This window comes from Neltuma alba, unplaced genomic scaffold, assembly GCF_004799145.2.
Source record: "Neltuma alba isolate B1F8T4 unplaced genomic scaffold, ASM479914v2 tig00012206_pilon, whole genome shotgun sequence".
NCBI classification, from domain to species: Eukaryota; Viridiplantae; Streptophyta; class Magnoliopsida; order Fabales; family Fabaceae; genus Neltuma; species Neltuma alba.
Window position 1 is genome coordinate 348,646 of NW_021636742.1, and position 53,626 is coordinate 402,271.

Consider the following 53,626-nt stretch of genomic DNA (forward strand, 5'->3'; position numbering starts at 1 on the left):
GATTGAGAATAGGTGGTGTAATTGTGTGCTAAATCCAAATATCGATAAGTTCTTATTTTTTTGCATGTTTGTAACGTAAGGCAGAGCTTGAATTAATTCACTTTTTGTGATTTGATTTACATATATTGTGGGTCTATACTGTTTGATTATACTACTTGATTCTTGACTAATTGTGGCTTTGATATATATGTAATTTCAACAAGAACTACGAGTAACAATAAAGGCAAAGCACATTGGGATGTGAGCACCATAGGTGTGTTTCTCAAAATATGTGTTGATCAGATTTATAACAAGCTTTGTCAAGGATCTTCATTTACAAAACCAGGTTGGGACAATATTCATAGAGAATTCAATGAAAAGACAGGGAGAGGATATGAAAAAAAATAGTTGAAAAATAGATTAGATAACTTGAGGAAAGAGTGGAAGACATTTGATAAACTAATTGCTAAGGAGACCGGCATAGGGTGGGACCCTGAAAGGAACACGGTGGTGGCATCTGATGAGTGGTGGGAGAGGAAATTACGGGTATGAAGTAGCATATGTTAATTTATAAGTAGTATTATACTTTTGGAATCAATTTAACTATAGTTTACTTTTGACTTTGTAGGAAAATCCAGCATATGAAATGTTTAGGCACTATGGGCTAAGGTTTCGTACTGAATTGGAAACTATATTCAAGGACACTATGGCATCAGGAGATGATATGTGGGCACCATTTTGGACCGAGCCTGCACCACAGAGGGGTGATCAGCCAAATGACTACCAACCAATAATGGATTGGCAAGAAGGTTCAGGGGATAGGCAAGAAGGTTCAGGGGATAGTGAAGATAACACTGGACGCCGTGCAGGAGTTTCGAACTTTTTGGACAGCATCAATTTAACTACAAACACATTGAACACTGCACCCACTATACCTAGTGCTTCAGGGAGTCAAGGGAAGAGGAAGAGAGGTGAAGGGTTGGACAAGTACAAGAAGCAAAAGATGCCAGTGACAAGAAGAATAGCAGATTCAGTGAGTTCGATTGAGAAGGCTTCAATTAGTACAACAGAGGCAATAAACAAAATCTCCAATAGTGATAACACTACTAAGCTTACCACTGATCTGTTAAGTATGCCTGAAATTGTCAGTGACACTCATCTATGTGTCATCTGCTGTAATCTGCTGGCAAACAAGACATTCAGGGACATATATGCTGGTTTGATAGAAAATCGGGAGGTATTAGTGGCTTGGTTGAAGCACAATGCTGCAAATCCGCCACCATATGCTGCACCCAAGAATCCTTGAGTTGTGCCTAGTGACTTATTGTGATTTTTGTTTATCTATCTTAATGTATTTGGTTATTGTGTGTCATGACAATGTGTTTAATGATTATGTGTGTTTCATGACTTTGTTTAATGTTGTGTGTTTCATGACTACGTTTAATGTTGTGTTTCATGACTACGTATAATTGTTATGTTACAATTTAATGGCTATTTATCACTTACCTTTTCTCTTCTTTTTTTGTGAAAATAGTACTCACATTTAGTATTTAACTATTCATAGGTAACATAATCCATGTCTGATTCAACAGATAATTGGGGCGAGGGTTGGGACGACGAAGGGTCTCAATTACTTCCCGCCTTATATGAACACACAACATAATTATCACAATTAAGTGGGCTAATAGGTCTGTATGTGACACCTTTTCTATACAAACAGCCATGCAGAACTAGCGAACAAACAGGTTATTTATGGGTTCAAGAACTTTTGTACGGGCATAAAGGACGGTCTAAGGAAATGTTTCGAATGGAAACAGAGATATTCCATCGGTTATGTTCTAAATTGGTTGAACATGGGTTGCAAAATTCTAAGTACATAGGTGTCCATGAATCTGTTACCATGTTCTTGAATACAATTGCGCATGGTCAGTGTAATAGGATGATTCAAGAAAGGTTTCAGCGTTCAAGAGAAACTGTCAGTCAGCATTTTCAGAGTGTTGGATGCTTGCCTCAATTTATCTCGAGAAAATATCAGGCCTATTGATCCTGCATTCTCCTATTGCCACCCAAAAATAGCAAATGATCCACGATACTTTCTATTTTTTAAGGATGCAATTGGCGCAATTGATGGCACCCATATAAAATGTCAAGTTAGTCAAGCTAGGCAAGACAAATATATTGGGAGGAAGGGATTTCCAAGTCAAAATGTCATGGCCGTATGTGATTGGGATATGTGCTTCACGTTCGTGTTGGCAGGCTGGGAAGGTAGTGCACATGATGCTCGTGTCTTTCAATCTGCTATTTCAACTCCATCCATGAATTTTCCTCATCCATCTGAAGGTATATTTTTGTAAATTTCAAATCAATTATTTTAAAATTAAGCTTCAATTGCATTATTTGGTTGATGATTTTCTAGGCAAATTTTATTTGGTTGATGCTAGCTATTCATCACAAGTGGGATACCTTACCCCGTACAGACGTGAGCGCTATCACCTTCCAGACTTTAATCGTTGCCAGGATTTAGAAATGAGAATGAGGCCTTCAATTATTATCATTCAAGTTTGAGATGCACTATTGAAACAACTTTTGGGGTTTGGAAGAATAGGTTTGCAATCTTAAGAGACATGCCCAGATTCAAGTTTCAAGCATAAGTCCGCAAAGTTTGTGCAACAATGGCTGTCCATAATTTTATCAGGAAAAAATCTCCAACTGATGACCGCTTTATACAAGCTGAGCATTGAAGTACAATAGATGAAGACAATAATCATCCAGCTGGTGAGGCATCCTCGTCAAGTTTAACATCTACTGCACAAATGAATCGTGTTTGTGACTCAATTAGAGACTAAATTGTGCAAAGCTTATGATCTAATTAGTTATGTCATTTTATTTACTTTAATTTGAGACCAAATAAATTTTCATTTAAGTTATGTTCATGTTTGTCTATTAAGTACGATCTAATTACTTATGTAATTTCATTACTCTAATTAGAGACGAGATGAATTTTAATTTATGTTCATGTTTGTCCATTATATATATTTAATTAATTATCTATAATGTGTTTTTAAATTTTTCTTGGTGACATATATTTTTATTTTATAGTCTTACAAATAAATTATTTTTATTTTATCATAATAATTTTATATTTTTTTTAACAATTATCATATTAAAAATATCAAACACTATTATTCAATATAGTATATGCCATTTTCAGTTATTTTACAACTGAACTAACTTTTATATTCATCCAAACAACTTTTACTTTTTCAACTGACTTTTTAAAAGCACCTATCCAAACATACCATAATTGACTTTTACTCTAACTTCAGTTAGAAAAGTTAGTTGGAGTAGAAGTCAGTTTTGCTCAAAGCCAATCCAAACATACCCTACATTTTCTGAAAAAGCACCGTTTGCCATTTGAATCGCAAGTTTTGGTGTCCAAACGTGAATGCAAACACACCCCACATTGGAGACTTAGCTATGACTGTTCATGATCGTCTTGTAGGAAGGCCCCAAACGGACGGAAGGGGGAGAGTTGGACACTGTTCTGGTAGATGGTTCTGGTTCGAAAGGAGGAGTCGGCATTTTGCGGACTGTCCATCATCTCCGTCGATCTTCTTCGTCCGCGGGTTTGGGGGCTCAGGTCTACAGGTTCAGCAGAGGAGATCAACGACGAGAAGGGGTAGCCGACGCTGGTTCTGGACTAGAGGGACGGCCATTCACTCTTCTTTCTCTTCTTCTCGGGACATTGGACGAGTTCAACAGACTGAGCTAGTGAATCGAGACCGACGGTGAGCAAGCTGATGTTCTCCCTTTCCTTCTCAGAGAAAGCTCGATGGAATAGCTGAAGAGGAGCAGAACAGAGGCGGTTTTCTGGCGAGAGAAGGGAGAGACTGCATTGTTGGGGCTTTGGGTTCTTCTCATTCCGTTCACATTCAATTCGTTTTCCATTATTCCATCATCTAGTTCATTCATTCCACTGTTTATATTCTTCTTCCATTCCAGTATGTCATCTTGTTTTGAATTTGTTGCTGTTGAATTGAGATTGCTCGAAGTCATGTGTGGCTAGTGTGTTTTACTGCTTAGAGAAACTATGAACTTGTTAGTGGATTGAGCTCTATTTCACTTCACTGAATTGAGGATGCTTAATATTAAATTTTAATTACTTACTCTTGCTTTAATTTTCTATTTGATGACTGGCTACCATTAATTATTAATTTGAGAATTAAAATTTTTCTTGACAAAAGAGATTTTGATTAAGCTTTTAGATTAAATAATATGGGATTAGCTGATAATCTAATTTGGATTAGAATAGAAATATACCTAATTACCCCATATAATTGTTGATGAGTGATATTGAATTGTTTAGCTTCTTAGATAATTGTATGAGATATTACATAATTAATTTAAGAGAGGGTTGTAAGTGGACCGATAGGCATTTGTAGCTAATTGAACTCTATATTAACAAAATTGACATTAAAATTAATTAATTCAGTGAAATGAGGTTTAAGAAACTAGCAAAGGATTAGTAACTCTAAGTTGGCTTTTTTAATATTTGTTTTAGTTAAATTGAGAAAGCTTTTTTAACTTCTTTTCACTCAAACTTAGTTCCTCATTTATTCACACAACAAAAAGTGAGGTGATTTTTGTTTAAAGAGAATTTCCCACGAAATATGAAGTAATCAGGGCTTCCCACGAAAAACCAAACAGCTGAACTAAATTTCGGTGTTGAAGCTTAGCCATTAATAGCACTTCATTCTTGAATTCAGTATCTCCCTGCCCAGAAACCCCAGACAACCTTTTGACAGCAATATTTTGTCCATTGGATAGCTTGCCCTGAAGTTGACTAAGAACCAACGTTTATTGTAATTAGACTCGGAACTGATATTTATTTAACATGACATTGTTATATCCTTACCTTATAAACAGGTCCAAATCCACCTTGCCCAAGCTTATTTGCATCAGAGAAGGAATTTGTAGCGACTTTGATGGTTCTAAAGTTGAACTGTATTGATTCAGCAGGCTTAATTTCATTATCGTTAGCTTCAAGTTCACCTGGTACAGAGGAATTCAAGCTCGTCGTTTTAATTATGTCACTGGATTTTTCATGGCTTCCATATTGATTGGATACATGTGCACTTACTTTGAATAGCTGTCCTCAGCTTCCTTCCTTTTGCAGCATAAACCCCAACGAGGCTAAGCAGTACCACAAAGCCAACTATAGGCGCAATTATCTCAATGACAACTCGTGACTTACTGTGTTTTCCTAAGAAAGAAGATCATGTTCATTAACCAAACAACAATAATTAATAGAAAAAGATTTATAATGAAACTTGTTGGATGTTTTTATTTTTATTTTTTTTGGACCGGGGAAATGCATTCCAGTAGAACGAAAAAAGGGCAGAACCAAAAAAGCTAACGGGGGAAAAGAAAATGACAACAAAAAAACAAAAACACAAGCCCAAATCATAAAGCCCATAGAAAAAATCATGTTGGATGTGTAAAGCCCAACTACTCTGTAGGACAAAAACGCTACTACTACAATTTTTCTAAGGAGTAAGAGCAGAACCCAAAAAGCTTACAGGGGAAAAGAAAATGACATCACAAAACAAAAATACAAGACCAAATCATAAAGCCCATAGAAACAATCATGTTGGATGTGTAAAGCCCAACTACTCTGTAGGACAAAAACGCTACTACTACAATTTTTCTAAGGAGTAATATTAATGTTAGTACTTATAGTTTGATTAAATTTTGGTATTAATCAATTTTTTAAACTCAGGACCCTTCACGTGGCACTTCTTTTTTCTTTCTTTGTTTTTTGGTCCTGATGAGAGTGTAAGACCAATACTTCAGATTAATTTTAGTTTGAGATTAAAAAGATTTAAGATTTCAGTACAAAAACCTCTGCCTCTTATTCTTATAAAATCACGTAATTACATTCTCCCCTAAAATGCACCATGCTGAATTTTTAGAAAATTAGTTGCAAATTATTTTATAGTCTATAGTGAATTGTGGATATGCACCATGCTGAGTTTTATGGAAAATTAGTTAATAGTAAATTGGGAATGATAAGTGTCAAATTGTTGCAACAATCAACTGCCAACTTGAAAATTTATAATACTGAATTCGTTTAAAAATGGGTTTGATATGATATCAACTATCAACTTGAAAACTTATAATAGCCAATTCGTTTAAAAATGGATAGGCATGACATTATTGAATCTAAGTATATTCAGTTAATGATATTTGAATAATATATTGATTGAAATTGGAATATCTTGAATTAAATGGGAAACATTATAAATAAATAAAATTTCAATTGGAGGCTCAAATGAAGAAATTAATAATTAATTTTGAATTTGAATAATATTTTAATTAGGATTTGAATATATTGCATTAAATGTGGAGCATCATAATTAAATAGCATATCAATTAGAGGCTTAAATAGAGAAATAAATAAATAAATTTAAATTTTCATCTATTCTTTCTAAACTAGAAATTTCTCCTCCATACGATGCACCGACTAGAATATTTGATTAAATTTTAAATTTCAATAAATTGTATTATCTAAGGTAACTCAAGATTCACTGCTTACAAAAGTGTGATTTTTTTATTCATTCAAATGAAATTTGAAATAGAGTTTCTAAAATCAGGAGGAACATATAAAAATATAAATTTATTTATTTATTTTTCCATCTAAGAGTTTTTGAAATTAGGAGGAACATATAAAAATATATATTTATTTATTTATTTTTCCATCTAACCCTTAATTGACATACTATTTAATTATGATTTTTTTATTTAATTCAATATATTTAAATCCCAATTAAGATATTATTCAAATTCCAAATTAATTATTAATTTCTTCATTTAGGCCTCTAATTGAGATCCCATTTAATAACAATGCTCGTCATTTAATTCAATATGCACAAATCTCAACCAAAATATTATTCAAATCTTATTAATTGAATATATTCAAATGTCATAATGTCATACCCGACCTGTTTTAAACGAATTAGGTATTACAAATTTTTAAGAATATAATTGATGATTTTTCACATAATAGTGTCAAGTTTTTAAAAGTTAACAAAACATTTTGAAAATATTTACTGAAAAGATTTACATACAGTCTTCTGCAAATTGATATTTATATAATAATTTCTAATTAATTTTTTTAGAAAAATTATACATGTAATATTTTGTGAAGAGTAGTTATGGAGTTTGGCATCATTATTGAGGATATTAGAAGTCCTTAACTGAAATTTTGACATTTTCTAATCACAAACTGAAGTTATTACTATATAGGTGTCAAGCGTCATTCCTTCATTCCCCTATGGATGAGGATTGGATGGTATTTATGTCTTTGCATATTTTTATGGAAATAACAATTTTTAATCAAGATAAATTAAGAGTGAAAAGTATTAAAAAAAAAAAAAACAACGAGAAACTCTTAATTTAAGAAAAGCTGAAAAGTACCCTGTGACGACGTCATATCGACGGAACGAGGAGAAACTAGCAGTGCCGGTGCCGTTGCCGGTGCTGATACTGAAGTCGGCACGTCAGCCGTAGCTTCATAGAATCTGTAACTCTCAAATCTGATATTGCAGCTCCGTTTAAAAACTCTGCCTTCTTCGCTACCGTTACAACATTCTGGAATTTTCGAGATAGCCCCGTCCAAGCAATTACGACACTCTGACTCATTCAAATCAGGCATGCACTGAACAACGCTGTATATCTTCCTACCCCCCGATCCTGCTTCAGTATTCCCGAAGGCGAATTTCCTGCGAGAGTCACCGGACGCTGCTTTCCGACTCAGACTCCCAAGTAAGCCATTCACAACTAGCTTATAATGATCCCAATTTGTTATATTATCCCTTACGCTCCTATTGTAGATAGTGAAATCCAGAGTCGGGACGATACCGAATATTACATATCCTGAGTAGAACAATAGGCACTCGTCGTGTATTGAAATTGCGGTGCTGTAATTATAACAGGAATGCGTGACGGTGGTGGAGTTTCTGAGGCAGTCACGGCAGGAGGTCGGAGTAACGTCTGCTCCGTAGAGTCCGATTGCGTTGACTGTGTCTGGGGATTGACCGTAAGAGAGATTGTCGAAGCCGTAATGGACGTTAGGGTTTGAAGTGATTTTTGATAGGAGGATGTGGAGGTTGAACTGGTAGGTGCTGTTTGGCGCATAGGTTCCAAAGGAAGTGAAGCAATAATCATAGAAATGAGAATGGAGAATAAGAAGAGTATGAAAGGAAGTGGGTCTCACAGAATCAATAGCCATTGGGTAGTCCGTAAGTTGGCTGAGGAGACTGTTAGTCAGGGTATGAAATGGAAGAGTCTCAACGTAAGGAGATATATAAAGCTTGTTTAGATATATAAAGCTTGTTTGGCTTTCAGTTTTCAAAACTGGTTTTTGCTTTAAAAAACTAAACCAAACAAAATAAAAAATAAAAACATGTTTGAAAATGTATTTTTGGTTGTGTTGAAAATAAAGAAGTTAAAATTTATTTTGAAAAACGGCAAAAAAAGTCAGAACATCTTTTTTATGTTTTGTTTTACGAAATTAGATAATTAAGAGGGGAGAAGGATATTATATTTTCAACCATAATCATGTTAATAAAAAGATATTATTTCACCCTTCATTTTAACATTTTATAAAAGTATTATTATAATTACACTTGAAAAATGCATTAGTAACTAGTAAGTTTATAGTGTCCAAATTTGATCTAAACAAAACTGTAGTTAAAAAAAAGTTAAAAGAATCTATTTTACAATAATTGTCCGTTCAAATCAAATTTTAACAGCCGAAATTTATTTATATATTAATGCATGTAAAATTATAATAATATTTTTATAAGATGTTACATCTGTGCCATCAAAATTTTAATTCAATAGTGTGAAACAAAAAGGAGAGAGGATCCATTCCTTTCCCTTGCGTGTTATTTTGATTCAGAAAAAAATTGGAGAAGAATGCGAGGACGTTGAGAAGAAGAATATGAAAGTCTATCTTCATATGACTAATTCATCATTTTTTTTAATGTTATTTCTATTTCTAAACATCAGTACAAGGAAAAAAAAATTCTCTTCCTTTTTCTGGCCATCTATCTCTATCAAGTAGCTTCACTGAGTTCGGTTTTGTACAGTATATGCTTTAATTTCATCATCCATGATGAAGCTTGATCTCATTAGGCAAGCTCGTGAATTACTTCATTCCAAAGTCTCCAGTCAAAGAAAGAAAATAATTCAACAGATTATATTCTGGTGGGCTTTTTTCTCAAAAGCGGGGCATGCACATTACATTAAGCTATCATGGATTTTTAGGTCTCGTTTAGTACGAAGTATTAAAAATAAGAAATAGAATTTGAGATTAAAAATATAAAACTATATTAAAAAGATATTTATTATGAATAATTGTATAATACTTGGGATTAGACAAAACCTATATATGTGGGATTGGGGAATACCCTGAGGGGAGGTGGTATTCTCCAATCCTATCTATATGGGATTGTTTAATCCCATGTGATAAGAAATCATTCATGCTAAATATCCTTGTAACATATGTTTTCAACCCCAATTTTAATTCTTATTTCTCATTTTCAAAACTCCGTACCAAAAAGTAATTTTAGTGTCTATTATTGAGCTTTACTTTTGAAAAGCTAAATAATAGATTCTGCTCTCGCCAAGTGGCAACACAACAATAACAAATGATGGATTTGTTGATGGAATTGGATCCCAAGCTTGACTCTGGCATTGACGTTTGTATACGTGCACATGTCGGTAATTAACCTTATAAAATTCATTTTATTTCAGCATGTTTTTTTGGTTATTATTTTTTTGTGAATAGTAATTATGATAGGAAAATGTGTATAGTTGATATTTGGGTAAAAGCTGTCAATTTTTAACTAATTATGAATATTTTGCCTCTAGTTTATCGATTTTGGTTTTCATAAATTGTTTTGTTTTGATAGGTGGTTTGAAGCTTGTAATTACAATTATTTGGGGATAATTACAATCAGGTTCTAAGAAAAAAATAATTACTAAAAAGTCTTAATAACAACCTAAACAGTCTGTAATGATAAATTTTATAGTCGAAAATAATAACTTTTAAGACTTGTTTTGTAATTATTTTCTTTCTTTGAGACTTCATTATAATTCTCCCAATTATTTATGAAGCCATTTGAAGTAGATATTATTGCTCAGGAAGTTGGAAAGATACTTAGGCTATGTTTGGATTACCGTTTAGCCTACAAAACATATCATGGAAAGTGTGAAACATGGGTTGGAGAGTTATTTGGGGGAAAAAAAGATTGTGTGGGACTTTTATTCAAGGAAAAATTTCAATCTAAAACCGTTGTAGCAAATTTATTTCAATCAACCCCCTAAAAAATATGAAATTTCACTACAGGACCTGGGGGGAAGTGAAATTAATTGGACAAAGAAAAAGATGCAAATATCCCTGTTAACTTTTGCTCTCGAGATTGAACAGAAAAGGACTGAAATTTAGGATAAAATTTCATCCTACTCTTCCCTCTCTCACACTGAAATCTTTCTCACATGCTCTTTCCTTTCACATATCAAAACTCATCATCTGTCTACTAGTTGTGGCACTCTGAAAAGTCACAGAAATCATCCAAAGGAGATTCATTGTCGTTTGTTGTACTGGTTCTCTCACTATCAAAAATCATATATGGATCTGTTATTAGACTTGAATGGATATGTTATTTTTTGAATATAAAAAATCTCTATTCTATAAGATACTTGATTGTTGCTTGTTATAGTAATAGTGGGTATTTTGTCTAGTATATTTGTAAGTCTGAGGATCTTGTTGCTTGAATAGGTGCTGTGAAAGCTAAATCTGCAGAAAAATAGTAATTTGATGTTGCTAAAATATGTATTTATATTATAAATTTACAAATTCGAGTTGTTTAGGAAAATGGCAATTCCGTGCTAAGAAAACTTGTATCTCTATTGCTAATTCGCAAATTTCTATTGCAAATATATATTGTGTTTAATTATTAAAAGTTAATTGAAATTGATTTTTGAATGATATGCAGCTACAGATAACAAAAGGCTAACAGTAGTGGAAAACAATTAATTGCATCTCCTATGTGGGAGGTGCATTTGTGAAGAACTTGCAACCACCATTGACTACTCGCCATCCTGGAAGGCTTAAAACTAGGAGGATTGAATCACAATTCTAGCAGAAAAAAGTATATCATTGCTTAAGATGTGGTGAAGCTAGTCATACTAGAAAGACTTGCCCCTTATGTGATTTTATTGTTGAAAATAGTCTTTTCTGGTTTAATATAGAGCCGCTTTTGCACATGAACGAATCTCGATATGTATTTTTGGATTGGTTGGAAAAGTAACTATGACAACCCATTTAATATTTTTGGTGATGGATTGGAATCTATAATGTATAATGATGTGATAGTTGAAAAATATCATAATGGTACTAGACTGCATTGAAATTCGCTGACAACAATGTAAGTGTATGAAAAACTTTGTCCACTTATAAATAGATGTATTTTTGTTGTTAATACATGTATCCCTATTACAAATTGCCTAATTCCAGTTATGAATGAAACATTCAGACTTGTGCATAAACTTTTTATTTGAAATACTCCACTTATGAATGGAAGAGATGTAACTATTGGTAACACATGTATTTTTATTGCAAATTTTCTTATTCTGGTTGTCAATGAACACTTGCTCGTGGACTTATGTTTGATTTGTTAATTCAACTAGCTCACTTACAAATAGACGTGTTATTATTGTCAATATACGTATTTCTATTGTAAATTCTCTATTTCTAGTTAAGAATGAACACTCGCTCGTAAACTTGTGATCAATTTGTCAATTTAGTTAGTTCACCTGCAAATGGCCGTATTCTTGTCATTAATATATGTATTCTTGTTGCAAATTCCCTAATTTCAGTTGCAAATAAATCCTCCCAAACTTGTGAATTGTTCAACCTTTTTAATTCAACCAGCTCGCTTGCAAATAGACACGTTGTTGTTAATATACATATACATGTTGCGAATTTCATAATTCTAGTTGCAAATAGGCCTTCCCAGACTTGTGAATCATGTTCAACTTCTTCAATTCAACTATCACTTGTGAATGGACATATTATTATTGTTAATATACGTATGCATGTTGCAAATTTTATAATTTCAGTTTAAATAAGTCCTCCCAGACTTGTGAATCAACATGTCTGATTTTTTTAATCATATTACTTTATTTACAAATAGACGAGTTCTTATTGTCAATGTGCATATTCGTGTTGCAAATTTTCTAATTTTACTTGTGAACAATCTCTCCAGACTTGTTATATTATTATGTTCAACTTTTTAGTTATATTAGCTTATTTGTAAATGGACGGGTTTTTATAATAAATCAACTTATCCTCGTTGCATATTTTCTAATTCCAGTTGTGAATAATACATCACATACTTGCAAATTGGTAGAAAAAGACTAAAGATTACAATTAATTAACTTGCAACATGCTCATAATATATATTCCCCAAAAAGAAAATTATTTAAATTCTCTATTCATAACTTTTAACATAGTTCCAAATAGCTTAAATTACATGTCAAATGGAAAATTTAACAATTTGCCATGTTATCACCTTCTTTTCTGCTGTGTCTTTATTTGTTGAAGTAATTTTGCAACAGGAACTGACTTCATATTCCAGAACTTGGTTCAGGTGTTTCTCCACTTGCCATGCTCTATGCTCTTGCACCATCCTTGCTTATGACAGGCAAAATTCTAGAACATCATGCTGTAAAGTTACTACTTGTTGTTATTAATATCCTAACTGTATATGTTTACATCAGAAATTTGTGAATTAGCAACAGATATACAAGTTTTCACAACATGAATTGCCATTTTCCTAGGCAACTCGAATTTACAAATTTATAATACACATACATATTTTAGCAACATCAAATTATCATTTTTCTATAGATTTAGCTTTCACAGCACCCATTTAAGTAACAGGATTCTTAGACTTACAAATATGCCAGACAAAATATCCACTATTAATATAACAAGCAACAATTAAGTACCTCACAAAATAGAGACTTTTCATGTTTGAAAAATAACATATCCATTCACACCTAATAACAGATCCATATACAAGTCTTGAGAGTGACAAAACCAGTACAACAAACGACAATGAATCTCCTTTGGACGATTTCTGCGACCTTTCAGAGTGTCACAACTAGTAGACAAATGGTGAGTTTTGAGATGCGAAAGGAAAGAACATGCGAGAGAGATTTTAGTGTGAGAGAGGAAAGAGTATGATGAAAGTTTATCTTGATTTTCGGTCCTTTTCTGTTCAATTTCAGGACCAAAAGTTAACAGGAATATTTGCATCTTTTTCTTTGTCCAATTAATTTCACTTTCCCCCCAGTTCTTGTAGTTAAGTTTCAGATTGTTTTGAGGGTAAATTTGCTACATCAGTTTTAGATTGAAATTTTCCCTTTATTCAATGCAACTTTTTCTTGCTTTTGCCTTTAGCTGCGTTGCAATGAGTGAGACCCAATAATTTTTTTTACCTTCGTGTCCCTATGTAAGCAACCCCTATGTAGGCCAACACGTTTATTTTTTTTCCTGCCAACTGTAACATCTTAAATTCTACTCTAAGGATTTAAATATTAAAAAAAAGGGTTTCAAACTGTTATTTTCTCCGTTTTACCTAGGGTCTTTAACTTCAATTTACCCCTAGTGTTTTCTTTTTTAACCTCCACCGTCTTTCTTTTCTCTTCCTCTCTCTCTCCGCATTTATTTCGGTTGTAGCGTCGGTCATCTCTCTCCCTTCTTTCTTCATCGTTTTAGATAGTTTTGGTAAGTAAAACTATTTCTAATTACAAAACTTCCATAGTGAAAATTGTCCTACTCAGTCAGATCTATCTAATGATAGTAATTTTGTGTTGCTTAGAGAAAATTTTTGATATAGAGTTCGGAGCAAGTACTTAGTTTTGATGAGTATTAACCACAACATTGTAGATCTGTTATAGTAGATCATTTTTACCAGTTTAGATTTTTCTATTTGTTGATTTTAGTATTTAAAAATTAATTTTTAATAAAAAAATATGTTATTTATGAGATATATCATATTTATACTGATTAAAATTAAGTTAAATAATTTATTTGGGTTGTTTTACATATTATTAAAATTTTAATCGGTTTAGTTTTATTTATTGGGTGACTGAAGGTTTTAAAATAATTATTGTAGTTAAAGTTTCTTATTTATGAAAAAAAATATATATATGCCATTAAAATTTTGATTAGATTATTTATATATATAAATATTTGAGATACTATTGAATTTTTGATGGTTCGGTTTTGAGGTTTAAATTTCAAATGAGATTTTTAGAATTTAGAATATACTAATTTCATATTTAGAAATTTTAGAAAATTCTTTTTATTAAAGTAAATAAGTTGGAGGATGTAAATAAATAATTTGGCTTGTTAGAAAATTATCAATTAGTTCTAAAGTACTTAATTTTGAATTATAAGAGTTGTGAGAATTTAGAATGAAAATTAAATTAAATTAGGAATTTAACTAATATAGAGAAGTTTAATTAATTAATTTGTTTGTATTAATATGTGGTTATATTAATTGTGTAGATTAATTTTTGGTTGAGCAAAGGATTGCCCTTGTGGTAATTCTTAATATTGCTTTGACGAGAGGTAACCACTTTCCACTTGTTATATGTGCTAATATGTTGTTTGTGAGTATTTTGCTATGTTTATAATAATATTTGATATTTGGAACTCGAGTAGATATGTTATATCTTTTGAGCTATAAAAATTGTCTTGTGGGATTTTTGGAATGGTGATTGAGAAGTTTGGAAAAGATATATGATTTATATCTTATGGATTATACTGAGAAAAGATTGAGACATTTTTATTATTTTGTGAATGATTGGTTGTTATTTGGATTTTGGGATTGAGTCCTATCCTACCACGTGGTAAGGCCGCCATTAGTGCACATTGGTTGGCTTCTTCTTTCGTCCCCATAGTGAGGGATAGGCCTTTGTGGCTTCTTATTCGTCCCCCAAAGTGAGGGATAAGCCCATATGTTTGATTGATCCCCCAGAGTGAGGGATAGACTTATGTGGCTTGTGTGTTGACCCCCATAGTGAGGGTTTAGATGATTGAAATTATATTTTTATGGATATATCTATGTTTCTCGAGAATTAATAACTATCCCACTTGACAGCTTACGAGCACGTGTTAGTCTGTATGATGAGTTGGAAAGCTGGTTACTGAGGCATTTGTCTCACCCCGTGGTTTAACATTTTCAGGCGATAGTTCAGGTGGTGGCCTATCAGGGAAGGCTCTGGAGGCATAGTGTGCTGTTATAGCTTGTATAGCCTCCCTGCTTTTGTTCTATGTGCTGACTTGTTATATATTGCCACATAGGGCTCATCTACTATCATGATGTAAAATAATACTTTTAATTACTACTATCTGGTATGATAGGGCCGTGAGGAGGCCCGAGACATTTTAGACTCTGCGTGTAACACTCCTTTGAAAGTGTTGACTTTTGACTAATGAGCTCTATAATTTATATTAAACTGATTTATCAGTTCGTATGGTTGAAAATATAAGTTTGGTTTGGGCTAATGGTTGAATGATATTTCTGGACTTTAGAAGTCCAAGGCCCAAGGTAACGATCGATGTTACTCTTATTATAAGTTTATTTCTTTTAACCATGATAGCTATTTTAAAATTTTAAGGTTTCTTCTTTTCTATCATGGTTAATCATTCAAATAAATTATTGGATTTAATCTAAAATGGTTTGGAAAGAGCGGTTGTCACACCAACAGCAAGCAACACATTTATATTATTTATTATCTTTTTAATTTATATTGTTTAGGGTTTAGATTTTAATAAATCTAATAACATTATATAATTAAATTTAGTTTTTAAAAAATAAAATTGTAAACTTTAATGATAAATATTTTAATAATATTATTTAAATAGATTAAAAAAGTTAAATAAATTACTTAATTATATTATATGTTACGTGATCTTTCTAAAATATTTATGTAAATCCTTAATATTTTTAAATTAATTAATTGAGTCTTATATAAAACTCATGCCCTTTTTAATCATTTTACATCTAAACTTACTTTTTAATTATCAATCCAAATAAGTTTCAACTTTTTAAATTGACTTTTTATAAATGTCAATTCAAACATAAATCATATTATATTAATTGACTTTTATTCTAACTCACGTTTGAAAAAATCAGATAGAATAGAAGTAAATTTTGCTACCATTAATCTAAACACATCCTTAGAAAACTATAACATAATGCAAAAATCAAATAAAGAAAAGACCAAAACAATGATCTATTAGCCTCAGCCAACAAAAGGGCATACACTAATTGGCCATAGCCAGGAAAAATCTTGGCTTTTCTTGGTTGCAACTAACGGAGATTTATTAAAATTCTGCATTTTGAAAACAACACGCATCCTAGAACTCCATATGCTGTATAAATCAAAAGGAAGTGATGTTTTCACTAGTTCTAAACCTCTTGATTATTCTTGGAAGCTGCTGTGATAAGATTTTATGTGCTTAATGGGCTTGGAGCAAGAAATTGATCTATGGAAGAGATTTGGGGGCCCTTCTTCTTGGTGTTTTTTCCCCCTATTTTTCCCTTTCCTCTCTTATAATCAATTAGGGCTATAATTTTCTTTCTGTATTTATGGCTTGTGGCTAACTGTGAGTAGCTAAACAATTTGCTCTAAGATTAGTTTGAATATTTGTATAGATTAACTCTTGATCACTCATCTCTTTTGTGATTAATGATATATATATTTATTTTACTCTTTGCTTAATGCTTTTTATTGATTGGCCACTAATAAAAGGATTAGGTTCTCTGGATTCATGTGGCTTATGTAAATTCGGTTTTATTAATTGCAACATGGGATTGATAAATTAATGAAATTAAATACTTGTTGAATTGAGAAAGCTTTTTTGAGTACTTTTTGAATCATAACCTAACATATTTTCATTAAAAACACATATGAGACGAGGTAAATTAAAGATTATGATATACAAGGGATGAATGATGCTAATTCCTTTTTACTCCTTGAAGTGAAACAATCAATTCTCTTAATTTTATACCTAAAACAATCTAAAACCTTTGAATGGACAATTAAACCTTGAAGAGCTATTATCATGGCATGTACCATTTCAATACTCTAAGGCTGATCTTGGGCCGCAAGCTCAAAACAAACCCAAAAGCCCAAAATCCATTTCCATTAAAATTTTTAACAGAATGTTTTTTTAATGATGTTAAAAATTGGACAAAATGCAGGTTTTAAAAATGGATAAAAGATTCATTAATAATTTATTCAATTAATTTCTTTTGACAGTTTTGAGCATAATCAAATAATTGTTATGCACTGTAATTAATTAATTAACTAATTATATATAAGCTAATATATATATTTAGTCCTTTAATTTTATATAAAATTTCAGTTTAGCCTCTTAACTTTAAAAATTATATTTTTAGTTTAAAAATTATATTTTTAGTCTTTTAATTTTAAAATTATCAGTCTTAAATGATATTTTTTGTAACAATTATAATTATTTTAAAAATTAAACTTAATATGTTAACATTTAATTGTGTTTAATTAACATTCAATGGCTCAATATATATCATCATTTTTTTATTAACAGTTTTAGAGTTAGAAAACTAAAAGTTTATTTTTTAAAATTAAGGAGCTAAAATGAAATATTGTATAAAATTAAATAACTAAAAGTATATTTTAGCCTTCTATATATAATCCAAAAATATAATAACGGGAATACCATAAGAAAGACAATGTTAACAGATCAATAAAGTTCATAAATTTATCAACAACAAAAAAAGTTCATAATTGAATTAAATGAAATAGAAGCATAAATATGTTTGGAAAATTGTTGGCAAAAAAGTGCTTGAAAACTTCAGCCAAAGATGCAATTGGCATGATCTGGATTGATGAAGCTTTCCGACAAAACCTTTTAATAATCAGAATAACAACATCGTTTATATCAACATATATTCAGTTGTAGAAGGAAGATTTCCCAAAGACATAAAAGAAAAATAAATATCCTCAATACTTATATCCAGATCTGTAAAATTTCTAGAAAAATGATAAACAGCATCTCCGACAACCATTTCTATATCCTTCTTTATCGAGGATATAGATCAGTTATGGAGACTTCATTGGCTGATAATATTTCAACGGATTTGCTTTCTTGTTTTCCGGAGCTTGTTGAATCAAAACTATACTCCCCATGTTGGGTTTCTGGGAAGCTTCTGTAATTAATTTAAAATCCAAGTTGAATTGGAGATGGAAGACAGAAAGAATTGCTGCTAAATATGAGAACAGTTGAAGCCATGGTTGGTCTGCAAGATGCTCGGACACACCAATGTGAATGCATCTCATTATTTCATTTCTTGAACCATATTTTAGTGTGGAATCTACAATATTAAAGACAGTCTTTCATCCAGCTTTTCCATACCTGCATGAAGCTGCGTGTTCGGTCAGTTCAAAGCTTTTCAATTCCTTGAGCATAAATTTATAATGACTGATTTTCTAATTCTAATGGAAGGTTGAGAAATCATGACAATAAGGTGAAAGGCGCACAACACCTAGCAGATGCTCTACCTTCTCTTTGTAGTAAAAGCTTCCATTCTTTTGGCTACTTATCATCTCAAGAATCAACGCACAACAACTGAACCATCAATGTAATCATCACTATATCTCTTGACAACTATATTAAACTTTTTTTTCGTTTGTTATGGATAAACATTTTTGTATTCATGCTATCATTTGATACTCACAGTGTTCCTGCTATTCGATTTGTATTGACTTGAGTGTGATCTAAGACAAATAATCGTGCCAAGCCAAAATCAGATATCTTAAAGTTTATTTCTGCATCTAAAAATGTTACTTGACCTAAGATCACGATAAATAATCTGCTATTGAGGTTCCTCATAAAGGTAAAGAAGACCTTGGGCAATGCCTTCTATTATTTTGTAGTGAGTTTCCCAATCTAATTGTGAACGCTTGGTAGGATCTATGCATACAAGTTGAAATAAGGGAAAATTATCCATAGCTCTTACGTAAGAAAATTAAATGTAAGAAGGTCTCAACAACAAATTCGTATTTACAAGACAAACTCAACAATTTATGTTTACAAGTTAAACTTGTACATTTACGGGTCAAATTGCGTCATTTACAAATCAAACTTGTATAACTTGTTAAAAATTGAATTTCACTTGACCTCTTTATATTTAATCTTTTTTATGTGGACTTATGGACAATCTTCCCTTAAAATAACGTAGTTTAAAGTGTAGTGATGATGGAGCATAAAAATTCATAAATTTAGTCATGCAAGAAAGCAAGGAAGTAATGAATTTTTCGTTCAAGACTTACCAAATATGAAGTAATCAAGAATTCTATGAGGAAGAAACTCGTGTTAAGAGCCGTTCATTTTGTTTCAAGCAAAAACCAATGAGTCTATCTAAATTTTGATGCAGAAGTTGGGCCATCAATAACACCTCATTATTGAACCCAATATCTCCTTGCCCAGAATTCCTAGACAATCTTTTGACTGCAATTAATGTCTTGTCCATTGGAGAGCCTACCCTGAAGTCAACCAGGACGCATCAATGTACGCGCCAACAGCCCCTTCAACATGAGTTTTATCTCTTTCTTTACCCCGTAAACTTGTCCAAATCCACCTTGTCGAAGCTTAGTTTCATTTGAGAATTTATGAGGTGCAGTTTTGGTGGTCTCAAGTACACATTGTATTGACTCAGCAAGTCCAATTGCACTGTCAACTTTCAGATTCATCTAGAAAATAGAATTTAAGCTAGTTCCTTAGATAGAATTTAAATGGGCTTATAATTGTTCATAATGTATCAAGATCAAGTTTTGTATGAGTGAATAAATCAAATACAGAAAACAAAGGGGAGGAAAGTGTGACTCAGTTCTTTCTCTTTCTACTTCTCCTTCCCAAATAGGATCCTAATGAATAATGGATTTTAATTCCCAGACGTCCAGCAGGAGAAATGGAAGGCACAAGCATAAAAGAAAAGGTGAACCCCATCTCCAGAAGCTTCATAGCGACAACAACTTACTTTGGTCAAGTGGGTCTTACTTTCCTCTTCTTTCTATCTCTTTTCAAAAGCTGCAAGAAATTTAATGTTTTGATTTACATTTATATGGTTTGCGATGACAGAATATGTAAACTTACTTTGATTTATATCTTCTTCGGTTCATTCTTGCTCGTACAAAGATCCAAACAATATAAAGCAGCACAATAGAGGCAAGAATTGGCACAACTATAGCGACAACCTGTTAGTAATGTCTTGATCTTTCCTGAAAAGAGGTTTCCATGAAAAAATCCCCTAGCACATTAAATCTTGAATCCTAATATGACATGCTGGTATCTTTTAAGATATGCATCCTGTCCTCCCATATATGGAAAGGGAAGCCCCACCAAAAAGTTATCGTTTGAGGAGATGAAGATTACAGAGAAACAGAGAGTTGAAAGCCGACTCAAAGAAGCAGAACCCAAAGCTTCTCTGATCTCTACATTCTTGTAAGATGTGCATAAAAAAAGAGAATAATTTTTCACAAATTTTCTAATTACATCACAATTTCTCCATCAAACTTCATCACCTAGTTATGTGACCAAATTTTCGCAGAATAATTTGACTGGTACGTACCTCGAGAGGCTGACGCTGGAGAAGAAGGTTTTGGTGAGCCATCAGTTGCAGGATCATAAAAGGGGTAATGTGATACTACCTCCAGCATTCTCAATATGAGAGAATAAGAGACAGAAGATTCATAGCTGCTGTTAAATGGGACGAAGAATCAGATTCCGCCGTCTCTGATATCGAATACTCTTGAGTACCACAGTTTCCCATTGCTCCCTTCTGATTTGGACACAACTTTGGGAGAAGAATCGAGGCATTCATGAGGCAACTTCGACATTCGTCTTGCTTAACCCCGCCTCTGCAGAGCCCAATCGCATTAACCCGTCAGCATTTTGGGCATGAGAGATATTGACGAAGCCATAGTTGCTGATTTTTGTTAGTTTGATACGTGCTTCTATTTGTGTGGTGACTTTCCGAATCGAAACAGTGGCTATGTTGGAAATCGGGAGGATCGAAGGCGGGGAGAAAGAGAAGATGAGAAAGGAGAGAAAAGAGGGTAAAAGAAACTATACAAATTGCCATCCCGAGAGATGACTAGTGGGAAAAAATGAGCTTTCATAACAACTTCAATGGAGAAATGTGTAGTAGCTTCTCTGTTGTAGAATTTTCCCGGAAACTTGATAGGGATCGTCACCATCATGCGCTGAATGGTTTCTCGGCAATGAAATTTCTTTGAGCTTAGGGTGCCGAAGTTTCTACTTTCTTAACCATGTTTGCAGTCGTCTTCTTGCTCTATTTTTCTGCAGAACACTGGGGGCGCAACGAATATACTGTTAAATTTAGTGTATATGGTTGATATTTTATTATTTTTTATGAAAATTCAAAATTGTGCATGTTTGTGGGTATATATAAAGAAATAAAAAATGAAATTAATACAAGATAGAAAAAACACCAGATAAGAAACGAAGTTGAGAGTGAGAGATATTATTGGAAAGGAAGGAAATAGAAAAACGTATATCAAATCAAGAATAAAAAGTTAAATCCTTCAGCTATCAATTGGATATAGAAGAACCGCAAAAAAAATTTAGACTAAGATATTTTTTTAGTCTTTTAATTTTATACAAGGTTTTAATTTTATGCTTAAAAAATAGTAAAGGAAACTTGGGTGCCAATATTTTGTTTAGATACGATGAACCAACCAGATTATTTTAGTTGCTATTATATAACACAGGGGAACTCAATATCTATCGATAGTTTGTATGAGCACTTCATTGACTTTGGCAGATTCAAATGGCCTTCCAACAAATAATAAATCTTTACCAAACATTTTCTATAACTCTAAATTGATGGGATGCAGATAGCTTGCGGAACAAATAACAATTACCAGGTTTGTTGAAAATTAATGCTTGAGACAAGTGAGATTCTATTAAGCATAAGTATTCATACAAAAAGCGACAATTTCTGCAAGTCAACTAACCTTGAATAATGAGAATCAATGCTGTTTTTATCCGCATTGTTCCCATGACATGAAATTCTCTACTTGCAATACCGAGAACTTTTGAACTAAAATACATCGCATCCTTTCCTGTTTATGCAAATCACAAAACTCTATCATTCTCTTTTTTGGGGGGGGGGTGGATTAAAGCATTTAGCTATATTGATTGAGAGTATCACCTCTACACGTCAAATTACCGAGGATATATATCAGTTATTGAGGCCTCATTTACTGGTAATGATTTTGCAGATTTACTATATCTGTAATCCTCAGATTGTCTGCCTGATAAACTTGTGTCATTCATAAAAAATGCAGGTTTCATGGGTTCTTGAAGTGAGAAACAGTGGCTGTTGAGCATAAGCACAAGGGAAGCCAAGGTTGGTCTGTCAGCAGCTTTATCTTGAACACACAGTAAACCAATGTGAAGGCACTTATTTCATTTCTTGAACCATCTTTTAACGTGGAATCTATAATGTTAGAGGCCATCCCTTTCCTCCAGCTTTTCCATGCCTGCAACAAAATTGCTGAATTTTGGTAAGTATTAGCTCGAAACTTCTAAGTTTCATGCGGACCAATGATGATTAATTTCTTAAACTCTCAAGAATTTCAAAGCCAAGGAGAAATAAATAGTGAAAAGGCTGAAATCGTACCAAACTTGGTAGATGCTCTGCATTCTCAATATTATGACCCCCCATTCTTCTGGCCACTCACAATTTCTAGAATTAGTACACCAAAATTGAAGACGTCAGACTTTGCTGAGAATCTTCCATGCCTTGCATACTCTGATGCTATATACCCACTACATGTCAAAGTGATCAAATACAATATGTTACACTTCTCTTTACTATTATATTCAATTTCTTCTTCTGTTTGGTGTATGACATTTAGAAACTAATATATGACATGTTTTTGTACTTACTAGGTCCCCACAACTCTATTTGTGTTGGCTTGAGTTTGATCAATAACAAATAGTTTTGCCATGCCAAAATCTGAAATCTTAGGATTCATCTCCGTATCTAAGAGAATATTACTCGCTTTAAGATCACAATGAATAATTCGTTGTTGAGATTCTTCATGAAGGTAAAGAAGGCCTCAGGCAATTCCTACTATAATTTTATAGCGTGTTTCCCATCTCAATTGTGCACGTCTAATCGGATCTCTATCTCAATTCAAGACATAATCATATAAAGTAGAGTTAGGTATTTGCTCATTTATTCTTGCAACAAAGGGTAATGAATTTCATTTTCCATGTAGAAATAGAATGTCTAACTTATCAAATATAAAATGATCCAAACTTCTATTACGAAGAAGCTCATATACTAGAAGCCGTTCCTTTTCTTTCAAACAAAAATCGAGGAGTCTAACCAAATTTCGGTGTTGAAGCCTGGCCATTTGTAACATCCCAACTTTTGGACCTAGAAGTATAAAAAATAGCCTCAATTGTATAGGCTACCAGACCCCATTTGAGCAGAAGTCCTAAAGATGAGAAAGGAAGTCAAAGCAGTATCAGGGACTAAATTGCAAAGTAAAAGTTTTCAGGGGCTCAAGTATAATCAAGTTAGAGGTTCCAGTAAAATCTTGAAGGCTCAGAGAGAGAAAAGAGACTAGATATAGGCCAAAGGTTAAGTTAGAAACCTCAAAGAGAGGATTGTATGAAGTTAAGTTCAAACAGGGACTAAACTGTAAATTCCGGCAGTTATGACCAACATGGGTAAAAATGGAAGAGTATACAGAAAATTTTAAAAAAATCCCAGAAAATAGAAAATAATATTCTAAGACTCTTCTGTGAAGAGAAATGACAAAAATACCTCTGAGATAGCTTAAATGGAATTTATGAGGTTATGGCCGATAAAGAGTACACTATTTGAGGTAATTATTTAAAATAGCAAGAGACCTCAAAAATATATACAAAAATGAGGTTAAGTGATTGAAAGATTGTACTAATTTATAAAATTAGTCTCGTAACCGAAAGGCCAATGGAATGGCTTTAATAAATTAAAGAGTCAATTATACTGATAAAAGGGTATTTTAGTAAATGAATTTTATACAAGGCTTAAAGGAAATGTTATGGTCTAAGAAAATTTATAGATATTTTCTAGAATTAAAAAGAATTTATGGAGCTGATAGAAGAACTTTCTGAGTTCCGGAAGGCCATAAAGAAAGTCGGAGAAACGTGGGCCAAGTAAATTCAGAGAAAACTTAAGGATTAAGTTTTGATCTAACGGCTAAAATCTAATCTCCCTTCTCTTCCACCATGTTTACAACACATGGCACCTTCTAGAAGAAGGAGGTAAGCATGATGTAAGAAGATGATGCAATGATGATGCAAAAGTCCACTTGAACTTCCAAGATTGCCCTTACTCCTTCTTTTAGCTACCAAGGGCATTTTGGTCCATTCAAGTCAAATTTTTGGCTATAAATAGGCATTCCCTCCCCTCACATTTAGGCCAAGGTAGGAACTATAGGGGAAACTCTGCCGCTCTTACATTTAGAGAGAGAAAGAGCTATTTCTAGTGAGAGAAAGTCTACCTAAGTTTAAAAAATCATCAAGGTATGTGATGATTTGGTACCTATTTCGAATAAGCTACTCTTCGTATTTGATTCTAAAATTTGGCATGATTAAATTACACTTTGTAAGCTTTAAATCTATGGGTAGAATACTTCATTTGGATATGTGTACGATTTATGGTGATTTTTCAAAGTTAGGATTTGAAATCTGGAAACAGTGTTTAACTTTTGGAAGAGTGTCAAATTCTGTACAATTATGGTACTGTTCAGCATAGAATTGGTTTCTAAAACTATTTTTCATCTAAAGCTAACTTAAGGAGCTTTCAGTGAGACTTGGAACCACTCAATTTTGATTTTTCTAGAATTAATTATGAATTTTCAAAGTTGAGCAAAAATTTTGGAATTTCTGCGTGAACAGTACCTGTGAAGCAAAATTTTCAGATTTGATCTTCTTGAATCTAAGGCCATCTAAAGTGGTCTTAATTGAAAAGAAATAGATCTGAAGGATGAGAAATGATGAGGTTTATACTAGAAAAGTTAGAAAGAAGACCCTAGAAGCAAGAGAAAGGGTTGAGGTTCAAGAGAGCTAGTCTTGAACTTTATGTAATCTAGTGGTTCTAATGGATTGTATGATCATTATGACTATGTTTAGGACCTTGAAAAATACAAAGGGATGTTTGGTGATGTTGACCAAATGCCCACATGGTTGGAAAGTCAAGGGAGTCAAAGGAGAAGTAAGAGGAAAGCTTGAGGTGTAAGGTAGTGAACTTACCTATTGTCATTGCTTGATGTTATGTGCTTGTATGTTGCTGTGTACATGTTATTTGAATGTCATTGTGACATGTTTTAGCTACTGTAATTGCTATTCATGATGAGTAGATTATGTCTCCATGGCCATGCATCAAGAATTAGCTTTGAGCATGCTAGTATGTCACTAATTAACAAGAGAATAAACAAGTTGCATTTAGTGCATGAGCATTCATCTAGCATGATTAATATGGTATTGTTTGCTACTGAGATTCTCCCGAGTCTCACCCCCTCCCTAACCAACCATTTGGGTCAATCAATGATGGGCACTAATGGCATGAGAAGCATGGAGAAGAAAGTGGAGAATTATTGATGTTAATGAATGATATTATTATTCAATGTATAATTCTCCTATATTGTAAATTATGTTATGAATGCCATCAATTCAATGTATGTGCTTAGAATGTTTATGGCATGAATGAAAGTATATGAGTATGAATGGGAAAGATTAAGCCCATGTTATGTATGTCAAAGAAATAAAAAGAATTAAAGCAAAAGTTAGTTAAGGGATAAAACGTAGGTCCTGGAGCAGTTATATTCGAGCTTCAGTTTAACCTATCATATGAATGAATTAAGCTACGAAATTTGGTAGAATTATAATACACATCCCAAGATTTAAAATGAGTGGTAAATCACCTCAATTGGGTGTGTATACAAGGAGATACAAATTTTCAAAGTTGAGGCACAGAATCTGGAAAGTCCAGATTTTACCAAATGAACAGTAATCTTAATCATAAACTGTACGTTTTGGGTGAGGATAAGTTCAATTGAATATTTTTCCCTTAAAGAGCATTGAAAGAGCTTTTCGTAGAATTTTGGAACTCTTCCATACAATTTTTTCTAGAATTGGTTATGATTTATCAAAGTTAGACCTGTAATCTGAAATTTGCACAGTGAAAAGTAATTTCGGAAAAGTAATGTCCTAAATGAGATTTTGGAGCTCAAGACCATCCAATGTGGTCTAAAAGGATTCTAAGTGGACTCTAAGATATTATATAAGTAAGGTGTGACACCATTACTTGCACTTCATTCTTAAATTCAATGTCCCCTTGCCCAGAATTCGTAGACAACCTTTTTACTGCAACCTCTTCTCTGCTAGAGAGCTTGCCCTGAAAGTTGGATGACAAGTATCAAAATTTGACCGGGGGTGCTATGTTAATAATACTGTGAGTGTTATATCTATCTACCTTGTAAACTGGTCCAAATCCTCCTTGTCCGAGCCTGTTTTGATAAGAGAAGTTATTTGTAGTAACTTTGATGCTGTCAAATTCGAACTATATTGACTCAGTGACGTCAATTGAATCATCAGCTTCAATCTCACCTGGGCAAAATATGTTTATAAGCCATTACCTTAGATGGTGTTTAATTAAAGATGTAAGTTCTACGGAACAAACGCCTAGAAAAAGCCACGAGACATTTAATAAATTTTGACTTTGCTCAGCATTGTCAGGCTGTTAGCAACATATCAATGTGTACTTGGAAATTTTCTTCCTTGGTTTTTCACTCTTACAAAAATCCAAACACAGATAAGCAGCACAACAAATGCAGAAGTTGGCATAACAATGGCAATTACAGTTTGTGATTTCTATACTGGAAAAAAAAATCCCAGTTCATTAAGAGAGATAATAGAAAAGCATGTTGATTTTGAAGCCTTACTTATCTGCTAACAACCACCCATTCCTCCCGGCTGGAATGTGAATTCTCAACAAAGGGGAAGTTTTGGGGGTTTAACTGCTAATAAAAGTACCTTCTAAGGATGTTGTATTTGCATATGGAGGAGGTGATGAAGATGTTGTGTTGGCGGATGGAAGTGATGGACGTGTAAGCAGTGGAGGGGGAGGGGGAGACGGTAGCGGCGATGGAGCTGATAAGGGCACATCAGCTGTAATTGCATAGAAGCGGCTACTTTCATATCTGAAGTTACAAATGGATGTAATAACCCTACCGCCTGGCCTGTCATTACAGCAATTTGGAATTTTTGAGATGGCCCAAAGCAAGCAGATATTGCATTCTGACTCGTACAAACTAGGTATGCACTGAACAACATCATATATATTTTGAAGGTCAAGTCCTTCTTCATTTCCTGTAGCAAACTTTAGACTCGAGTCACCAGATGCAGCTCTGCTACTTAGATTTTGCAGCAAACCAATAAGGACCTGATTATAGTGATCCCAACTTTTCACAAAGTTTGCGTTCCACATATAGAATGTAGCAATAGGATCCACCCGATTGCCTAATATGGAAGTGTCTGAGTAAGATAATGTCATAAACTCGCATGCAGAACGTGCTTCACGTACTGGAATAGTGAATGAGGAGGATGCAAATCACGTGAACCCAAACCTCAGGCGCAGCTCTCGTGTGCGAAGAAGGACCTGGAAGTTACGTGAGCTGGCGGTGTGAGCTGGCAACGAGGCTAATAAATAATACAGAAAGGGGTTGTAGAGGGCAGAGTTTGTTATGAGATTCCTTCTGGTTGTTATGCTCTCTCCCTCTGCAATATTCTGATTTCCCTGGACCGTTGTGGCTATCTTTCAATTCCTTTGTCTTATTTGATCGTGTCTTTTGGCATTTGATTGTACTGAGACGTTAAGTTGCCTTTAAAGGGGAATATTATGATCATTTTCATCATTGTTATAGCGAGCCGTGACATTTGGTGCTCTCGTTGAGAGAACTCTACTCTCCCATGGCAGAAAATACGAGATTCAAGGAGCTGCAGGCAGAGGTCCGAAAAACACAAGAATACATTGAGTCTTCCAATGAAAGGTTTGATCGTATTGAGGGACTACTGGACGCGTTGGTGAAAACCGTAGACAGCATGAATCGGCGAACAGAACAGGGAGCGTCCAGCAGTGTGGGAGCCCCTGAACATGATTCTGTGAACACCCATATGTGCGTGGGTAAGCAAGTGAAGATAGATTTTCCTCGTTTTGATGGGACGGACGTGCTGAATTGGATCTTCAGAGCAGACCAGTATTTTCGCTATTATGATTTACCAGACCATCAAAAGCTAATGATCGCCGCAGCCAATATGGAAGGCTTTGTTATCCCGTGGTACCAGATGCTCGAGAAGAACAATCAGATCCCGACGTGGAAGGCGCTAACTATGGCGATTGAAGATCAATATGGGCCTACTAAGTTTGATAGTGCTCGAGCACAGCTATTCAAGTTGACCATGCAGGAATCGTTAGATGACTTCTATGGGAAGTTCATGGCTCTGGCAAACCGGTCAGAAGGGTTAAGCGATGGAATCCTATTAGACTGCTTCCTGGGTGCTCTTAAACCTGACTTGAGAAGGGAAGTGGTGGTTCAGCAACCCACTACACTCAACAAAGCCGTGGCTCTAGCACGATAGTTTTCTGAGAAAGTCAATCCCGGAACGTCTACTTCGAGATTACGTTCGTCCTATTCATCGTCGCCCACTGTGAATCAGGCTTCTCCTAGCTCCGTTGCGAGCTCGTGGAATAAAATGAATACTGGGAATGGCACTAAGTCCAACCTCCCACCGTTGCTCCCAACTCCAAAAATACCGCCCATAAAAAGACTCACTCCAGCAGAGATCCAAGTTCGTCAAGATAAGGGACTCTGTTACACTTGCGATGAGAAATTCACCCCACAACACCGCTGTCCCAACAAGCAATTGATGATGATTCATACTGATGAGGAAGAATCGCAAGAGGAGAACGAGGATAAAGTAGAAGAAGAGCCTGATCATACCACAGTGCATCACTTATCATTGCATGCTTTTCGAGGATCACAAGGAGTAGCCACAATACGCTTCAATGGGCAGATTCACGGCACTGCCGTGCAAGTATTACTGGATGGTGGCAGTACCGATAACTTTGTGCATCCCAGGATCATACAACATTTACAATTACCGGTAGAGAGGGTACCCCTCGTACGAATTTTAGTGGGGACAGGTCAGCTTATGGAAAGCCAGAGCATTGTATCTGATTTACCAGTACAGATTGGTGACTATACTATCACTATCACAGCGGTAGTTTTACCTGTGGCTGGGGTGGACATGGTCATTGGTGCAGCATTGTTAGAAACATTGGGTCCTCACGTGGTTGATTACCGATCCTCACTAATCAAGTTCGAATAGGGTGGTCGGTTCATTACTCTTCAAGGGTTCCGAGCTCCACGGGTAGCTCAAGCCCAACTCCATCACATGAGGAGAATATACCACACCGATGCTATAGCTGAGATGTTTGTGATCCATGGAAGCCCAGTGGCCGAGGAAACAACGCATCAGATTACTCCAGAAATACCAGCATTAGTACCAATAGATTTGGCAAGGGTGATTCAACAGTATGCCTCTGTTTTTGATAAACCCCATGGTCTTCCACCTGCCAGAGACCATGTTCATCGTATTGAATTGCAACCAGGGACAGGGCCAGTAAAGGTGCGACCGTATCGATACCCGTTCAGCTAGAAATCAGAAATAGAGAAGTTGGTTGCTGATATGTTGAGTGAAGGTCTAATACAGCCTAGCACGAGTCCCTATTCAGCACCTGTCATTTTGGTTAGAAAAAAAGATGGTACATGGAGGTTCTGTGTTGATTATCGAGCACTTAATGCTATTACCATCAAAGACTCGTTTCCCATGCCGACCGTGGATGAGTTGATTGATGAGCTTCATGGGTCTCACTACTTCTCTAAGCTCGATCTCCGTTCTGGTTATCACCAGATCCTGATGAAGGAAGAAGATAGGGAGAAGACGGCATTTCGAACTCACCAAGGATTATATGAGTGGCTTGTGATGCCGTTTGGGCTTACCAATGCGCCGGCAACATTCCAGGCAGTAATGAATATAGTGTTCTGACCTTACTTGCGGCGTTTTGTTCTTATTTTTTTTGATGATATACTGGTGTACAGTCGCACATGGGAATAGCATGTATATCATGTTGAGTTGGTCTTACGCATTCTGGCCTAGCATAAGCTATTTGCGAAATTATCCAAGTGTTCTTTTGGACTTCAGAAGATTGATTATTTGGGTCATGTGGTCTTTGCTATTGGCGTGGAAATGGATAATGCCAAGGTTCAAGCTATTCAACAGTGGCCTACACCCACGACTGTTTCTAATCTACGGAGTTTCTTAGGCTTGAGTGGGTATTATAGACGGTTTATCCGTAATTATGCCCATATTGCAGGACCGTTGACCAAGTTATTGGAGAAGGATGGATTCAAGTGGACAAGGGAATCCCAGCAAGCCTTTGATACACTGAAACAGGCGCTAATTCAGGCCCCTGTACTCACCCTACTTGACTTTTCAAAACCGTTTGTGCTCGAAACGGATGCTTCTGGCCACGGCATTGAGGCGGTGTTGAGTCAAGCTAATCATCCCATAGCTTTCTTTTCCAAGAAACTCTCACGTCGAATGCAGCAACAATCAGTCTATGCTCGTGAGTTATATGCCATTACAGAGGCGGTAGCGAAATTCCGTCACTATCTTTTTGGAAACTATTTTATTATACGTACTGATCATGCTAGCTTACGGCATCTCACTGAACAGCAACTACAAACACCAGAACAAGAAGCTTGTCATCCAAAGTTGATGGGGTATCGATTCTCTATTGAGTACAAACTGGGGGTTGCCAACCAAGCTGCCGATGCATTATCTCGATCATCCTTGATGGCTTTAAGTGAGATAGTAAACTCATTCATGGATGTTATTTTATCGGCTGTTCGGTGCCCTCCTCTGATTCAACAATGGAAAACAGAGGTGGCTCAAGGGCAGGTGACGGATGCTGCATTACAGGTTATTAGGGGTGATTTATTTCGCCGTCATTGCTTGGTTTTGCCTCATGATGACTGCGACTTATTACAAAAGGTCCTATATGAATTTCATGACTCGGTTTGGGGGGTCACGCTGGCTACCAGCGAACTTTTCACCGCATTGCTACTCATTTTTATTGGAAGGGGATGCAACGATATATTAGAGATTATGTGCGCCAATGTTGCATTTGTCAGCAGGCGAAAGCTTCACAAACGCACCCTTCGGGTCTTCTTAGTCTGTTACCTATACCAGAGCAGATTTGGGAGGATATAGCCATGGATTTCATCACGGCTCTACCGGTAGTTTAGGGATTTTCAGTTATTATGGTGGTAGTTGATCGACTGTCCAAATACGGTCATTTCATTCCCCTGAAGAATAATTACACAAGTGAGCAAGTTGCTGATGCTTTTATCACTAATGTGGTCAAGTTGCATGGAATACCTCGAACAATCGTTTCGGACAGAGATAAGGTTTTCCTTAGTCATTTTTGGCATCACCTTATGAAACAGCAAGGCACCCAGCTCTATTTTTCTTCTGCCTACCACCCAGAGTCTGACGGTCAAACGGAGGCGTTAAATCGTTGCTTAGAAATGTATTTGCGTTGCTTTGTCGCCGACCAACCTTGGAAATAGCTGTCATTCTTACCTTGGGCTAAGTTTTGGTATAATACAGCATACCACACCTCCACACAAATGACCCCCTTTAAAATTGTTTATGGACGCGACCCACCACCTTTAATTCCTTACTTGGTCTTGTCTGAAGGACCATTTGATGTGCAACAGCAACTGGAGATTCGTGATCAGGTGTTGACGACATTACGACAAAACCTTCAGAAGGCTCAGGACCGTATTAAGCGTTTTGCGGATCGCAAGCGTACGGAGGCCCAGTTGGAAATCGGTGATTTTGCTTATGTTAAACTGCAACCTTATCATCAGCACTCCGTCCAGCTCCGTCGCTACCACAAGCTCGCCATGAGGTATTTTGGCCCATTTCGTGTCTGTGAAAAGATTGGGTCTGTAGCGTATCGGTTGGAGTTGCTTGATATGGCTCGCATCCATCCTGTTTTCCACATCTCTCTCCTAAAAAAGTTTGAAGGTGCTCTGCCACCATCCCCTGTTTTTCCACTACCACTACATAACTCACCGGAGGGTCCCGTTGTGACGCCACTGGAGGTGGAGGCTATACGACAAGTTCGCAAGAATCAGGATTGGGTCACACAGGTTCTGATCCAGTGGGACGAGCTGGCCGAAGCTACTTGGGAAGACTATGCTGATATCAAGTCTATGGATCCAACTTTTAACCTTGAGGACAAGGTCAAAGCTAAAGGGGGAAGTAATGTCATAAACTCGCATGCAGAACGTGCTTCACGTACTGGAATAGTGAATGAGGAGGATGCAAATCACGTGAACCCAAACCTCAGGCGCAGCTCTCGTGTGCGAAGAAGGACCTGGAAGTTACGTGAGCTGGCGGTGTGAGCTGGCAACGAGGCTAATAAATAATACAGAAAGGGGTTGTATAGGGCAGAGTTTGTTATGAGATTCCTTCTGGTTGTTATGCTCTCTCCCTCTGCAATATTCTGATTTCCTTGGACCGTTGTGGCTATCTTTCAATTCCTTTGTCTTATTTGATCGTGTCTTTTGGCATTTTTTCTTGGATATTGATTGTACTGAGACGTTAAGTTGCCTTTAAAGGGGAATATTACGATCATTTTCATCATTGTTATAGCGAGCCGTGACAGATAACATGCACTCATCGTACATCCCAATATCTTGCTTCTGATTTGGACAGAGCTCTGGCAGCAGGACTGATGAATTTTTGAGGCAGCTACGGCAAAAGTCTGACATAACATCTCCCCTGCATAACCCAACAGCATATATTGTATTTGGATAACTACCATATGAGAGATTGTGGAAGCCACAATTTATTTGTGTGTCGGAACCGAGATTTGATAAAAGGGTATTGAGGTTGGTCTGGTAGGTGATATTTGCTGTGTTGCTGCTGTTGCTGCAATAATGATCCAGAAATTCTGGTTGGCTGCTGGCTCCACATAATAATTGAGTGATAAGAACACAGAGAAATTGAAGCAATGCTAAGTAAGCTCTGGCCATTGAACTTTGTCAAGGGGTTATAGCATTCGGAGAAGGTTTAAAGTCTAAAGCCTTTAGCTCTGCTTCATAGATTTCTTATCTCGTTTCGCTCTGTGAGGTTTCTGTTGTAAAGTACTCATCAATCTCATTAATAATGTCAATTTCATCCACAGAGTTGACTTGACTTATTATGGGTAAATTGCAAAGTTAGGCATGTCGTCTAACGGAGACTAACGAGTAATGAGACATCTGCTGGTCAATTTTTTGCATTAGCGAAGGTTGAATGCGATGGAAGTGGTTGAAGACCGACCCCAATGTTAAAGACCCTGAGTTACAGCACGTCAGATGTACGTACCAATTTGTTCTTTTTCTTAATTACTTTGACCCATAAATAATAAGAAAATTAATATAATTTTTAGTTCTTTAAATTTTTTCTCATTTTGATTTTAGTTCCTCAAATTTTAAATAATAGGTTTTGATCATTTTAGAGGCAAAATGATCCAGGTTTTTATTATATTATAGATATTAATATTTTAAATGAAAAGAAATTTAAGGGACCAAATTGAGAGTTTAAAATTGAAGAGATCAAAATTAAAATGAGAATAAATTTAAAGAGCCAAAATTTCATTACAGGACAATTTACGTGATTTTATTTCCATTCAATTCAGCTCGAAAAGATTATGAAGTTCAATTGCAGTATTAGACGAAAGTGAAATGATGTTTTGATGCTAGATGATCAAAATATCATTTATTCATGCAGACTTTTGTAAATTTTATTATTTTTAACTGTTACAACTGCAAAAAATTTGCTTATCACTTGTAATTTATTTTTGCAAATTTATACATATATTGAATAAAAATAGGGAATTGATGAAAAAAAATATTGAATATCAAACCAATTCATCTCCCTAGAAAAGAAACCATAAACAATTTAATATGCATCAAATCAGAGGCCTTTTATTGATTCATAAGAGAAAGCATTAAATTAATAAAAAATATCAGGATAAAAGCTTCATCGATAAGAAAAATTTTGAGAAATCTATTGAGAAATCCATTATACTTGCAAATTTTGTTATTCTTAGTTACTAAAATGTTCATGTGCATTTGAAAACTTGCATATGAATAAATGTAAATTTGTTACAGAACATATGATTCAGTAAATTGGGTGTTGTAAATTTTATATGTATATTTGTTAAAAATTTAGTAAAAAATATGTATCAACAAAATTAATTAAGTGAAAAGGTAGAGAAGATAGTTAAAAAAATCCCTTTGGTTGAATTAATTAATTAATTAATACGGCTTTTGTTTTTTTCCCCCTACCACTTCGATATTTAACGTCTCGTCAATGGACTTTAGTCCATGAATCAGAAATCAGAGAGTTGTCAAGATCATGAATATGAATTAAATTTATATCAAGGTTTCTCTAACAAACTCCCGATAGTAGCAGTGCATTCAAGCACTAGTGTATTCAAGCTGATACACTGGGCAAGAGAAGCCAGACGTTCATCACGTATAAATATTAACTCTTGTCCATAGTATATGTACATAATTAATTTATGGATGTTATAAAAATTAATTAAATTAGTAATTTGTAATAAATATGTATTAAGATTTTCCTAAACTACCATACTTCGTCATGTACATTAAAACTATTTCTTGATAGTAACTTCCTTGATATGTACAATTAATACGGATACTTTAAGAGGGAAAAATATAAATTTAAAGAGGACAAAGTAGGTTAAGGTCTTATATTGAAGATCAAATCTAATCCCAACTAACTCTTATATTAAATACCGGAGGTAGTAATTCAAATCTCTATAGACTTCACACGTTATGCCAATATATATAGATACAGTCTAGTTGAACTGCAAGCTTTCATTTGGTTTTCTTCCGGCGAAGGCCAAATTTAGCGAGGATGAAGCTCAGCTATGGAGGCTTTATTTATTGAGGCTTCAACATAGTTTCTTCCTGTTTCAGCTGATCTTGTCGCCTCAGATGAACTATATATACTCCAAAGTGTTCATCTCCGGTAAGCCTCAAATTTTGTACATTATCTCCATCAAAGATGCTGTTCTTCTTCCCACTCACAATCTCCAGTATTAGCACATTGAAGCTAAAGACATCTGATTTAATTGAAAATTGGCCATACATTACATACTCTAGAGTCATATGCCTATAACCACAGTGTGTCATCGATATCAACAACTTTAATTAAAAATGAGCTGTTCTTCTTATCTTATTAATGATCTCCAAGTTTCTTTCTTATTGACAACTTGTTTGACATCTAGCTACTATACTTACAAGATTCCAACAATTCCACTAGTGTTATTTTAAGTTTGATCAAAAAAAATTTTTTGTCATGCCACTGCCAGCAAAAAGGCTTTTAACGGCAGTTATTGAGGGTTTTTCACGACAGTTTTGGAGGTGAAGTGGATACAGTCGACGTTGAAAGGTAAATAAAACAAGCACCATGAAAAATTGACTTTCTACAACAGTTTTGTAAAAAACTACCATAGAAAACCGCTATGGAAAGTTGCGGTTTAGTTAATAACCGCTGTGGCAAATTATTTTAATGGCAGTTATTCAAATAACCGTTGCTAAAAATTTAATTTTTTTATAATACTGTGTGAATTTCTTTCGACCTCCCTGCAGTTTACAACTCCAAATAAATCTAAGCAGTGTAAAATATGCAGAACAATTTCAAGATGAGCATATGAACAAATAATCAACAAACTAGTTAATATATACATCCAACAAGCATTGAAATTTTGCACAAAGCTTAAAGTAGAGAAGCAAAGTACAAGGGAATATGTTTCTTCAAAGAATAGTAACAAGTGAATTCTGTCTGCATAATAGAACTAAGAAACATGTATAGGGGGGAAACTAAGAGAAAAACTATAGCAATGAATTTTTTGAGGAATAACCTAACTATTTCTCTAACTTTCAAAATTCTGTAGCAATGTTATTGACAAGTGTCCCTCATCAAGTTGATTTCATCCATGTGATATGAGGCAGCATTTTGAAATACCTGTAAATAAAAAATAACATAGTCAACTTCACCAAAAATGTGAAAAGAATTGAAGAATTATATGCAATATAACTTATCTTTACCTCGTCTAATTTCTCAGTCACCCCTATTTCAATGATGTCATTTATGTAGCGGATGACATAATATTCGCATTCAACACTCCCTTGTTGACAACAGTACTAACAAAATGGAATATAAAATTGAATATTAGACTTTGATTATAAACATTCACTTTAATTATTGAAAAAGATTTAAAAGTATATATTTAGCTTAAAACAACATGCTTTTGGGAGAAGCCATATTGGTAGTTGTTTATTTTGCTTTTTTGCCACAACATTGAAACTATGAAAAACCCATCAATAATTAAAAAAAAATGATATTAGAGCATGTTTTTATAAACTTCACATGTAATAAATATATAAACATAAATTAACGTGTCGATGACATCTCTGGTTCTTCGGATGGACTTCCACAAAGGGAATCAAACTAGTAGACTTTGTTATAAAAAAGGACACAAACAATTAGGGTCTAAAAATAACTGCAAAATACAAACCATGTTAATTATAATCTTATACATACAACTTGTGTATCTCAAATACGATAATATACTTACCCTTCCTTATAACGTGCAAAATATATTTGTTTTCTCGTCTGAGACATTGTGGTTATCAGGTATATTGACCTCACCTGAACTACTCTGCAAATGACTTATTATGTTCATTAGCTAGTTGCATATTGTTCTTTCTTAGATTCAAGTTCTTCGGCATATTCTTGTGAGTATTCAAGTAAGCCAAAACTTCATCCGTGTTGTTTAAAATGTATAGATGTGCCTGCATTACAATTTCTCTTGACATAGACCTCACTATAACACCCCGTGTTCCCTTGCTTCTCCCTTAATCATGTCGAGATTGAGGAAGTCCAACTGCCTTTACACTATCAAGATATGCGTTACAAAACTCAATTGCCTCATCAGCTACATAACTCTTAACAATTGATGTCTTAGGCCGATAAAGATTCTTAGAGTACCCTTTTAGGATTTTCATATATCTCTCAAATGGGTACATCCGCCTCAAACATACAGGGCCACAATTTCTTATCTCTCACACAAGATGAGCTATCAAGTGGACCATAATGTCAAAAAAATGATAGAGGAAAGTGTATTTTCAATTAGGAAAGGATCACATAACCTTTACAAAGCCTTGTAATAATACTTGTCACATCGGTTTTCATAATGCCTCAAATAGCAAGTGGAAGTAATTGTTGCATCAACATGTGACAATCATGAGACTTCATCCCCGTTATCTTCAAATCTTGCATTGAAATAAATTTGCTCAAATTAGAAGAATAACTGTATGGCACTTTAATGCTATTGACAAAATCATAGAAACTTCTTTTCTCCTCTTTTGATAATGTGTGTGCAACTGGATGTAAATAAGCCCTCTTACCATCTCTATCTTGTGGATGGAGTTTTCTTATTCTAAGTCTTGCATTGATTCTATCCTTAGTCTTTCCACTTATATGTAAAAGTGTACCAACAAGGCTCTCACACACATTCTTCTCCACATGCATCACATTTAGACCATGCCTCACATCAAGACTTTGTCAATATGGAAGATTGAAAAAGATAGATCTTTTTTTTCTCCCACATATTCCTCTCACCAACAGTCTTCTTCTTCTTTTTACCGAACACCGCATTAATTCCCTTTACCCATTGATAAACTTATTCTCCAGTTAATAGTATTGGAGCCATTTTATATTCTTGTGAGCCGTTAAATGCCTTCTTTGGCCTAAGGTAAGGGTGGCACTGACTAAGAAACCTTCTATGACTAAGGTAGACCGTCTTCCTGCCATGTTTAAATTGCATGTAATGGGTGCCTTCTTTGCATATCAAACATGTTTTATACCTCTGAACATTGTATCCTGACAAATTTTCATATGTCAGAAAGTCATTTATCGTGGTAAAGTCATGGCATGTAAATTAAAAGTCTATTGCTTATATGCATCAAACATATCAACACTTTCCTCCCATAATTTCTTCGGGTCCTCAATCAAAGGTGCCAAATACATATCGATATCATTTTTTGGTTGTTTTGGCCCCGAGATCATCAAAGATAGTATGATATACTTGCTTTTTATATATAACCAAGGAGGCAAGTTGTAAATTATAAGGAGCATCGGCCAAGCACTGTGTGTGCTACTCAGATTACCATATGGATTAATTCTGTCCATATAAAGCCCTAACTGAAGGTTTCTTGCCTTGCTACCGAATTGAGAAAATTTTTGATCTATTGTTTTCCATTGAGGAGAATCTGCTGGGTGACAAAACTTTCCAACACATATTTTCTCATCGACATGCCATCTCAAGTTCTTTGCTTCTGTGACATTAGCAAATAGATGCTTAAATCGTGATATTATTGGAAGATACCACGGAACCTTCAAAGGAGAACCTTTGGTCATCTCATTATAATCACCATCATCTTTCTTAACTTTGCATCTTGAAGTCCCACATTTAAGGCACTTATTCAACCCTTCATACTCATTTCTGAATAATTTACAATCATTAGGGCATGCATATATCCTCTCATATTTCAAACCCATCATACACAAAATTTTCTTTGCCTTGCACATTCGTTTTGGAAGTGAATTCCCTTTTAGAAGAATATCACTCAGCAGTTCAAGCAATTTTGTGAAACTAGCATCAGTCTAACCATTTCTTGCCTTCAAGTTCATCAATTTCAACATGATTGTCAACCTTGTGTAATCATCTTTACACTATAGATATAAAGGCATCTTCGCATCACTACATAAAGTTTCAAAAGTGGGAGAGAACTGTGTAGAGGATTCAGACCTTATGTCACAAAACATATCCAAAATTCTATCACCAAAGTCTTCATTCACAACCTTCTCCTTTTCAGACAGTGTAGTCTTTCTAATATCTCCATACCATATCCAGTTTGTATACCATAAATTTATCCTATCATAAATAAGATGCTCTTTTATCTCAGAAATACTCCGCCAACTATTGTTTAAGCATTTGACACAAGGACAGAAGTATAATCTATCTCTTTTAGTAGGGGCATTTCTCTGAGCAAACTCAAGAAACCTTTCAACCACATCCTCATATTCTTTGTTAATTCTCTTAGCTTTCATCCAACTACGATCTATTGTTCTATAGAGTCAATGAACATAGTTGTTAAGCTCAATTCTAACTCCTTAATTCAAATATTGAAATAATAAAATAATTAAATATTAAATTAAAATTGACTAACACTTAATTACAAATTAAAGGGAATGTCTCTTTTTTAAAAATAAAAAATTTGATAGAAATTCCCCTTAAATATATAACAAAGAGAAAATTAGAGTGAAGGACCAAGAAAAAATTATATTTATTATAAAGAATCTTAAAAATTGTAATTATTTAAAAGGACCATAAATAAACAATTAAATATGCAAACACCAAATTAGAAACAAAACGCACTCAAAATTTTAAAATCAGATTACTTTTAAAAATTGTAATTACTTTTAAAAATTAGATTAAGTAATTTCTTAAAAATTGTTATATATAGTGAATGAAAGAAAATATTGATAAAAATATAAAATCAAACAAACATAAATAAGTTTTGTAAAACAATTAAACAAAAATTATTTTAACCAAAAATAAAACTATTCTTGATGACATATTTCACCATGCATAAAGTTCTATAAAAAGATTAAATTAATTAAATATAATTTCTCTTCAAACACTTGTTTCTAATTTAAATTTATAGAAAAAATAAACATAGATTTGTATATAAAATTTAAATTTTTGTAAAAATAAATTAAAACACATATATATTTAAAGAAGTAAATTTTTGTAAAAATATTATTCCCTTTAAGACCTCCATTCTAATTTTTTTTATAACAAATCCCAAATTATTTAAAAAATAACCAAATCAATCAATCAATCAACTAAACCAACTTAACAATATAATAAACAAATTAAAGATAGGATAAATTTGAAAAAAAAAATATAACAAATAAAACAAAAATAAAAATTTAATTTCAAACCAATTCAATGAATAAAGATTCTTAAAGCTAAAATTTTTGAATGTAAAACTGGAATACAAATGATATCCATTTGCAGTGAAATTTTAAGCAACACTTTATCATCAATCAAAGTTCATAACAAAAAAAAATTCACAAAACACTAAACAAATTATTTATTATTAAATTCTCAAGTTTATTACAAAAAAATTACCAAAAATTCAAAATAAATATAAAAAAATTATTAAAAAAAATCAAAAAATTTAAAACTAATCAACTTCAAACATTTAAACATGTTTCTAATACCGTATATAAGAAGAAATTGAGGTTTTCTCATACCAAATGCCACCAATCAATACTTCAAACACATAAAAAATGTAAAATCAACAATGCAAGCCAACCACAATGTAAAACTAACAAACACATTTGAAATACAACAGATTTTTATTGTCAAAACATCTAAGAAACCAAGAAAAATTGAAAAGAATGAAAGAAGAGGATACTCACTCAGTAGAGACGATTCAAATGTGAGAAGATGGGCGTTCAAATGGCAGTGGACGGTAGCAAGACACCGCAAGCTAAATGGAGGAGTTTAAACGGTGGGAAAGGGGGGGAATGGCCGGTAATGGAAGTTTGTTGCTGGTGGGATAGAGGAGGACTATGGTGCACTGATACGAAACTATGAAAATGAGTAAAACTGGACCCCATCACGGTTTATTTTAAAACTTTCCATGGCGGTTATTAAGAAAACCACCATGGAAAGTATTTTTAATGTCCAAAGCGGTTTTCTTAATAACTGCCGCGAAAAATCAATCGTCAAGCTACTTATTTACAAAAATGCCACCACCTTTTTTGCCATAGTGTTTTTCTTCTTAATCGTCGTTATTTTGTGATGTTAAATGTTATTTTTCTAGTAATGTGCCAAAATTAGATATCTTGAGATTCAACTCTTCATCTAAAAGAATATTACTTGCTTTGAGAATTCTCATGAAGATAAAGAAGGCCACAATCCACATCTACAATAATTTTGCGATGCAACATCCAATTTAGTTGAGCACCGCAGTATGGATTTACAATTTTATGTTGACATGATGTTAGAATTGGTAAATAAAAATTTGTTGTGAAATCAAAATCAACATGATATCTTGTCCTACGACAAACAACTTACAAGTTTGTGTCTTTAATGTCTCTTGCCCTTTAAATCAGAACTAGCATTTGATCTTTTACAGATTATTCACCTAAACTTTAATGAGAGAGAGATCATAAAGAGCACAAATTAATTATGCTAAAGCACTTATAACCCACCAAATAACTTGTAGTTAAGACTTTTATTAGAAAGAAATTCATATATGAGTAGTTTTTCTCCTCTTTCCAAACAGAAGACAAGGAGTCTAACCAAATTGCGGTGTTGTAGCTCGGCCACCAACATTACTTCATTTTTAAATTCTATGTCTGCTTGTGCAGAATTTATGGATAACCTCTAATGATTCCTCTGTCGTTAAAGCACTCAATTAAACTAGGTCCTAATTAATTTGTAGTTTAGGATCAACCTAGGTCATTACTTCCAAGGAGCAAGTTATGGGTTTTTTTAGGTAAAAATTTAGGTGATGAAAAATGTAATAAAATGGACCTAAACTAAAATGCAAAATTTTAATTCTAAATGCAAGATGCAAATGTCCTAAAATCTATATGAAAATTAAATTAAACTAAATGAATGCAATGCAATTTTTGGGGGGCTGTTTTTTAAGAAGGAAAATAAAAATGATGAATAAAGGAAATTAATCAGAAAGCAAAGAGAATTAGCAAGTAAAAATTCAGAAATTTCTCTTCAGGTCTGGTAGATGGGACAATTAGGATTTGCATGAATTTAATCTTCATAACCTTAATCAGTTAATTAGACCAAAGGGAGGTGATAAGGTAGTGGAATTAATAAACTTAATTACCTACTTGAAATAAAGGAAACCCTCAACTTCAAAAACCCTTAAACCATTAGAGAACTCATAACAGTGTGAGGTTAATTAATTAAGCTTATTAAAACCAATGAAAATAATTCAAATTAATTATGAAAATTATGTTTGAAATTATCCAATTAAACAATCAGATAATCAACCAACTTAATTAAACAATTAAGAGGCAAAAGAACTCAAATTTTGCAATTCAAACGACACTGGTAATTAAATTTATAATGAAAACTCAATTATAAATTCAATTAACAATGCAAAGGTTCTAAACATAAATTCCAACAAGTATCTCTGCACAAATAAGATCCAAATATCAATCCAATCCAAGAATAAAAATAACAATCTAGAACTAAATTATCTCAACAAAAATACAACTTAAAATTATTTAAAACTAAATAATTTCAAGTCCTTGAATTAAAAAGATAAATGGAACATCACTTCCTTGTGGTCTTTAAGTCTTAGCCCAAGGCTCAAGCCTCTTCCATGCTCCCCCCAAGTTGTCTCCCAAGCAAGCTTAAGCTGCCATCAAAATGTCCCCTCCTCTAAAGTTGTTAGATGCCATAGCCATGAATGACGAGGTGTGAATGGGAATTTGGCTATGTAGTGAGAAAGGAGAGGAAATTGATTGAAATTGTTAGGTGAATATGGAATGGAATCAATGAAATATGAGAGAGGGCGTGAGGCTAGAGGAATATTGTTGAAGGAGGGGATTTGACGTTAAAATTGTATGAATGCAGAAGGAAAAGTGATGCTAGGCGTGTCTGAAGGGATTATTTTGATGGGAGAAAAGGAAATTTTTATGGATCTAAAGTTTAAGCCCATTAGTAATTAATTGGCCCACTTGATATTAGCCATTGGATTGTGCTTAAATCCCAAGAAACAATCTTGCACCGTTGGATTTCTAGTATGCTTTCTTGACCTACAAGAATTTAAGTGCATCCATTAATGTAGATTATATCCAAATATAAAAAATATATATCAAAAATTAAATATTAAATCTGCACAAAAATTAGGCAAGAAAGTGCAAAAATTTCTAAAAATAATCTTTCTAAAAATATGAGACTTGTTTCTAAAGAAATAGGAAAAATTACTTCCAAGTCAAAAAAAGGAAATCACAAAATATTTATATTTTTAATCCAAAATCTCAATTTTTCTGCAAAATCCAAAAATCAACCAATTAATCTAATTATGCATAAAAATCCAATTAAACTCAAAATTATCACTTGAATCCTGAATTACTATGGGATAAAATATATAAAAATTGGGCTTTATCGATTCCCCCACACTTAGCCTTTGCACTCTGGGGCAAAGCAAATGAAGACCAAAGAGCAATAAGAAAAACAAAAGAAAATTAAACAAAAGTGAATGTTCTAATCACAAGCAAAAGGTAAGTCAAAGCATTTAATATCTCTCTTATCCAAGTAATCTTCTCATGAGTCAAGAAAACAAACATCATGGCAATTTGGTTGACAAAGGGGAATCTAAGTTTGAAATCCCTCACCAAGGTTAATGTGTATGTCACTCATCACTCAAAAGTGTATTGGCTTATGTTTGCACTCAAAACCATCCTATCCAATTCTCTTTCCATAGGCTTGACAAGAGTCTAAATTCTCCACTAATCATAAAGCAATTACTAGCATAAATCAAAAGGACTTTTATTAGGTTGTAATAGGGCTAAAGTAAAGAAAGAAAGGATAGAGTGTTTGGGAAAACAAAGGTGAACATCTTAGGAAATGAAGAGAATCAATGAAAAAGTATAATGGAATGCAAGAAACTAAATTAAATTTGAATTGGGTCATTCTTCTTCTTCTTTTTTTTAACTTTCTCAGGCCGTTATATATATGCTCTTTTGATGCGAACCCTCATATTAGTGATATAAAGGCCTGGTTACTCAAGCATGGATAACTCATTGGCACTAAGATGCTACTAGCACGCTTATAGCCCTTACTGGCTGTTTGGCGCGACGATCGATATTGGTGACACTCCAATAAAATGTGTTATTTACCTCCCTCATTTATGTCTGTTCTGTAAAACAGAGGAGAAATATATAGTCTTCATGTCTGTTTACACGAAACTGACGTGAATGTCTATTTAATAAGAATAGACATGATTTCACATCTGTTTAATAAAAACAGACATGAGTTCACGTTTGTTTAGAGAAAACAGACGTGAAGCCACATCTATTCATCACAAATAGACGTGAACTCATGTTTATTTTTTTAAACAGACGTCACTTCATGTCTGTTTTTAGAGAAACAGATGTGAAGTGGCTTATTTTTTAAAAAAATTTTGCACTCATCAGCTTCATATCCATCACCAGCCAGCAGCTAGCGCACGTGAACTTTGATTTTTCGCTCTCTCCTTCTCATTTTTGTCTTCTACTTGTAGCAGCTGTGAGCTACTCTGAAACTCTCCCTCTCATTTTAGCTCTCTCAAGGTCATTATTCTGCAGCTAGCCCTCCTTCCATTGCCGTCATTCTGCATCAGCTGCCATTTTCGTGTTGCATCAGCTGCGATCGCCGTCGTTCGCTCAAGGCTGAAGCAGTGAAGTTCACATGTACAGCAGCTCACTATGCTCCTCCTCTCTTCAGGCCCGTGATACTCTCTGATTTGAAGGCAAGCTAGAACAGTTTTGACCTGCAGTGAAGATAAGTTCATTCAATGGTTGTGTTGTGGGTTTAATATGTTGTACGTCGGTTTGTGTGACTTGAGGAATTTTGAGTTGGTTTCTAAGATTTTTGTTTAAACTTTTATTGAAGAATTGTGTTTAGATAGTTTTAAATTTGTATATATTGATTGGGTAGAAAATTTAGAGGTTTCAAGCCTTGTTAATACTTGTTAGAAAAATAATGCATATAAGGTGTTTGTCAAAATGCCTAAGAGAGATTGCATTTAGATAGTTTTCTATATGTATTGAATTTAGATTAAGGATTGGGTATACATTAAATTATTAATGAAAAAGCATTTAGATAGGTTGAAATTTGTTTACATTGATTGGGTAATGGATTTGAAGTTTGAAATCCTTATTAACTAACTTGTTTGAAAATTAATACATAAAAAGTGTTTGTCAAAATGTCTAAACGAGAATTTTTCTATATGTATTGAATTAGAATGTTGATTACATTCAAGAGGAAGCTTTAAAAATTGGATGTTTATTAATTGGATAATGGATTTGAAGATTAAAAAGATTGTTATGCATTAACTAGTTGTCAATAGAAAGCTTTGTTCTCATAATCTTTGGATTTTTGTTATGTTATATGTAAAATTTCCACTACTTGTAAAAGTAATTTTTATGTCTTTTTAAATTTTAGGAATTGGCATGATGATAGAGTTATTATGAGATGTTTTATGTTGTAATTGGAATGAATCGGATTCAATTGATATCATTAGTTTTGAATTTGGATTCAATCTCGGACGTGTTAGAGGAGAAGGGAGGACAATTGGTCTTGCCCAATATTTTGGACAAACTTCATGAGCTTCTCTACAAAGTCAACCCACTGATGAGATGATAGCTAAACTTCGAGACCAAGTTCATAATGAGCTCTAATCTGAGCTAGAGGTCAAGATTGAGGCCTAGTTACGCTAGTCACTTCGACAAGAGCTTATGGTTGAGCTTCGTGATGAGATGAAATGTATGGTCTCTAGCATGCAAATTGGGACATTTCAACAACAATGCACACCCCAGGTTTGTAATCAATTTCACTTAAATAGATATTGAGTTTTACTAATGTTTTTCTTATTTAATTTAATACTTGCATTTCTCTCATTTAGGATTCCCCCGTCTTTCTTAACACTAAAGACAGTTGTAATCCACTGGGGGTATTGGGAGAGCATGATCCTAGTAGTCCCATGCTAGACTTTGGACAACCTTGTTGTCTCGTTTATAGGTCCCAAGGATGCGTGTTGTTGCTGACGCTCTCCTCTACAATCAAGGGAACACCATCCATCACCAACAAATTCAAGAGGACCAAGTAAGTGTTATAGTTACGACTGTTCGAGAGGGAGAGACAAGTACAGATCTGCCATTTCCGACTGCTGAAGTTGTGAAGTTAGGTCAGGCAATTGGAACTTTCATTCTTTGGCCTAGACACCTTATTGATGAGGAGATAATACCTGTGATGGTTAGAAAATGTCATGCTATATTGTGTGAATTTTTTTAACATAATACTTATAATACTTGTTATGTTTATTTGATGTTTCATTAGGACCAGAAAGATGTTAATAGATATCCCTGCTTGGCACAATTATATGAGGAATATAAAACAATTAACAAGCTCAACATAAAAATGCCTGTAGGGATTGTGGGTGAAGAAAAATCATATTTCTTTGGACTTGACAACAAAGATATCAGGCAGTTCTTATCTTTGAAGGAGTTGGACATAGCATGGGTTCAATTAGCAATCATGAAAGTTTATTTTTTCATTTCTAACTTAAACTTCTAATTTCTTACTTTGCACATACTAATAATTATCTTATTTCAATTCAATGATAGCTTCTTCCATAACAAATGCATGTCATCAATGGAGAAGAGAAATTTGTATGGATATTTATGCCCTATAAGTGTCTAGAAGAATAACAACCCACTAGATATGAGAATCAGATATGTGGGCAATACGATTGGAGACACTAAATTACCTTGTTATTTGGTACCAATTATTGAAGGGCAAGGAGCTTAATTATATTTATTTATACATACTTAAATTGCTAAGAATTATTGTGATATCCAATAATGTATAAGTCTTACTCTATGATGTAGTTGTCATTGGAGTTTGTGTGTTTCTTGTCCTATCAACAATGTCATCTACTAGTTTGATCCCTTGGATTATCGTCCAAGCACTGAGATGAGGGGCGTTTTCAACACGTAAGTAGCTTAATGTAGATCGATAATTTTGTTTTCACTATAAATTATTTAACTTGTGCTTTCATTTGCTTATAGGGCTCTAAAGACTTATTATATAACCGGTGGGAGGTGTTCTAACAAAAATGGCCCAACAACTTGGGTCTATCCCAACATGAGTACTTTGAATTGAAGTTCTTTCATTGATGGCAGTTATTTTATATATGAATTTGGATTATCATTTCCATGTGATTTGTAGTGTGCTAAGCAATGATGGTCAACAGAGTGCGGATATTACATTATCCGTTATATGTTTGAAATTACTGAGAGTAGATGTACTACAAAATTTGATGAGGTAAGTAAATATAATTTTAGTTTTGTAATAGTTGAAATTTTAAATTGAATTGTTACTTATTTTATTTTGTTCATTTGTCAATTTACAGATTTTTGATAATGACTGCTCATATACTATTGATGATATTGACTTCATCCGAGACCTTTTGGCATAGCAACTACTTCAAAAATGGTGGTCTAAGGATTGATCAAGTTTATGTTTAGAGATAATAGGTTATCAATTTTGACTTTTGCAATTTGTTCTTCTTTTTTGACTAGTTAGTTAATATGTCAATATATTGATGAAGTTATGATGTTGATATGTCTTGGCTGAAAATATTGACTGGTTCATACTATTTCAACTTGCTAGAAAGTAGCTATTATAGCTATAGGGGAAGTGGTATATACGAAGTGAATTTTTTTTTTTAAAAAGAGCACATTCACGTCTGTTTTACGAAATAGAAGTAAAAAAAAATCATATTTTTAACCTCTGTTTTACACTAAAACAGACGTGAGTTTATGTCTGTTTTTGAAGAAACAGAAGTAAAAAAAAGTGATTTTTTACTTCTGTTTAAAACAGATGTAAATAATACCATTATTCTCTTCTGTTCGAAACAGAAGTAAAAAGGGGGTACTTTTTATGTCCCTTCTTTTCATGTCTCCCGCAAAATAGAAGTAAAAAGTCATGCAAAATAGAAGTAAAAGGCCTTTATTGTAGTAGTGTGATGAAGATCTTCGGTTACTAAGCACAACTTAAACTAGAGGAGCGGAATCTTATTACATATTCTTTTTTTTCTCTCTTGTTTTTTTTTTCAAAATTGACCCAAACCATGACTCTAATGTGTTCTTCCATCCCAAGCACATGTAATTTAGTACTCTTCAACTCTTAAGACATTCAGAAAAAGTAGGATTTTTTTTTTTGGGCTATGGGTTAAGGGGGAAAAAATGATGAAGGCTCAAAAGGGGTTAAGTGAAGGATAAATGCATGAAAAGGGTAGGTTTTTTGCTTATCTGGCTAGAAAAATGGAAATGAATGCCTTTATCATCTTTATGAATGCAAATGCACAAACATGGTCTCAAACAAGATTCAAGTCAAGTTCTAGATTGAGGAAAGAGATAGGAGTATACACACATGAAAAGAAGAAATGCATCATGCTCAAAACCTCACTAGGTACATGATTACTAGCTTAAATTCACCTAAGTCAAATCCATTGCCACTTAGTTTATCCACTCAAGACATGATCAATCACTTTTCAAATTAAGAATGCATCGTACTTGAATCACTTCAAATTTGCAATCTTCACACTCAAAACAAAACAAAACAAAACACCTTTTTTTCCAGCTTTTTTTAAAGAGGAAAACTAAAACAAAAGTAAAAACACACCAAAAAAGAAAAAAAAATAAAAGAATGAAATCCCTCCCCCATATTTAAACAATGCATTATCCTCAATGCATAACACATAGGGCAAATCACAAAAATAAGTGGTATCCAGCACAGCCCAGCTTAATAATATGACAATGCAAAGCAAAAAGAGTGAAGGGAAGGAATACAACCGGGGCTACGTGGCATCTCGTAGTGTGATAATCTCTACGTCTTGGGTGGAGAATCCCTCGTAGTAAGGCTTCAAGTGATGACCATTGACTGTGAAGCATCTTCTTGTTAGCTCTCTCTTAATCTCTATATCTCCATAGGGAAAAATATTAGTGACAATGAAAGGTCCCTCCCATCTAGAACGGAGCTTACCAGGCATGAGTTTAAGTCTAGAGACATAAAGTAGAACTTTTTATCTCACGTGAAACTCCCTTCTCAAGATGAGCTTATCATGGATAGCCTTAGTTCTGTCCTCGTAGATCCGAGCATTCTCATATGCTTCTCTCTTAAGCTCTTCAAGTTCTTGCAATTGTAACTTTCTTTCAGCACTAGCACTAGCAAGATCAAGATTGCAGCTTTTGATGGCCCAATATGCCTTGTGCTCCACCTCTACTGGTAGATAACAAGCCTTACTAAAGACAATCCGATATGGAGACATGCCAATCAGGCTTTTATATTCTATATGATATGCCCAGAGTGCATCATCCAACCTCTTGCTCCAATCCTTTCTGTTAGGTTGCATTGTCTTTTCAAGAATGAGCTTAATTTCTTTGTTCGAGAGTTCCACTTGACCATTTGTCTGAGGGTGGTATGGAGTAGCCATCTTATACATCACACCATACTTGATAAGTAAGCTCTGCATACTTCGGTTGCAAAAATGAGTACCTTGATTGCTAATGATAGCTCTTGGGATTCCAAACCTGCAGAAAATGTGAGACCTAACAAAAGAAACCACTACAGAAGAGTCGTTAGTACGAGTGGGGATTGCCTCAACCCACCTAGAGACATAATCCATAGCAAACAAAATGTAAACATAACCAAATAAAGTAGGAAAAGGCCCCATGAAATCAATATCCCAAACATCAAAAACTTCACAGAACAATAGAGGTTGTTGAGGCATCTCATGCTTCCTAGAGATATTGCCAACAAATTGGCACCTAGAGCACTTCTTACAAAACTCGTGGGCATCATGGAATAAAGTAGGCGAGAATAACCCACTTTCCAAAACCTTCCTAGCAGTACGCCTAGCACTAAAGTGCCCTCTACAAGCAAGGGTGTGGCAAAACATCAAGATAGATTCAAATTCACTATTAGGAATGCATCGCCTCATAACCTGGTCATTGCAAATGTGCCACAAGTAGGGATCATCCCATATATAGAACCTAGCATCACTCTTAAACTTGTTTAATTGATGCTTATTTATATCAGTTGGTAGAACAGATGCAGTCAGATAATTAGCAATGTCAGCATATTACAGAACAGTCATATCAACTCCACAAAGTCTATTATCAGGAAAATCATCTAAGGGTAAAGAAGATGTTACCACAGGAGCCTCAATCCTACTTAAGTGATAAGCTACCATGTTCTCTGTATCGCTCTTATCACGGATCTCTATATCAAACTTCTGTATCAGCATTACCCATCTAATCAAGTGGAGTTTGGAGTCTAGCTTCTTGAACAAGTACTTGATAGCTGAATTATTTGTAAAGACAGTTACTTTTGTGTGGAGGATGTAGGAACAAAATTTTTCAAGCCCAAACATAATTGTAAACAGCTCTTTCTCTGTGGTTGTGTAATTAGCCAAGGTGGCATCTAGTGTCCTTGATGCATATGTTATGATATGTTGTTGCTTTTCTATTCTCTGAGCAAGAACTGCACCCAATGCATAATCAAAAGCATCACACAAGAGCTCAAAGGGAAGGCTCCAATTAGGTGCCTGAATGATAGGAGGTGTAGTGAGTCGCTTTTTCAACTCATCCCAAGCATACCTGCAAGCATCATAAAAAACAAAGCCCACATCTTTCTACGGCAAATGAGACAATGCTAATGCAATTTTACTAAAGTCCTGAATGAATCGCCTGTAAAATCCAACATGTCCAAGAAAAGAGCGCACATCTTTCACATAAGAGGGATATGGAAGAGTTGAAATAATATCAATTTCGGCTTTGTCAACCTCAATACCATCACGTGAAATAACATGTCCTAAAACAATGCCTTTTTTAACCATAAAATGACATTTCTCAAAATTCAGCACAAAATTATATTCAATGCATCTTTCCAAAACCCTATCTAAACTAGCTAAGCATGCATCAAAAGAATCACCATAGATAGTAAAATCATCCATAAATACTTTCATGCAATGCTCAAGAAAATCAGAAAATATAGAGACCATGTAACGCTGAAAACTACCAGGTGTATTACATAATCCAAATGGCATGCGTCTATATGTAAAGGTTCCAAATGGACATGTGAATGTGGTCTTATCCCGATCCTCAGGTGCAATAGAAATTTGAAAATATCCCGAAAAACCATCCAAAAAACAATAATGGGAAGTACCAGCCAATCTTTCAAGTATTTGATCTATAAAGGGAAAGGGGTAATGATCTTTTCTGGTCACAGAATTCAACTTCCTATAATCAATACATACCCTCCAACTATTATGGACTCTAGTTACAACAAGCTCACCTTTATCATTATGAATAATAGTAATACAAGTCTTTTTCGGAACTACCTGAACCGGACTAACCTACTCGCTATCAGAAATGGGATAGATTATACCTGCAGAAAGAAGTTTAGAAACCTCTTTCTTTACCACATTAAGAATCAATGGGTTGAGTCGCCTCTGTAGCTGATGCACAGCTTTGGCACTATCCTCTAACAAAATCCGGTGCATGCACATATTAGGGCTAATTCTAAGAATATCTACAAGAGTCCATCTAATAGCTCTCATCCTTTAGCACCTCTAGGAGGTGAATTTCTTTATCAATAGCTATGTCGTTAGCTACAATCACTGGCAATGTCTCATCTTTCCCCAAATAGGCATATTTCAACGAATCAGGAAGTGGCTTTAGCTCTAAAGAGGGAGCTTCCTCAGTTGAAGGTATGAGGGGTTTTAAATCAATGTTAGTCAAACTAGAAACCTGCACTGAAGACTCACAAGCAGAAGAGTAGACTTTCCTAACTTGGGGATCATTAGTAGGAACAGTAATAGCAAAAGAATTAGGTAATACACCACAATTCACAAAAGAAGTGCTATCAGTGGCACTCATGTCAGAAGTAACATCAGGGTCAAAATCAAAGACCTCTATATTAGGAACATGATCAATGTAAGCTAATAGCTCATAATCAAGTAATGAAGATGAATTCGTTGCATCTATAGCATCAATCACACTAAGTAACTGAGAAAGCCCTTATGAATCAATAGAAGTACTAGATGAGGAATAACTGAAAGTGCTAAGTCTATGGACAGGTATAGAAGAATCAATACTAGAGTGTGTAACAATCTCAATGAAATTAGTGAAAACATCAATATCAGCAATATCTATACCAGTAAAAGTATCACAACTACCAATTCCAGAACATGAACAGGAGATAGAATCATCTAAGTCAACAATATCACATGATCTACTTATCATACTATCTCTAAAATCTATGAAAGCATCATTAGTAATAATGTCAACAAAACTAACATCAATCTTACCACAACTATCAGGTGGATGTCTCATAGAGTCAAGCACATCAAATCTAATAGATTTTACCGACAAATTCCATAGTAAGAGTACCAGCATGCACATCTATCACATCCTTGGCAGTCTTAAGAAATAGCCTACCCAAAATCAAAGATGAATGTCCCTTTTGCCTAAATCTAGCATCATCCATATCAAGAACATAGAAGTCTACAGGAAATATGAGATCTTTTACCTTCACTAAGACATCCTCCAAGACTCCTTCTGGAACTACACAGCGTTTGTCAGCAAGGGAAGCAATTAGATTTGTAGGCTTAAGATCCACACCTTGAAGTTAATTAAAAAATGATTTTGGCATGACATTGATGGCTGCTCCTAGATCTGTCAAGGCATCTAAAAACTCAATGTTACCAATGGTGCAAGGTATGAGGCCAGGATCCTTGCACTTTACTCACATTGGCCTCTTATAAAGAGAAGAGACTACTTCCCCTCAGTCAACCTTACCGTCATGCTTAAATATTCTCTTGGTGGTACACAAATCCTTCAAAAACTTCGCATACTTAGGCACTTGTGCAACTAGATCAACTAATGGAATATTGATCACCACTTTTTTGAAGATATCATAAACCTCTTTAAACATCTCAGATTCTTTCTTTTTCCTTTCAGCCCTCATCACGCCTGTAGGAAAAGGTAAGACTTGCTCGCTTACTTTCTTCCCTTCCCCATTTTTTTCTTGTTCTTTTTGCTATGCCACATGTGGTTTTGATAAAGTGGACTCATCATGTGATATGGAAGCAGGGGAAGAATCTTTAATGATAGCTTCCTCATCCTTTGAAGCATAGCTAGTAATGGGATCTGTGAAGGTAATTGAATTTTTGCTTCTGAGAGATATAGCATTAACTCCACCAATGTTAGGATTCAGCCGGGTGCCAATATTAGGGTTAACTACTACTTGAGATGGTAGCTTCCTTGAGCCTTGACTTTGCATGTTACTAAGTGCATTAGATAACTGCCCAATCTGAGTTTGAAGATTCTGAATCTCTT

General features: G+C 34.3%; 4 protein-coding genes and 1 pseudogene across 4 annotated transcripts; 1 reads left to right on the top strand and 4 right to left on the bottom strand.

The window, feature by feature from the left end:
* Nucleotides 1–685: 685 nt before the first annotated feature.
* Nucleotides 686–1,285, top strand: LOC114724957 (uncharacterized). Its single transcript, XM_028911425.1, has one exon. The coding sequence runs from the start codon at nucleotides 686–688 to the stop codon at nucleotides 1,283–1,285; it is 600 nt and encodes a 199-aa protein (XP_028767258.1).
* Nucleotides 1,286–4,626: 3,341 nt separating this feature from the next.
* LOC114724958 (cysteine-rich receptor-like protein kinase 29) lies at nucleotides 4,627–8,269 on the bottom strand. Its single transcript, XM_028911426.1, has 3 exons — nucleotides 7,456–8,269; nucleotides 4,895–5,031; nucleotides 4,627–4,812 (listed from the first exon to the last, which is right to left on the bottom strand). The coding sequence occupies exons 1-3, from the start codon at nucleotides 8,267–8,269 to the stop codon at nucleotides 4,627–4,629; spliced, it is 1,137 nt and encodes a 378-aa protein (XP_028767259.1).
* A 12,559-nt stretch (nucleotides 8,270–20,828) lies between these two features.
* LOC114724959 (putative receptor-like protein kinase At4g00960) lies at nucleotides 20,829–27,746 on the bottom strand (annotated as a pseudogene).
* A 5,194-nt stretch (nucleotides 27,747–32,940) lies between these two features.
* On the bottom strand, nucleotides 32,941–33,363 carry LOC114724961 (putative cysteine-rich receptor-like protein kinase 9). The gene has a single exon (XM_028911427.1). It carries the CDS (start codon nucleotides 33,361–33,363, stop codon nucleotides 32,941–32,943), a length of 423 nt encoding a protein of 140 aa, XP_028767260.1.
* An 18,469-nt stretch (nucleotides 33,364–51,832) lies between these two features.
* LOC114724962 (uncharacterized) lies at nucleotides 51,833–53,255 on the bottom strand. The gene is made up of 4 exons (XM_028911428.1): nucleotides 53,087–53,255; nucleotides 52,679–52,909; nucleotides 52,397–52,545; nucleotides 51,833–52,294 (listed from the first exon to the last, which is right to left on the bottom strand). The coding sequence occupies exons 1-4, from the start codon at nucleotides 53,253–53,255 to the stop codon at nucleotides 51,833–51,835; spliced, it is 1,011 nt and encodes a 336-aa protein (XP_028767261.1).
* Nucleotides 53,256–53,626: the final 371 nt, after the last annotated feature.

Coding starts and splice junctions, on each gene's coding strand:
- LOC114724957 (XM_028911425.1), top strand. CDS start 686: ATGGCATCAGGAGATGATATGTGGGCACCATTTTGGACCGAGCCTGCA.
- LOC114724958 (XM_028911426.1), bottom strand. CDS start 8,269: ATGGCTATTGATTCTGTGAGACCCACTTCCTTTCATACTCTTCTTATT. Junction 5,032..7,455: donor CGATATGACGTCGTCACAGG/GTACTTTTCAGC, acceptor CCTCTGTACCAG/GTGAACTTGAAGCTAACGAT. Junction 4,813..4,894: donor GATTTGGACCTGTTTATAAG/GTAAGGATATAA, acceptor AGTCAACTTCAG/GGCAAGCTATCCAATGGACA.
- LOC114724961 (XM_028911427.1), bottom strand. CDS start 33,363: ATGGCCAGAGCTTACTTAGCATTGCTTCAATTTCTCTGTGTTCTTATC.
- LOC114724962 (XM_028911428.1), bottom strand. CDS start 53,255: ATGAGGGCTGAAAGGAAAAAGAAAGAATCTGAGATGTTTAAAGAGGTT. Junction 52,910..53,086: donor GAGAATATTTAAGCATGACG/GTAAGGTTGACT, acceptor ATTAACTTCAAG/GTGTGGATCTTAAGCCTACA. Junction 52,546..52,678: donor TGTGATAGATGTGCATGCTG/GTACTCTTACTA, acceptor ATGCTTTCATAG/ATTTTAGAGATAGTATGATA.